Here is a 72,089-nt window from a genome sequence, read left to right on the forward strand (position 1 = left end):
CTTACTTCACTTAGTATGATAATCTCTAGGTCCATCCATGTTGCTGCAAATGGTATTATTCCTTTCTTTTTTACGGCTGAGTAATATTCCATTGTATATATGTACCACATCTTCTTTATCCATTCCTCTGTCACTGGATATTTAGGTTGCTTCCATGTTTTGGCTATTGTAAATAGTGCTGCAATGAACATTGGGGTGCATGTATGTGTGTGTGTGTATATATATATATATATATTTTTTTAAACATCTTTATTGGAGTATAATTGCTTTACACTGTTGTGTTAGTTTCTCCTGTATAAAAAAGTGAATCAGTTATATGCATATGTATATCCCCATATCCCCTCCCTCTTGCATCTCCCTCCCACCCTCCTTATCCCACCCCTCTAGGTGGTCGCAAAGCACCGATCTGATCTCTCTCTGCCATGGAGCTGCTTCCCACTAGCTATCTAGTTTACATTTGGTAGTGTGTATATGTCAATGCTACTCTCTCACTTCATCCCAGCTTACCGTTCACCCTCCCTGAGTCCTCAAGTCCATTCTCTATGTCTGTGTCTTTATTCCTTTCCTGCCCCTAGATTCATCAGAACCTTTTTTTTTTAGATTCAATATATATGTGTGAGCATACGGTATTTGTTTTTCTCTTTCTGACTTACTTCACTCTGAAAGACCGACTCCAGGTTCATCCAACTCACTACAAATAACTCAATTTCATTTCTTTTTATGGCTTAGTAATATTGCATTGTATATGTGCCATATTTTCTTTATCCATTCATCTGTCAATGGACACTTAGGTTGCTTCCATGTCCTGGCTATTGTAAACAGTGCTGCAATGAACATTGTGGTACATGACTCTTTGAATTATGGTTTTCTCAGGGTATATTCCCAGTAGTGGAATTGCTGGGTCATAAGGTAGTTCTATTTTTAGTTTTTTAAGGAACTTCCATACTATTCTCCATAATGGCTGTACCAACTTACATTCCCATCAACAGAGAAAGAGGGTTCCCTTTTCTCTGCACCCTCTCAGCATTTATTGTTTGTAGATTTTTTGATGATGGCCATTCTGCTTGGTGTGAGGTGATATCTCATTGTAGTTTTGATTTGCATCTCTCTAATAATTACTGATGTTGAACAGCTTTTCATGTGCCTCTTGGCCATCTGTATGTCTTCTTTGGAGGAATGTCTGTTTAGGTCTTCTGCCCATTTGTGGATTGGGTTGTTTGTTTTTTTACTGTTGAGCTGCATGAGCTGTTTATATATTTTGGAGATTAATCCTTTGTCCATTGGTTCTTTTGCAAATATTTTCTCCCATTCTGAGGGTTATCTTTTGGTCTTGTTTATGGTTTCCTTTGCTGTGCAAAAGCTTTGAAGTTTCATTAGGTCTCATTTGTTTATTTTTGTATTATTTCCATTACTCTAGGAGGTGGATCAAAAAAGATCTTGCTGTGATTTATGTCAAAGATTGCTCTTCCTGTGCTCTCCACTAAGAGTTTTATAGTGTCCGGTCTTACATTTAGGTCTCAAATCCATTTTGAGTTTATTTTTGTGTACGGTGTTAGGGAGTGTTCTAAATTCATTCTTTTACATGTAGATGTCCAGTTTTCCCAGCACCACTTATTGAAGAGACTGTCTTTTCTCCATTGTATATCCTTGCCTCCTTTATCATAGATTAGTTGACCACAGGTGTGTGGGTTTATCTCTGGGCTTTCCATCCTGTTCCATTGATCTATATTTCTGTTTTTGTGCCAGTACCATACTATCTTGATTACTGTAGCTCTGTAGTATGGTCTGAAGTCAGGGAGCCTGATTCCTTTAGCTCTGTTTTTCTTTCTCAAGATTGCTTTCGCTATTTGGGGTCTTTTGTGTTTGCATACAAATTGTATGATTTTTTGTTCTAGTTCTGTGAAAAATGCCATTGGTAGTTTGATAGGGACTGCATTGAATCTGTAGATTGCTTTGGGTAGTGTAGTCATTTCACAACGTTGATTCTTCTAATCCAAGAACATGGTCTATCTCTCCATCTGTTTGTATCATCTTTAATTTCTTTCATCAGTGTCTTATAGTTTTCTGCATACAGGTTTTGTCTCCTTAGGTAGGTTTATTCCTTGGTATTTTATCCTTTTTGTTCCAATGGTAAATGGAGTATTTCCTTAAATTCTCTTTCAGATTTTTCATCATTAGTGTATAGGAATGCAAGAGATTTCTGTGCATTAATTTTGTATCCTGGCACTCTACCAAATCCATTGAATAGCTGTAGTCATTGTCTGGTAGCATCTTTAGGATTCTCTATGTATAGGATCATGTCATCTGCAAACAGTGACAGCTTTACTTCTTCTTTTCCGATTTTGATTCCTTTTATTTCTTTTTCTTCTTTGATTGCTGTGGCTAAAAGTTCCAAAACTATGTTGAATAATAGTGGTGAGAGGGGGCAACCTTGTCTTCTTCCTTCTTAGAGGAAATTGTTTCAGTTTTCACTGTTGAGAATGATGTTGGCTGTGGGTTTGTCATATATGGCCCTTATTGTGTTGAGGTAGGTTCCCTCTGTGCCTAGTTTCTGGAGAGTGTTTTTCATAAATGGGTGTTGAATTTTGTCAAAAGCTTTTTCTGAGTCTACTGAGATGATATGGTTTTTCTCCTTCAATTTGTTAATATGGTATATGACATTGATTGATTTTCGTATATTGAAGAATGCTTGCATTTCTGGGGTAAACCCCACTTGATCATGGTGTATGATCCTTTTCATGTGCTGTTGGATTCTGTTTGCTAGTATTTTGTTGAGGATCTATGTTCATCAGTGATATTGGTGATGTTGGCTTGTAGTTTTCTTTTTTTGTGACATCTTTGTCTGGTTTTGGTATCAGGGTGATGGTGGCCTCGTATAATGAGTTTGGGAGCGTTTCACCCTCTGCTATATTTTGTAAGAGTTTAAGATGTAAGAGTTAAGGTGTAAGGTGTTAGCTCTTCTCTAAATGTTTGATAGAATTCACGTGTGAAGCCATCTGGTCCTGGGCTTTTGTTTGTTGGAAGATTTTTAATGACAGTTTCAATTTCAGTGTTTGTCTGTTTGTATTTTCTATTTCTTCCTGGTTCAGTCTCGGAAGGTTGTGCTTTTCTAAGAATTTGTTCATTTCTTCCAGGTTGTCCATTTTATTGGCATATAGTTGCTTGTAGTAACCTCTCATGAACTTTTGTATTTCTGCAGTGTCAGTTGTTACTTCTCCTTTTTCATTTCTAATTCTATTGATTTGAGTCTTCTCCCTTTTTTTCTTGATGAGTCTGGCTAATGGTTTATCAATTTTGTTTATCTTCTCAAAGAACCAGCTTTTAGTTTTAATTGATATTTGTTATCGTGTCCTTCATTTCTTTTTCATTTATTTCTCATCTGATCTTTATGATTTCTTTCCTTCTGCTAACTTTGGGGTTTCTTTATTCTTCTTTCTCTAATCGCTTTAGGTGTAAGGTTAGGTTGTTTATTTGAGATGTTTCTTGTTCTTAAGGTAGGATTGTATTGCTATAAACTTTCCTCTTAGAACTGCTTTTGCTGCATCGCATAGGTTTTACATCATCGTGTTTTCATTGTCTTTGTTTCTAGGTATTTTTTGATTTCATCTTTGATTTCTTCAGTGATCTCTTGGTTATTTAGCAGCGTATTGTTTAGCCTCCATGTATTTGTATTTTTACAGTTTTCTTCCTGTAATTGATATCTAGTTTCATAGCATTGTGGTTGGAAAAGATACGTGGTATGACTTCAATTTTCTTAAATTTACCAAGGCTTGATTTGTGACACAAGATATGATCTGTCCTGGAGAATGTTCCATGAGCACTTGAGAAGAAAGTGTATTCTGTTGTTTTTGGATGGAATGTCCTATAAATATCATTTAAGTCCATCTTTTTTAATGTGTCATAAAGCTTGTGTTTCCTTATTTATTTTCATTTTGGATGATCTGTGCATTGGTGAAAATGGGATGTTAAAGTCCCCTACTATGATTGTGTTACTGTCGATTTCCCCTTTTATGGCTGTTAGCATTTGCCTTATGTATTGAGATGCTCCTGTGTTGGGTGCATAAATATTTACAATTGTTATATCTTCTTGGATTGATCCCTTGATCATTATGTAGTGTCCTTCTTTGTCTCTTGTAAGAGTCTTTATTTTAAAGTCTATTTTGTCTGATATGAGAATTGCTACTCTAGCTTTCTTTTGATTTCCATTTGCATGGAATATCTTTTTCCATCCACTCACTTTCAGTCTGTATGTTTCCCTAGGTCTGAAGTACGTCTCTTGTAGACAGCATGTATACGGGTCTTATTTTTGTATCCACTCAGCAAGCCTGTGTATTTTGGTTGGAGCATTTAATCCATTCATGTTTAAGATAATTATCGATATGTATGTTCCTATTACCTTTTTATTAATTGTTTTGGGTTTGTTATTGTAGGTCTTTTCCTTCTCTTGTGTTTCTTGCCTAGAGAAGTTCCTTTAGCATTTGTTGTAAAGCTGGTTTAGTGGTGCTGAATTCTCTTAGCTTTTGCTTGTCTGAAAAGCTTTTGATTTCTCCATTGAATCTGAATGAGATCCTTGCTGGGTAGAGTTTTCTTGGTTGTAGGTTTCTCCCTTTCATCACTTTAAGTATGTCCTTCCACTCCCTTCTGGCTTGTATAGTTTCTGCTGAAAAATCATCTGTTCACCTCATGGGGATTCCCTTGTATGTTATTTGTTGCTTTTCCTTTGCTGCTTTTAATAATTTTTCTCTTTATTTAATTTTTGATAGTTTGATTAATATGTTTCTCAGTGTGTTTCTCTTTGGGTTTATCCTGTATGGGACTCTCTGTGCTTCCTGGACCTGACTGACTATTTCCTCTCCCCTGTAGGGAAGTTTTCGCCTATAATCTCCTCAAGTATTTTCTCAGACACTTTCTTTTTCTATTCTTCTTCTGGGACCCCTATAATTTGAATGTTGTTGCATTTAATGTTCTCCCAGAGGTCTGAGTCTGTCCTCAATTCTTTTCATTCTTTTTTCTTTATTCTGCTCCCTGGCAGGTATTTCTACCATTTTATCTTTCAACTCACTTATCCATTCTTCTGTCTCAGTTATTCTGTTATTGATTCTTTCTAGAGTATTTTTGATTCCAGTTATTGTGTTGTTCATCACTGTTTGTTTTCTCTTTAGTTCTTCTAGATCCTTTTTAAATGTTTCTTGTATTTTCTCCATTCTGTTTCCAAGATTTTGGATCATCTTTATTATGTTTTCTCTGAATTCTTTTTCAGGTAGGTTGCCTATTTCATCTTCATTTTTTTTGGTCTTGTAGTTTTTTACCTTGCTCCTTCATCTGTAGCAGTTTTTTTGTTGCTTCATTTTTATTTTTTTTGATGGGTGGTGCTGTATTCCTGTGTTATTGTTTGTTTGGTCTGAGACATCCATCACTGGAGTTTGCAGGTAGTTGGATAGAGCTGGGTCTTGGTCTGAGATGAGGACCTCTGGGCCTCACTCCTATTGATATTCCCTGGGGTCTGAGTTTCTCTGTTAGTCCAGCAGTTTAGACTCAGATCTGCCACCACAGGAGCTAGGCCCGATCTCTGGCCTGGGAACAAATGTTTTGCAAGCTTCGTGGTGCAGTAAAAAAGAAAAAAAAAAAAAAGAAGAAAGAAAGAAAAAAGGAGCAGTACAATATCAGAAAATAAAAAACAAGATAAAAGTAGAAACTTTAAAAATATATTAGGAAAAACAAAACTATGTTCGAAACAACTGCAACAAGGTAAAATAAAACCACAACAGAAAAAAGAATAAATAAATAAATAAATGAGGGGGCAAGCCAAAAGGAGAGATCACTAACAATGTATAAAGAAAAAATAAAATTAGAAAAATAAAAGATTTATTAGGAAAAATAAAAATATAAAAGAATAAACAACAACGAATCAAGAAGGTAAAACAGAACCCCAGTCTAAAAGAGGAAAGAAGAAAAGAAAAAAAAAAGCCTTGGCTGTGGGGGCGGAGTTTAGGTAGGGGGGTGGAACTTAGGCAGGGGAGGGATTTAGGGGGGTGGGACTAGGCGGGTGGGGGCGTGACCGGGGCGGGGCCTATACTTGTGACCTGCGGAGAAGGGGAGAGGCAGCATGTTGAAAGGAGGGCCTCTGCAGTGTGGAGTGCCGGAGTTTGGAGGTAGGGCCCTGGGTGAGGGTGTGTGGGTGGGGTTTAGGTCCAGCGCATTGGAGGGGGTCTTAGAGGAGGTCTCTGAGTGTAGAGGTAGGGCCCTGGGTGGGGGTGTAGGGGCTGGGCTTGGGCTCTGCAGGCAGGAGGGAGGCTCTGAGGGCAGAGAATTAGGCCTGGGAGGCCAACAGGCTTCCCAGTGCCGAAGTGGACAGGGAAAGCACTGGCCCTGTTCCCTTCCGTTCTTTTGTGCCCCTCCCCCACTGTCTCCCCCAGTGTCTCCCTGGTAGCCGCTGGACCCCTAACTGTGGGTGGGTCCCACTGGGTGTAGGAATGCCTTCCCTCCCCCAGCCACCCCTCAGGGATGCCAGTTCTGGAGGTCTGGCCTTTACTTTTACTCCCCCTTCCCTTCCTCCCACTCCTTCAGGAGCCCCATGGCTGGAGGGGACCTCAGTGGGCAGAGGATCAGGCCCGGAATCTCAACAGGTTCCTGAGGATCCAAGTGGGCAGGGGAAACCTGGCCACGCTCTCTTTTGATCCTCTGCCCTCCCAGTGGTTCCTCTATTTTCCCCTTCGGGTGTGGGATCCCTTCCCCTCCCACAGCTGCCCCTCAGGAGCGCCAGTCCGCTTCCGCCTCCACTTCTCCTCCCCCTTTCACTCCCCCCACACCCCACGTCCTACCCTGTCGCTGGGGCTTCCTCCCGTCCCCTTAGGTGTGTGTGGTTCCCCACGGGTACCTGGTAGGTGCCCTACTTGCAAGTAGACATGAATTCTGCCTCCTCCTAGTACGCCATCTTGACTCCGCCCTGCATGTATATTTTTGAAGTATGGTTTCTTCTGGATATATGCCCAGGAAGGAGTGAGATTGCTGGATCATGTGGTAGTTCTTTTTTTTTTTTTTAAATTTATGTTGAAGTATTGTTGATTAACAATGTTGTGTTAGTTTCAGGTGTACAGCAAAGTGATTCAGTTATACATATACATGTATCTATTCTTTTTCAAATCCTTTTCCCATTTAGGTTATTACAGAGTACTGAGCAGAGTCCTCTGTGCTATACAGTAAGTCCTTGTTGGTTATCTGTTTTAAATATAGCAGTGTGTACATGTCAATCCCAGACTCCCAGTCTATCCCTCCCTCCCACCCTTCCCCCCTGGTAACCATAAATTCGTTCTCTAAGTCTGTGAGTCTGTTTCTGTTTTGTAAATAAGTTCATTGGTATCATTTTTTTTAGATGCCACATATAAGTGATATCATATGATATTTGTCTTTGTCTGAGTGACTTACTTCACTTAGTATGATAATCTCCAGGCCCTCCATGTTGCTGCAAATGGCATTATTTCATTCTTTTTGATGGCTGAGTAATATTCCATTGTATATATGTACCATATCTTCTTTATCCATTCATTTGTCAATGGACATTTAGGTTGCTTCCATGTCTTGGCTAGTATAAACAGCACTGCAATGAACATTGGGGTGCATGTATCCCTTTGAACCAAAAAAGTAATAATTCTTGATATTTACCTTATGCTAGGTACATTTTAATGTACTCCTGAATACACGTTTTCATTTAATTCTTACGTTGAAGCTATGTGATAGATATACCCATTTTACTGATGAATTGGTTGGGTCTGAAGAAGTTCAAAAACTTTGCCTCTGATCACCAAGCTAGTAAATGGCAGAGATGATATTTGAACTGTGGTGAATCTGATTTCAGAGTCTTAGCTTAACAATTACAAAGATAAACATATTATTTTAAAGAAGAGTTTCCTGAAACTCGAAATGTATAGGATTAGGTTTGAGTTTTCTTTGATTTGGTAATATATTTATTTTAGCTCAATTTGTTGAGTTTCATTGTACCTGTCTAAAATGTTAATATTTGAAGAATCAAGAAAATTATACAAAGGAGATGCGTGAGTTGAATGTGCAAGTGGAAAATCCTATTTATTTTTTGTAGATATCTTGGCAAACATTTTAAGGAAAAATAATCTGATAGCCTCTGTGACAAACAAAGGGAAGGCATATCATTTAACTCACAGAGAGAAAGTGTCCATTCCTATACTTGGAGTTCTATGTTAGCATTTGAAATGTGTGCTTCAGTGGGGAGTAGAAGGCGCCTTTGTCTACTGCGTAGAGATAACGGATGGAGTGGTTAGAAAAGCACAGGTCATTTTGTGTCCATCTCTAAAATCTGCATTGTCATCCTCAGGGATGCCAAGTTTCCCTCTAGAAAGTATATACCAGTTTTCTCTTTCTAGGAGGGTATAGGACAATTCCAAAAAAATCACTCGAGGGACTTCCCTGGTGGCGCAGTGGTTGAGAGTCCGCCTGCCGATGCAGGGGACACAGGTTCGTGCCCCGGTCCGGGAAGATCCTACATGCCGCGGAGCGGCTAGGCCCGTGAGCCATGGCCACTGAGCCTGCGCGTCCGGAGCCTGTGCTCCACAACGGGAGAGGCCACAACAGTGAGAGGCCTGCGTACTGCAAAAAAAAAAAAAAAAAAAAAAGAATCAAAATAAATCTGTACATATTAATCAGACTTTTACTATTTGTTTTAAAGTTGTGATCAAATGTCTGTTGTTCAGAAAAGTAATCTAAAAACACTAAGATTAACAGAGATCACTGTTCCAAATATACAAGAGCACTCTGACACACATTTAGGGGTATACATGAGTATTGTTATGCTGCATAGCAATTAGGCATAAATGTGGAACAGTTTACATAAATAACTCTAGTGCTTTATTTTCAACCATATCAAGATTTCTCAGCCTCTGAACTCTCAGCCTATGAAGTTGTCAGTATTGATGGCTTCTTTGCATATCACAGTACTTGTTAGTAATCTCTGACCTCCTAGAACTCTTGCGCATTTCAGAGAGTTTCCAAGAGTGCAAATTTCTTTTCCCTAACATTAAAGTTCTCTGTGGTCTACCACTGAACATTCCACCTCTACATCTGTTTTCCTTCTCTAACTCCAGGCTCCTAGATCCGAAACTTTCTGAAATGAATATGTATTACCATCAGCATCACCTGAGGTATTTTATAAAAACACACATACCCAGTTCTCTCTCCTGAACTATAGAATTAGAATCTCTATGCATGAACGAAGTGCTTAAACCAGCTTTCAGATGTTTCTCATGCAGACTGGAGTTCCAAAATCAGCTGTGTTGTTTTGGAGGTCTTGAAAGTGCAGATGAATTATATCATGCGCCTGAGATGTTTAAATGTATGATCAAGATATTGTGGGAAGAGAGGATACCCAGACTGGTGAGGAAAATAGCGAGAAAAGTCTCAGTATTCAGCTTTCCCTAAGTCTTTCTGAAATTTTTAATGAAGAAATGTGAAGGATGTTTGCATAGTATATGGGTAGTGGACATAAAGCACATGACACAGAGTGTTACCCATAGTAAGTGCTCATTAGTTGTTGCCTTGTGATATTAGTTCATTCTTTCAACTAATTTTTAAGTGCCTGCAATGGTCAAGCCCTGTGTTAAGCACTGAGACTATAAAGATGAGCAAAAGCAGACATGACTTCCCCTCAAGCAGTATACAATGCATTGGTTAAGACAGACAATAATCCAATAAATACAAAAACAAATATAACAACTGAGACACACACTAGAAAGGAAAGAGAGAGTGCTAAGGGAATATATCTAAGAGGGAATTTGGTCTAAGCAGAGAAAGGGAACAGAATATGTTCCCCAGAGAAATCCAAACGAAGAGTGGAAGTGTTGGAGAATTGGAGTATTTTAGGCAGAGATCAGCATGTGTTTTACAACCCTGTGGTTATTATAAATGCCTATGTTCAGTGATTTGCTTCATAAGTCTTTAGACTTACACCCTTTTATAGACTAGAAAACTGAGGTTAATTAATGCGGGCAAAGTCACACATGATTTAGCAGGTGATGAGTTTACAATTAGAAATCCATTTGGTTCCATTTGAAGCTTACGATCTTTCTTTTTTATTTGAACATGAATGTGTTTCAAAGGGTAAATGACAGTAACATCTTCTCAGGCTTTGCTTACAGGAAAGTGTTAGAAATCAAGCATTAAGTGCATAAAGTTGAGAGTACAAGGGAAAGAAAAGAGGAATTTAAAGATACTTTGTTGCATCACAGTTTTGTTGTCGGTTGAGAACCAATGGGTATGAATCCCGTTGTGGTAGAAATGGCAATGTGGAAGCATCTGGAGTTTCCATTCTCTTCCAAAAGAGTAATTCAAAGTCAACTCTGTATCTCTGGAGAAATTGTAGATGTTAGTGTCACCACCAAATTCTTGAAAGATGAAGACTGATGATTCTTATCACATCCCCAGTTAGATTAATGCAGAAGACAGGTATATTCTGGAGAATGATGGTGGATTATTATAAGCTTAATCAAGTAGTGAATCCAAGTATAGTTGCTTTTCTTGGTGAGGTCTCCTTAGTTGAGAAAATCATTACAGCCCATTGAATCTGTTTTGTAGCTATTATACTGGTAAATATTTCTCCACTTTGTCCAGTAAATTAAAACAAACAAAACAAAACAAACAAACAAAAAAGAAGCAGTTTGTTCTTACCCGGAAGGGAAAACACCACACCCTTACTGTTTTGCCTCAGGGTCTGACCACTTGTCCAGTTCTGTGCTACAGTTTTGTCTAAAGGAAATGCGGCTGTATCACTGTTCCACTGAAGGTCATGTTGCTTCACCACATTTATCACACCCTGGGCAAATGAGGGGAAAGGGAAGTAGAAGAAACCCTGGAAGTCTCGGTAAGATATCTTTCTAAGTGCCGGAAGAGGAGGATAAGACTCTTGACAATATAGCATACTGTCACTTCTTTGAGGTACCTGGGGAATATCAAGATTTCTTCCTCAAAGTGAAAAACCAGTAGTTATTTGTTGAGCCTGTTACCACTGAGAAAGAGGTACAGTTCTTAGGAATTTTCTTTTGTGTGTGTGGGTATGCTTTAGAGGTAATGTATTTTACATCTGCAATGTGTTCTATGACCGAAGTTTTCTAGAGCAAGCAAAGAGCTCTCTAACTGGTCCAGGCAAGCACTATGCCATTTTACTTTAATGAACTAGCAGAAGTTGTGATGATAAACTTATCTGTGGCAGATTGGGAATTTCAGTGAAAACAAGTCAAACTCCAAGAAGAGAATCTATAACAGGAAGCAAAATAATTCTCTTTAGGCAAGTAACTATACTCATATTAAGAAGTGGCTTCTCTTTGTAACTAGCTCAGTAGAGACCTTAGGACCAGGGGATGAAGTGACCTGAGTTGTCCCTCATAAACGGATACTGTCATACCTGCCTAGCCATTAAGTTGGGGGGTGCCCAGTAGCTTTCCACCATCAAATGGAATGTCAAATCTGCAGATCGTGAAGGCACAAGAATGTTGCCTGAATAGGTAGTTCAAGCTCTCAACGTGCCAACTCCTCATTGCCACCCCTTGTGAACCTATATTTGTGGTGACTTGGGGAGTTTGTTGTGACCTATTTATGGAGGAGAAGATTCAAGTCTGAATTGTCAATGGTGCCACATGATATATAGTGCTCTTGAAGGACAGTGGGAAGGAAATTTCTGTAGCTGGGCTTAATTTCATAGATATCATATTGTCCTCTTTGGCAGAAGAAAAGACTTGAGATAAGGAACTATATGACTCATTGGTAATGACTAAGATTGACTGGATGAACAGAAAAATTCAAGGATTGGTGACAAGACAGTCTAAGGGGAGGTAAATATTTGGGGGGGGGATTTTCCTAGAATGGTCCAGAGTGAGAGAATATTTGAGTCTCATGTGAATTCTCATCAAAAATGCCCTACTTCACAGGACAAGATGACGATTCTATGGATAACAACAAATCTCTTCTCCAGCCACTCCAGTGCTTGTTTATTGAATTAGTTCATTTGACAAGTCAAAAAATATTTACCAAATTCCTATGCATTCTGAGCACTGTTTCAGGAAAGGCGTATAGCAATAACAAAAGAAAAAAAGTACTCACTTTTATGGAACCTTTAAATTCTTCTAGTGGGAAAAGAAATATCAAATAAAAATATACATAATATTTTCAGGAGGTAATAAGTGCTAAGAAGAAAAAAATGAAGAAGTGTTGGTTGGTAGAGAGTAATGAGGTGAAATTTTAGATATTGTTTAGGGAATTCTGCACAAGTAAGGTGTAAGTGTATTATAGCCAGCTTGGAATAGTTAGCAAAAACATGCTTGTTTTGTTCAAGAAACAGGAAGGTGGCTAGTTTGACAGCAAGCAAGGGGAAAATTAGAGGAAGCAGAGGCCTGATCACGCAGGGTCTTGTAAACCATGATGAAAAGTCTCAATTTAATTCTGAGATGGGAAGACACTAGAAAGTTTCAACTAGAAAAGTAATGTGATACAAGTTATATTTTAAAGGGATCATTAGAATGCCATGTGGAAAATAGACTGTAGAGGGTAAGGGGGAAAGAAGGAAACAGGCTAGAAAATATCCAGTGGTTCAGGAAAAGGGATGACAGACTAGACTAGGATGATTGTGGGTAAGGTGGTAAGAAGTGCTTGGATTCTGAATATATTTTGAAGGTAGAACTGACAGAATTTGCTAATGGCTTTGATGTGGGTATGAAAGAAACAGAGGTGTCAAGGATGACTGCAGTGTTTCTGCTGTGAGCAACAGAAGGATAAAATTGGCATTTACTGAGATGAGGACTTTATGAGGCGCGCGCTGTGGGATAGGAAGAAATCACTTGTAGGTATATCATTTTTAAGATTCCTATTAAATACTGGAGATATTGAGTAGGTAGTTAGTTGTATGGGTGTAGAATTCAGGGAGGTGGTCTGACTTGGTGATTTAAATATGGGAATTCCCAGCACACAGAGGAAATTTAAAGCAAGAGTTGGATGACATCTCTAAAGGGAGTGTAGATAGGGAAATAATGTCTAAGGATAGAGCATAGAGCCCTGGGGCACCCCAGTGATTAGAGGTTGGGTGATGAGAAGGAAGCATGAGCCCAACAGCATGTATGTTCCTAACGAGAAATAGAAACGTGGCTACCTTGATTGTTTAGTGCCATCTGCAATTAGAGGGTCTGACACTGAGCCCCCTATTTGGTACTAACTCTACAGAGACCTGTCATCTACTTGTAACAGTTTGATTTTATTGAACTCCTTCCATCTTGGAGAAGGCATCAATTTGCCCTCATTGGGGTAGATCATTCTGTGTTCAGATTGCTTTTCCTCTTGCATCATGCTCTTGCTAGAACCATCCAAGGAATTACTACATGTGGTTTACATAGTATCCTACACAACATTGTTTCTTTCTAAGGAACTCATTTTAGAGTGAAAGAAGTAAGGAGATGGGATGCTGCGCAGGAATTCACGCGTGTTATCATACACCTGATCACCCAGAAGCAGCTGGTGTTCTAGCCACAGTGGGATGCCCTACTGAAAACTCAGGCCAGGTAGGAGAAAATCCTTCCTTTAACTATGTAGCATATGTCTGAATCAACAAGGACATATGGTGCTATTTCCTACATAACTGAAATTCATGGATCCAGGGTCAAAAGCACGGTTGCTTTCACTATTTTAACTGCCTCACAAAATCTTCACTTTCCTTCTTGAAGACTCTGGTTTCTGAATTTAGCTTGAAGTGGGGGAATGCTTCCAGAGATACCAATTGTTTATTTAATTGGAAGTAGAGACTGTCAGCTGCCCATTTCATGCATCTCTGATAACAAGGAGAAAAGAAAAAAGGGGGCTAAAATATTTGGCTAGGGTGATTAATTCTGACCAAGAGGTGGAAAGAAGGCTGCTGCTATTCAGAGGGGGAATCAATCCTCTGAGGGTATGCCTATTATGACCAACACCAGTGGTATAATGTACAGGATGACTAGAGCAACTCCATGTAGGATCTGTCTAGAATAAACATTTGGATTATCCCACTGGGTAAATCACAAAGTGAAAATAATTTTCTCTTAGGTATATTTTGGTTAAAAATCCCAATTCTAAACCATTATGGATGGCCTAAATCTGTTAGAAACAACACACTTTCTATTGCTTAAGAGATAAAGGAGAATATAAATTATTTTTAAAATTATAACTTAGGGAGCCATGAGAATTTCCAAAAAGAAAATCATTTGCTAATGGAGAATGAAACTTAGGGATTTCTGAAATGTCACTAAGAGCATACCACAAAGCAAGGGGAGAAATTAGAAAAAAATTGTTTATGATTTATTCTATGTTGGAGTTAATCATAGAAATGTCTGATTTGTTGAGTTGAAGCAGACTGATCAATATTTTCACCCTGATTCAATTGCTTTCAGGCATGGAGACACAGTGTTCAATGAGATCTCAAAATCAAAGTATGCAATTTCTCTGTGCTTTAATTTTCCATAATTAAAATAAGGGCAAAGCCTTATCTTCCTTATTTGTCATACCCACAATTATGTGCATTAACCCAAATTTTGTAATTAAAAGAAAATTCCAGTTTTGCGACAAGGAATATCTAACTTGAAATTGGTCACTTACATTTTTTCTTTAAAAAAGTAAAGTATGAAACCAGAAGTCAACAAAAAATAATTGTTCTGTTTTCAAATTTCACATTAGACATCTTTCCATAAGGCTTGCCTGCAACATTTTCAGTGAAGGACATGTTGCATCTTTTCAGTTATGGTTGGAGGGATTAGAACAGGGGTGAGTAGGTAAATGTATTCCACTATGGCACAGTAGTACCTTTGGTTTTCCCTTCTAATTTCACTGCCTCTTAAGAGAACTTTACTGTACTGATTAATTAGACAGATAAGTTAAAAATTGATAAGTTAGAAATTGATTAAATGATTTAGGAAGAATACAAAAGATGCTTTGGAATATTTTATTTTCTTACTAAAAGACTTAGGGAGATTGGATGGTGAGGGTGAAAGGGAGGTGGGGATGAAGTGAAGTGACAGAATTTGGGGAAGGAAAATCTGTAGAGTACTTCCTATTAATAAGTTTTGCTAGCCCTCTCTTACAAATGTTCTCATTTAATCTCATGAGTACTCTGCAAGAGAAGTGTTACTATTCTCGATATAAGTTAGGAAGTGGAGACTAACAAAGGTGAAATAATTTGCCCAACTTACACAGTAAGCAATAATGATAGAAGTTGAACTCGAATAATCAAAGGTAAAGAAGGATGATGAAAGAGATCATGAGTTTTAAGCACATTGCTTGTAGAGCTGATCTTATAGAGCTGATAAATGGTCCTGGTATTCATTCTTGGTACATTAACTAGGTGGAAGGTGAGTGACCAACTCATGGAAAGATCCTGCCAAGTAAGGAACTGCAAAATGCTGAATGGTTAATTCTCCAAACAAGATAAATGTAGTTTACTGATTTCGTGTGTGTATATGTGTGTGTGTGTGTGTGTGTGTGTGTGTGTGTGTGTGTGAGAATGCAGTGTGTTAGAAGGACTGAATATTAAAATAACATGTTCATTTGACACATAGATTCTCAACAATAGGGCTTTTGGAAACTAAGTCCTCAGCTTTGGAGTTGAAAGAAAGAAATTACTTGTCAAGTATAGTTCTACAAAGATACATTTTCTATAGAAAAATGGACATTCAAAAGTATAGCTTTATTTCACCATGCTGGTGTAAAAGGATAGGAAAATGTAATGAACTTAAGGTCCCTTAGGAATTTCTATATGTACCGTTGTGTGCATTGAAACGTATCTAAGCAGTCTGTACAAAGAAACCCATTTAATTGTCCTAAACCCTCTTTTTACCTAGTCTATTTGATCAAAGTACCCATTTAACATGGAGCGTACATAAGTATTTTGAGGAAAACCAAGTCACGGGAGCACAATTTGAGGAATTATCCTACTCTCTAGGATAATGGCTTTTTTCAGATTCTTTAAGAACTTCCTATGAGTTACACTGAGTTCATATAGGAAACTAGATACTTACTATAATAACTGGAAGGGAGTCAGACAGGGTCTCTCCTGATATGCACAACATAGTTTAGGTATAATAGTCAATCTTGAAGTTTCTTTTTTTCTCTCTATTATTCCCTCCTTGTGCCTAACTTCTGCCTGTTTTGTTGCAGTTGGTGATCAATACATCAAAGGAAAAAAATAGTTTTCAGTGTACATGTCTACACGAAACGGTGAATTTTGTGAATCTTATGTTTGGTATCAGATTTCTCTGACCTCTTTGTATAATCTGTGAGCCTGGATTCTGGACAGTGTGGAAGACACTAGGGAGCAGTGGAGAATTCATGTGTAATAGGGTAATTATGCAACTGAATTTCTTCCCATGAACTCAGGGAGAGCTTCTTCTTGGGATGCTGAAGGGTACACATGAGGCTTCAGGACATGGTACCAAATGGCTAAACAGCATGGGGGAGGTCTGAAGAGTATGTAGTGAAACAGATACCAGCATGCTATTTCTTGGGCAAAATACACAGCCAAATGTTTTCAGAGCACATTGGTAGAAATTAACAGTTGACAAAGACTATATTTGAACTTTTCAGACCAAGAACCTGACAGTTTTTGAAACGTGTATTAACTTTTTAAAATTTTTTTAATAAAAAAATTTTCTAGTTTAGATGTTATGAGTGACAATGATAAATCAGAAGCAATGGAGAACTTGAATTCATTCATTTGTTCCACAAATATTTATTAAGCATTAATTGTGTTGCTGGCATGGTGCTGGGTGTTGGCTTAATCTTTGCCCTCAAGGAATTTACAGGGTACAACAGACAGAATGGAATAGCCCAGATAGGTCAGGGACATTTCCTTTTGTCATACATTGCTGAAGGAACTGGAAATTAAAATTAGACACTGTATATTAATTATAGATTGTTGTGTGCACTATTTCATACTCAGATTGACAGGTAAATGGAGTTCTCACATGTAGTGCAGTAGTTCAGGATGGCAGAGATTGAGTGCAGACTACGTAGCCAGAATGTCCAAGTTCACATCTTAGATCTATGACTTAATAGCTGTGTGGCTCAAATTTGCTTGCACAATGAATTATTGAGTAATGTTTTCAGCCTAATATTTGGTTGTATTCAACCATGTATGGTGTCCCTCTTTCTATGCAAGACTGTCAGTTGCAATCAGGCCCTGTGTCTGGGTATAGTGTAAAAGTGTGTGAGGACCAGAATACCTTCCCTCCCTCAGTCTGCCAAATATTGTCACTATTATTTCAGTTCAGTTAAAAAGCCATTGATTGAACACATGTTATGTGCCAGGGACTATATTAGGTGACTATTAAAATAAACTTCTTGTGTTAAGGAAATAATTCTCAGGAAGCCTGGGATGAAGTACATGTTTTTGGACTCAGAAGAATAATGTGTGAAGTGGTTGGCATTTCCCTTTTCCATGGCACTGTTAGTCATTGGGTGTGGCTATATTCTGGAAGCCTGGGGTTGAGGACTGAAGAGCGGAGAAAGCTGGACAGTGGCACCTAGAGTAAGTTGTGGAACCTTGGCAGCCAACAAGGAGCTTGGGGTTGAACATCTGACTTAGGTTTGGCAGGAAGTGTGCAAGATAAACTTTGCTGATGACCAAGTTTAGGTCTTATTGAAGGGAGAGGAAAAAAACTTGTAGCATGTGTTTTATAAACCTGTTACTTTAATCACCTTTTATGCTTTGGTTATGGGTTTTAGGATAAGAGGCTTGAGGATGTCAGAAAAACATCATAATTCAATGATTTTTGTTCCTGCCATTTTTCGCCCCATTTGGAAGTCATAATAGCCCATTTCTAGAAGCTACTAATTCTTAAAAGAAAAAAAAGTTTAAATTGCCCTTGATGACACTGACCTAGGAATCTCCTAATATCTAATTCTTGCATGAAAATGTAGCTAGCAAGATGACTCCTGCTGGCTTATAATATGCTTATTTTAAAACACCCACTTATCAGGCACAGAGCCTTGATGTTGATATTTGAACATGATTAAAATGAATTTGTAAGCCAAGGCAGTCTGTCAGATGTTTTCAGTTTAAATGTTCTGATGCGTGATGAGACTCAGCATGAGGGCATCCAAAATTGTCTTGTGAAATTTTAAAAAGTCAGCGAAACAGGCTAGAAAAATTTTGACATTTAGTTAATAATCATTGCTTAATTGGATTTTTTTTTTTTTTCGCGGTATGCGGGCCTCTCACAGTTGTGGCCTCTCCCGTTGCAGAGCACAGGCTCCGGACGCGCAGGCCCAGCGGCCATGGCTCATGGGCCTAGCTGCTCCGTGGCATGTGGGATCCTCCTGGACCAGGGCACGAACCCGTGTCCCCTGCATCGGCAGGCAGACTCTCAACCACTGCGCCACCAGGAAAGCCCGCTTAATTGGAATTTAAAATTTCAGGTCAAGAAAGGTTTTGATTTTCTAAATTTGGATTTTACTACTTAAAAATCAAATATCCTTCCATTGGCTTTTTTTTTTAAATGACAGAGGTTATGTATTTTACCACAGATCACCTATGGAATGTTGGAGAGGTCAATTCAGTAATGATATAAGCATTTTTACCTCAGTTTCTGGGGTGAACAACACTACAAATTTCTCCTAAATAAATACAGGTATCTTGAGGCCATTCTAATGTCAGGCTATTTTAAAATGTGCATTTTTTTCTAATGAATGTTTCAGTTTTCTTGGAGCACAATGCTCTGGTGCACGACCTTCTACTTGACAGCGATGTTCCACTGTAGCTCCCGCACAGGGTCATTACACAGGCTTACTGCTAAAGCCGGAATGGCCTATAGCTATTTGGAGGTCCACAGCCAGCTGATTGCTAACCCAGCCCTGCCTCAGTTCAAGGCTTAAAGGCGCTCTGTGTTGCTGCCTTCCTAATTCCTGCAGTCCCAATGTACTGTCACCAAGGCTGTGGCATCGTTAATGCTATCAACTAGGCATATAAGAGGAGTAAATAATTCGTAGGAGATGGCAAGGTTGATCACGATGTAGGCTCTTTGTAAATTAGGCAGTACCTAATATGCAACACAGATTTAGAAATCAGGTTTGGAGATAGGTTCTTAATGATTCTCTCACTTTGTCTGTATCTTTCCCTAGCATTCTGAGTTTAACCTTATTAACTTTAAGCCAATGCCCAACTGCTCAATAATAATTTCTCCTTCCTTGTTTTATAGTCTTTCTGAAACATCTATAACCTCTTCCCCTTTACATTTTTGTTTTGTGTCTCAAAATACATTGAAGTATCATTCAATAAGATTTTTCATGGGGCTGTCACTACGTGCAGGGCTAGGTATTGAATGAAATGTAGAATTAACTAAGGATCATCTAGTTGGAGATATTAGATTTACCTGTGTGAAATGTTTAATAACAAGGCAGTATCAACCACTGTGAAGGGTCTGAGACTTTACCATACTTATAAGCTTACAAGTTGCCCTGTCACAGTTAGTTTCATGAATACTGGCAGAAGACCTGAGACTCTTAGGTCAGAGAACAGGGACTTCATTACTTACAGAACGGAAAGCTACATGAGCATTAGCATATTTGAGTCAGTTCCCCTTGCCTCAGAGTCCTAAGGAAGTGATATAAATGGGCCAGATGAATGCCTGCACACTCACTGGGTTTTGATATAAGAAAGTAACCCTATGTTTAGGGAACCTGAATTTTTTTATATATATAATAGGCTGTAAGCATGTTTGCTGTTTGCTTCAGAGAGAGACACTATCTCTATTTTCCAGAGTTGTTCACTGTGCAATCATCTTTGAAAGGATAGTCCAGAACAAAGAACAGTCAGTGTCTCTGCTTATAAGATACGCAAAAATGCAAAAGATCTATGGAGAGCTGCTTCCCAACAGGCAACAGCTCTCAAGATGAGTCACCTAAGCAGTATTCTAGAGAAATTCAGAGACAATGAGTTTGATCTTCAATACCAAACTCTCATTACTTTAGTTCAGAAAGGTTTTAGAGAGAAAGTTAACATCTAGAAATCTTTGAAAGATGGGTAATATTTGGAAGGATAAAGAAAAGGGCAGTTGTACTTTGGAGGAACACAGTATGAGTATGAGGCTGATAGGTTAGGAGGATGCATTGATTCCGCCCTATTGCTTGTTAATCATCTGCAGCCATTCTGATTGGTTAGTGTCCATTCTGTACTTATTGTTTAGAATTTGAAATAGTAGCAGCCATAGTAGTTGTATGGTGTGGGTGTAGTATGGTCTCACTGTTGCAGCTGGTTATCCTTCAATTAATGTCGCCAGATAAAGTCTTCTATTTTTATTTGCTAAATCTGGTAACCTTATCTCCAGTACAGTAAGGCTAGGTCTCTATGGTGCAGGAGCTCAAATCCAAACTGTCATTTACTTTTGTAGGTAAAGGGGAGCCATTAAAGGTACTTGGCAAGGCATTATATGAAAAGAATTGTGTTTTAGCAGAATAAAAATGATATCGTGTGCTGGGATAGGTGATGAATCAGATCTTCCTGATTACCTAGAGAATTCCCTTATCTCTGCTTTGGAGTATGGGTGGAAAAAATGTATCCTAAGTTTAGGAGATGAGTGATTTAAGGTTGGGTTTCATGGAGACAGAGAAGAGATTCCATGGATGTGGTGTAAATAACACGTAGGGGAGCTATGCCCCAAAGCATGGTTGTGACATGCATGACCTGTAATTGTTCTATGAGTGTCGATGTGGAATGTGTCACTAGTGATGAAACTGAGTGGCAGAAGACAGAGATAGCTGAAACCCTTTTATTCTCTAGTCTGCTTTGAATTGAAAGAGTTAGAGGCAGGGAAATTTACCAGAGTGGCCAGTAAGGTATATGATTTCTATGCGTTGTTTAATTTCTGTTAGGATGTGAGCCAAAAAAAAAAAAATGGGGAAAAAAGGAGTTTTCACATATTAGGATGTAGATTTGGATAAACTTTCACTTACAGAAAGGCCATGGGTTTTGGTGCCAAGGGTATAGATGAGGAGAGCTAAGATGAGTAAAACAATGGTGGGGACCTGGGCAGGGGGAAGACATTCATAGCAGAGGGTAGCAGCTGAGGAAGGGAGTGATGAGAAATCAGGATGTCTTACCAGGATGAAGTAATGTACACAGTAGTATAACAAGAATACTGAAGGGCTAGAGAAGCAAAAGCAAGTAGACAGGGGTAGCTCTAATATCCTAAATATTAGAATGATGGGGCTTTATTAAAATAATTTTGTCTTCTCTGGGTTCCATTCAGATGGAATTTAGGTCTTTTGTTGTCTCCATTTGGAGAGAGCTTATGATCCTTCATGGTAAGTAGAAGATAAAACAAATAATAAGGCAGTGTTAATTTTTTCTGAAAAGTGAACAAAATAAATCTGCTGACATGAGATTTGGTTTATTTTTCATTTGATGTAGAGAACAGGTGCTGTAAAATATACTAACAGGTAATATTGGGGGGATTTTAGTATAACTGCTAAAAGTTATAAGCAAAGGAAGAGAAAGGCATACATATGAAAAGGATGTTGTCATAGAAGTTTTGATTGAAGCACGGAGAAAATTAGTGCCATATTTCACAGTGAGTTACAAAACCACGATGCAAAAACTTCAAAGGAGGTATTTATTCTAACTTCAAAGCAAGATTGAATTTTGACCATTATATAAGAGTAAATAATTACTCTCCTGCAACTGTATTGGGAGACTTGACCATAGAGCTTTTTATTTAAGAGGCACCAGAAAATGTCAGCAGGCCTTCCAGGAAAGATCTGGCCCATAACGTGTACTTTAAGAGATAGTAAGAGACAGAAATAACTTTCCTTTTGTTATATATTGTAAATCATGATTGTTGAATGTAATGATTACACAGTTAATCTGGCAATCTGAAAGGTAGAATCTATGAAAGAGAATTGGTAGGGTTCCGGAAGTTTGGTGGACAGAACATATGGTATAAGAGTAACATTTGTAGATTCAAGCATGTCTAAAAAGTCTGATTTAAGTAGGCAAAAAGGAAAGCAGTTTTTCTCAAGCACCCTAATATTTTCCAAACTTATCAATGGGTAAAGCTTAATTTTTATAAAGAAAAAAATAAGTAAAATTGGTTATCTTGTATGTCATGGAATTTAGGCTTCAAAATAGCTGGATTGAACTCAATATGTTAATGTTAATATGTTAATCAAAATGAAAAATATAAAAAATATCATTGGCCAACATTTACCCCAGGCATATAAGGTATAAAAATAAGGAAAAACCTTTTTTTCTCTATGTATAATATACATCAAGGACTTCACCAAATATAGGACATGGAGAACCTTTAAAATAATTCATCTAACAGACTAGAAAGTATAATATACATCAAGGACTTCACCAAATATAGGACATGGAGAACCTTTAAAATAATTAATCTAACAGACTAGAAAGTGTATTCCAGTTATTTATTTTCTTCTTAAAAACGTTATGTGTTTTCAACTTTTCTAAAATGAAAATGTATTCTTTAAAAATAAATATTAAAACATTCTAGGTTTCTTCTCCAACATGAGGAATCAGATGGTTTGTGGGGAATTGGGAATATTGACTGACATGGTAGCTGTGAATTACTGAGACAGTGACTAGTCCCAAAGAACAAGTACACTCTTTGCAGGGTCAGTGCTTTCTTTTCGAAGTTCCTTGTCTGGCTTATAATGAAAGGAAGGGCCGGAAAGTTTCTCCGGGATGGATCATCTTTTCTCCTGTGTGTCTTGACGGACCATGACAAATAAGACTGTGTTTTAGCCACAGGAAATGAAGGAAAAGGCCAGAAAGAGGGACAGCAAGCTGGGGAAGTCAGGAAACTAGGCTAAGTCACAGTGGTTTGCCCAAACACGTTGCAAGCAAGCCATCCACCAAGTAGCACTGCATGGCTATAGTGAAATCTGTATAGTAGAACACCAGCATCATGCCAGGAACAGAGAGGCTTTTTCAGTTGGAGTCCAAACACAGAGCATCTGTCACAAAGCCACTTATAATTAATTCTGCCTTTAAATTAGCAGCTGTCTTAGAACATTTTGCTGGTGGGTGTGTTGGGGATGAAGACACATTTAGAGTGTAATGGATTGAACTTGTCAGTTTTAGGGTCACCACAGTATCCAGGATTGTGCTTGTCTAAGGTCTGCTCATGTTTATAGAAGTGGTCGTGACCTGTTTTTGAAATCTTTGATATTTTCTTGGCAAAGACTAGAGAGGCAGCTATTTCAGTGAAGAATTTAACCCATCAAATTCTTCTAATTCCTCTTTCTTTTTCTCCTATTTGTATTCACATAATTTGAAGGAAACCTGATTCCATGTAGAAAAATCATTGTCTTGCTATTCTGCCAATCCCTGAGGTGATGGATACTTATTCTTTTCCCCACAGCACCGTATGACTTACTATAGAGGGGGATAGCAAGACTACTTAATTCAGGTGTCCTCAGTTGCAGAGTAGAAGACTCTGGTGGTCATGGTGAGAGCAGGCCACCACTTTTACAAGTCTTCAGAGTGGACAGAGGTTGCTAACCCTCCTCATGGCCTTTTGCTTCTCACTTTCTCCCTCCTTATTTGCTTTCTAATATTTGTGTTCAGATATAACTTGCACTTGATGACTTGAGTTTCATACTTGGGTATATCCCATTTTATTTGTTTTTTAGGACATTATTTGAAGCTTGAGCACAAGTAGTACCTCATTTATCCACTAACCATAAATAAAGAGCTGTTTTGTGAGTTTTCCAGAAGATAATAATCATAGGAGCTAGCATATATTAAGCTCTTATTATGTGTTAGCACTTAGCTAAATACAAGTGTGGCGGGCAGCCTCAAAGATAACCCCCAATGACCCTGTCTCCTGGAATTCGTGCATTGCATAATCCCTTCTTTCAAGTGCGGGCTGGATTTAGTGACTGTGACATGATATATATTTGTTGTTTTTAGCCACTAAGTTTTGGGGTAATTTGTTACACGGCAATCAATAACTAATACGACATTAGATATATTATTTCATCTTTCTAACAATCTAGTGATGTAGGTATTATTATTGCTATTATGAAGAAACATTTTGAGAGGTTAACTACCTTGTCCAAAGTAATACAACCCAGGTGAAATAGGGACTTAAACGTAGATCTGCCTGACTCCAAAGTTGCTTCATAGAACTGTTCAGCTATTCTGTCTCGGGTAACAGAAGTTTTAAACATTAATGCACAAATAAAACTTAGGTTTTCCTCATTCATCAGAATGTTGATGCCATTGAAAACCTCTCTGCCTTGCAGAAATATAAGTGGATATTGTTCTGAGCCTTCATTCTGGTTGTAGCTAGGAAGGGACGACTGTTCATGTGGGGTCCATGGCATTATTTCACCCCCAGGCCCTCTGGTTCCCTCTCTGCCTCCATTACTGGTAGCGCTCTAGGAAACGTGGCTGTTTTCTCTCCCCACTCCTGTCCTGCTTTGCTCTTGGCAATCAGTCTCTCTTTGCTACTGACGAACTGTAGCTCTCAAGAATTCTGGAGAAAACACATTTTCCCTCCAGTGGAGTTATAAATATAACCAAACTCACCTTAATGATGATGTTAGATTAAGATGTTCCCTAGAGGTATTGCTATGCTTTGAGTCATATTTTCCCCACATCAAGGACATCAGATTGTTACTTTTATGATAGTTTTTCTGCTTTGATGTATTTTTTTATTCTCCTTTATCTTAAAACACTTTCTTTACAGCCTGGGATGAATTGTATGATTTGTATGCAAAGGAGAAGTAGATGGACTCTGAGTAAGGGCTGAGGGTTGTTTTCTATTGCATGTGCTTGTGGACATTTTTTTTTCCCAGTAGAGGGTACAGGTTCACAGCTTTGTTTCGAATGACCAGGACAGCCAAAAGTTCATTTTCACCTAAGTGGGTTATTACTCCATTTTTCATTTAATTTCACATTACTTGCAAATATGACCACATTTTCATTTATTCCTGGATAACTGCAACAGCTCCTAACTATTCTTTCTGCTAACATTGCATTCCTCTCCGGTCCAGCCCTTCTATGGCTACCCAAAGAGCTTTTCCACTTACATCGTAGTGTAAACTGATGATGGCCTCCAGCATATCTTTATGAAATAACCTGAGAACTCTTCCTGGGGTTAAATGTAGATTGTTTAAATAAACTAAAATAGAATGTTTAGAGTAAGGACTTGACGAATTAAAGTTGGGCTTTGTCTATTAGAAATTATCAAATAGGTTTATGATGACTGTACCACTAATTCTGATGTATATTAAATTACATTCAAGTGTGAAAATGAGCAGGAAAAACTGATTTCTAGTTGAATGATAACCTCTAATATAATGAAAGTCATTTAAATGTCAATATAAATATTTTTAATTCATACATTATGTTGCTTGAGTTATGTGAGTAGTAATGAAAGTAACACTGGTGATAGTGATAGTAGGTAGCTTGATGGAATACCTACAGTGGGACACTGACAAGAACCTTATATGGATTGTCTCTTTTGATCCCCAAAAAATCCTTTGATGTAGGTACTAATACCATCCTACAATTTATAGCTTATTTTAATTTCACAAATTAGCTCACTGCTTTTTTTCAAATTCTAAGTAACTATCAGTCCTATTTTTATCAGTCAATAAAAATTCCATGTTTCTTGCTTGTCTCTTACAGGCATGTGCAATACAGTGGTTTAGGGAAATGAAATATCTTCTATCATGAAATATTATACTTCTCTAAATCAAGATTTATTATAGCTGGGGGAATTTTCTGTCATACAAGTCAAGAATTTCTGTTTGTTCTGCCTAGTTTAGCTGTTCTCTCTACTTTGCTGGATAAAATAAAAAGATGTGACAAAAGGAGACCTTAATATCCACAAATCCATCTCTACAAAAGTGAAAATCGGTAGCTTTTATGATTCCTTGACAAAGGGTTCCTTTTAGAAGGGAGTAGCAATTATAAATAATACTAATAGCTGTGGCTCTAGTAATAGTAGTCCATTTGTCTTAGAACCTTTTTTATAACTTTTATTTTTCCAAGTGAACCAAGATAGAATGAAGTTCATAGTGTCTCTATTATAGTTGTAGTGTAAAGATGGGTCAGGAAGAAAAGAATGCCAGTAATTTTTCTTGCCTATTAAAATATACTATAAAGAGCCATCAAGCATGAGTCATTATAATGTTCTTAAAGTTCCCAAATCTCTACTCTTTCTGAACTTGTTTGATTTAGAACAATCACTTTGAGAGGTAACTTTAGATAAAAACAACAGCAAGATAAATAGACCCCAATCTGTTATAAACAATTACTTTTGGGTATGTGGTCAAATAAAAACCAATCCTCCCAAATATATCCTCCCCCCAAACAAGTCCCACTTGTAGGATCATGTAGTTGAAATAATTCAGAGAAAACTCAAAATTAGTCTTAGTTAAACATATAAAATATATTAAAGAAATCAACATATTCAGCACCAGTCACAACACTGTTAGTTCTCTCAATTTCTTTTCTTCCTTCCTTCCTTCCTTCCTTCCTTCCTTCATTTCTCTTTCTTCCTTCCTTCCTTCCTTCCTTCCTTCCTTCCTTCCTTCCTTCCTTCCTTCCTTCCTTCCTTCCTTCCTTCCTTCCTTCCTTCCTTTCTTTCTTTCTTTCTTTCTCTTTCTTTCTCTTTCTCTTTCTTTCTTTCTTTTTTGGCCATGCCTTGTAGCATGTGAGATCTTAGTTCCCAGACTAGGGATCAAACCCACACCCCCTGCATTGTAAGCACAGGGGAGTCTTAACCACTGGACCACCAGGGAAGTCCCAGTTTTCTCGATATCTATATTTAGGTGCACAATATAAAAGTAATATGAAATAAGAATGTCAAATCAAAAGATACATTTCAATGAATGAAAAAATAGTAAAACAACTACTAATTTAGGTACTTTGTATCTTCCAAGGATAAATACCTTTAGTAGTCTCTTTGCTTGTGCATGCGTATGTTCATTTGCCCAATTACTTGTGATTACTCTTAAATAATCACTTGGTGTTATGTTATTTCAACTAAAATCAGGCAGTGATTCAAGGTAGTAGGAAAATAATTCTAATAAATAATAAACAATTTTTGAGTGATTTTTGACTGTTCATATTGCTGTAGTGCACTCAATTAATTTAATAAAGTTAGCAAATCAAAAGGCTCACACCCCACCAGCCTTCACACAGTCTTGAGAGGCTTATGTGTTTTGGTAATAGTGTGTATTGTCAACTCAGAATCAATGGAATTAAGAAACGTATTTTTCCAACTTAGCCTACTCTTGCAATATCCATATTATCTATATGTTTATCTGTACTTAAGTCCCTCTCCTAAACTTCCAGGCTTGGTACCTTAGTTTCAATTTGGATTAACCCTTCATCCTTATTCCCCACCTAGTGCCACAGTTTTGTCAGTGCTTGCTTTATCATGAGCCTCACGTCCCCTTTTCCGCATTTTAATCTCATTAGTTCAGAATCTTATCAAACCATGTTATCATCATTTTGCACAAAATTGTTTAATATAACCCTGTAACAAATAAGATAATATCCAAAATCTTTAGGCTGGCATTCAAGATATTTATAAACTAAAGCAAAAAATGTTCTGACTTCCCTTTCATTTCTTTCACATACAACTCCAACTAACTTTATCTTTTAGCGCTGTCTTGGAAAGTGCAATTCTCTGTCCTGCCTCTGTATTTTCACTTCTGATGTTCTCTTTGTCCTTTCTAAGACCTCATAACGTCCTCAGATCATTCCAGTTTATAATAATCATTCCTGAGTTTGAAGTCAGAGAATCTGTTATTCTCAACTTCACTGTTACTCTGTGCTCTTCTTCAGGAGAGGACCATACATGTATTTCTTTATGTCTCTCCTTCGAGCATATTTTAGGAGCCTTTAAATATCATCAAATTTTTAAAAAGTGTTCAATTGAAGCTACTTAGGAGAATTCAATACACTGAATGTTATTATTTTGAAAGACATGCTGTGACACCCTTTCTACCTTTCTCAGACCCCAGTCCCCTACCAACACAGAGGTATATCACGTAGGCTCTCTTATATGTGGATTATGGCACTCAGAGTTGTGAGGATTTTTGCTAATTAAACATTTCAACAGAGCCCTTGATTCTATAGGCAAGTTATTTCTTCTATGTCCACCACAGAATTAATAGCAAGGATAGTACTGTTTTGGTTGAGTATGTTTGTGGAACAGATTTATCTACAATTAACAAAAGTTCAGAGGCTAAAAAAGAACAAGATTTTAGGGAAAATTAGTCTAAATTAATGAACTTTTTTTTGGTATTTATTTTGAACCTATAAATAGTGGTATTACATTTTTTCCTGGACCTTTGTGTATGGTTTCAAATACTCTGGATAATCTGATACCTACTAATAAAAAAACAGTCTTTCCAAATGTCTCCATAAATTATCAAAATGTACCTAAATTTTTCAATATTTCAGAACTCAAAAATATATCTCCTAAACAACCCCTTGAACACAGAAAATAATTTGACCAGCTGTACGTATGTACAGAAAATACAGTCATCGTTCATACTGGCTCAGGGGTTCCAAATGGACCAGATAGATAGATGATTAAAATAGAAAGTTTAAAAATAGCTTATGTTTAAAATAGGTCTAAATTCAACTAGACCTAAGAACCTAGACCTAGAAGATAGAAGAAACAGAGTATTGCTTTTGCTTCAGAAATTGTATTGAGTAACAATGTCTCATTCCAGTAATTTTAAGTCTGCATTAGTTATTGAATTTGACAGTTTGAAACAGTAAGTCATAATATAACTTAGCAGAAATACTATAATTTTCTAAAATAAAAATAGAGGGGATGTAATATATAGATTAAAACAAAGAGTTTCTGTTGATCCATAGGCTGTAGATTTATTCTGGAATCTTTCCTCTGAATAGTTAATGGGGTGAAGGTGGGAGGGAAGTGGTGTGACCCACAGGGTAATGGGAAAATAGTTCTTGGGAGACAAACTGATCTATGTTCCAGACCTAGCTCTACCACGTCATAGATAAATATCCTTGGGAAAACTACCTAACTTCTTAGTATATATCCTCACTTAGAAAGTGAGTATTCTAATATCTCCTTTGCAGAGTGATAATGAGGATTCAATGAAATAATATATGCAAATTACATAGCACTGTACCAGGCACCTAGGCACTTCTATTACATTAGCTTCTTGCCCCTTCCTTAGTAATAAAAATAATCTAGTTATCAAATAATATTGTGGGAAAAAGGATTTTATTGTTTTTAAGGACTAGGTATTTAGATTACTATTAAGAGAATAATGATATAATATATAAATGTGTGAGCGTTTGCTCCCCCATATGCCTATCCAATAAAAATATAATGTGAGCCACACATATAATTAAAATTTTTCTAGTAGCTGTATTTAAAAAAGTAAAAAGGAACAAAGGAAATTATTTTAATATATTTTATTTAACCTTATATTTCCAAAATATAATTTTAACATGTAATTAATGAACATTACTAAGGAGACATTCTACATTCTTTTTTGTAATAAGTCTATGAAATCCAGTTGTTTTTCATACTTACAGCATATCTCAGTTCAGAATAACCACACCTCAGGTGCTCAATAGCCCCTGTGACTAGTGGTTGCTCTATTGGACTATGCAGACCTATGTACTTTTTGTTGAAGAAAAAGGGAAGAGGACATAACTCTGTAAACTGAGGACTTATTCCAAAAGAGGTTGTTTTAAACTGATAGGAGACTGTTCATACTGGTAGAAGCTGGTAGTGTTAACTGAACAGGGTATCCATCAGGACTTTTACTTTCAAGTGACAGAATCACCTCTGGTTAATTTAAGCAGAAAATCAGATTTATTAAGGCTATTAGTTAGTTAACAATTGCTGGGACTGCTAGAAAACTAGACTTGGAGAATACCTAGTCAGAGACAAAGTCCAAATCATTCTGCAGAACTGGTACATCAAGACAGCACTGCTGAGAATGAGTATCTCTACTGGAACTGCCTCCATGATCAATGCTGGACAATAGAGATAATGCTAGAACTCTTTCCATTGCTGCCACCTTTGGAAAATGGATGCAACTGCTGATTTTATTGCCAATATTGAGAGAATGGATTTTGCACACTCCCTGCTTCTTTGCATCCCAGACTCTAAGCCAAGGTCTAGTGTGTGTGTATCTTATTGGTAGAACCTAGGTCTTGTGGAAGTTGGGGAAAAAAATACTCAGTTCTCAGAGTGAGCAGTAGTCACTGCCTCTCATCAGGATTCATGGAGTAGGGGATTCCCCATGAATAGAGTTGGGTGCGGATAGGGCGATTGTTATAGTCCAAAGAAAGACAATGTCCACCTAACAAGCTTGGGTTTTCTAGCTATCAAGTGGGATAGGATGAGGGCTCCTGAAGATTAAATTGTTTTAATGAATATTAAAATATTGCATATATGTGACACCCTTCTTTCCAATATAATTGTAATACCCATGAAATTTGTGACTTTGTTTCATGCCAGAAATATAACATGAGGGAATTTTAAAAAGCTGTGAAAATGTGTTTACTTGACCTTCATTTTTTTTTGTGGAAAGATGAAGTTCTAACATAGCATTTAGAAACCAGAGTAAATACATCGGAGTGAATGTTCTTATTTTGATATTGAAAGTAATTTAAATACTGAAGACAGAATGTATAGGAACCTGAGTAGGCCAGTAAAACGCTTATTCTCTGCCTGAGTGTAGAACTGTTGGAGATATAGTTACAGGCAGATGAAGATGAAAATGTCATTACTTTTATTGCTAGTGTGAAGAATATGGCTTAAATAAAAACAAATTAGGTTTCTGATGCCTCCCAGATGGAGACCTACCTGGTATCACTGCCTCACACTCACTGGTTTGGGTGGCTAGAGAAGAATAGAGACTAAATCCTCAATATTTCAGAGACATAATGGAGACTCCATCTGATTTGGAAACGTGATCTACTAATTTCTTCCCGCAGAATACTGGGTGAGCCGTGGCCATGAGCAGTGAGGAAGTGGTAGCGCAAAGGCCTAGGAGCCTTACTCTACCTAAAATCTCTCTCTATAGGGAATCATGAAGAGTGAGGGACAAATATTCCCCATAACATTTCTAACTTTTTGTTCCTCTAAACCATTTGGCTTGGCAATTAGCCTGTGGTTTCCCAGGTATGTGACTATGGGTCCCGGAGGAGATCACCTCTTTATACAGATGTGCTCTGACCTCCATGAAGGCAGTCTTTTAATTCCAACAGGGCTCTGCTGTGCAACTTTCTGGAACCACTGGTGAGCAGTGTAGACTTTGACCTAGAAGGCTCTAAAAATGAGTGAGAATCGTACGTTATTTACATTAATTCCAGCACTTTGCCCTATCCAGTGCTTAGAGGTCACCTTATTCTATTTCTCCTCTGACATAATATCTAGACATATGGCCTACTGGAGCTCACCGGAGCGAATGCAATGAGACTGTACAACAACATAAAGATACTCCAATAACAAAATGCCGCCAATATAAAGGGGCCCCAAATTTGAATATCTGTGCTATGCTAGCATCAAATTGCCAGGAGAAAATTAAAGTTCAAAGATTGAAAACACAAAGAAATTAAATTCCAGAATTCTCAAGTTAAATTCTGAAACAATTAAAGTCCCAAATCAAATTCTCTTGTCCTTGTCAGTTATAAATCCAATGAATTAAAGTGCAATTTTTTTCTTCTACCACTTTTTATATAATAGGAATTTTTAAAAACCAGGGCCTTGAGGCCCACTTAGTGGCTGTCTCTTTATACATCTGTCCTGGGTCAAAACATTGGCCTACAGTACAGTCCCCAAAATAAAGTCATGTATCCTTTTTAGAAGAAAATCTGTGGCCAGTGACATGATAAACAGTAAGTGGGATCAAACAACTCCCAGTCACACCTTATCGATAAGGGTTGGGTTTTTTTGGGGGGGGGTTGGGGTTTTTTTGCGATGCCACATGGCTTGTGGGATCTTAGTTCCCCGACCAGGGATTGAACCCGGGCCCCACAGCAGTGAAAGTGCTGAGTCCTAATCACTGGACCACCAGGGAATTCCCTAGATAAGTTTTTTAGATGACATATTGTTACATTTTCCCAGTTAAAATGAGGACTCAATCTCTCATCATAAAAGTGAGGGTGCCACTATTCCAGGGCAGTGTCTGTAGCCTTTTGTTTCAGAATTTGCCTGGCATACCAAGGAAGCTTAGGTCATTTACAGGACAACTGGCACACCAGACACCAGTTGAAAGATTGAAATTTTAGCCTGAGCTTTCTCGGGTAATGGTTATGTTACAGATAATAACACACATACACCAAAAAAAATGGTACAAACCCAGCAAAATGTCCCAGGCCTCCAAATACCTGCAGGGTGTTTAATAAGGCACTCTCCTCATATCCTAGGTGTTCTTTTATACATCCCAGTATCTACGATTCAATTTGAGGAACTATCCAAATCAAGTCCTCCCTGAATGCAGTGATCTCATCCCTTTGGATCAGAGTCCCACATGGCATCATTTAAGAGCACCCCATTGCACCTCCGTGAGGTTCCTATGCTCCAAGCCACCAGTAAACCCTATGTAGTGCTATGATATAGGACACAGTCTATATCATATGGGTGGTTCCTAAAAATTATGTGATTTTACATTCTGTACCTTTATTTCTCAGTCTGATAAATTTTCATGGCCACAGTTCAAAATGATCAAACAGCTATTATTAAGAAACACATTTCATATTTGTGTTATGTTTTCTTTCCTCTTTTTCTAGAGGTAGAAGTCAAACTCTAGAATATTTGAAGCATTATTTTAATGATAACTAACGAGTATTATAGGAAACACTCACACCAACTTATGATCCTCTCCCTTTTAAGACAGAAAGAAAGGTCAGCTACAGTTTTTCCTCTTACATTTGATACAAGAGCAGCTGATGAAATCACACTCACACATACTATCAAAAAGTGTACCTATCTTGAGAGAAGACCAACTGGAAGGCCCTGAAAACTTGAGTATCTTCTCTAAACAGGTGTCAACTAATCTGGGGGCACATTTATAAATGGCATCCTGCTGTCAGCCTCTGACACCTGGTTTTTTCTAATCTTCATGGGAAAAGTTTCCATCCATTGGGATAATTGTAGCTTTTTAACACATTTCACTATAATTAGTGAATCTGTATGTCAGTGTTTTTTAGTGTATTCCCTGATTGAATTGGAGACCGTTTTAGTTCTCCCCATGACCCGTCAAAGATAAAGAATTTGTTTACTGTAAATTGCACACCACTCACTCCTATATGCCATCTGCCACACTTAACTACACAGAGCTACAATTTTCTAATAATGGCTCTTAGAGCTCAAGAAAAATCATCAGAGGTGTTCATCATACATGCTAAGGGAATATTTACTTCTCTCTATCAACCTTTTACTTCCCTTTTTTTTAAAAAAATAAATTTTATTTATTTATTTTTGGCTGCATTGGGTTATCGTTGTTGCGCGTGGGCTTTCTCTAGTTGCGGCGAGCGGGGGCTACTCTTCGTTGCAGTGTGCGGGGCTTCTCATTGCGGTGGCTTCTCTTGTTGTGGAGCACAGACTCTAGGCACACAGGCTTCAATAATTGTGGCATGCGGGCTCAGTAGTTGTGGCGCACGGGCTTTGTTGCTCCGCAGCATGTGGGATCTTCCCAGACCAGGGCTCCGTGTCCCCTGCATTGGCAGGCAGGTTCTTAACCACTGCGCCACCAGGGAAGTCCCTCAACCTTTTACTTCTTGGTGGGATTTTCATTTTAGTGTATTAAGGTGAGATGACATTGTGCTTCTATTAAATAGTGCATAGCCAAACAGGGTTCAGAGATTCCCCTAAGTGGTAGTCATTTAACATAATTTTGAGAGTTGTACTTCCCAAAAAGGGTATAAAGTTCCAAACTTCAGAAAGGAATTCAGATTTTTACCATGGCTCTGATTGTCAAGTCACAGTCAAATCTGTGAAGTTTGCCTCTCGAGCTGTCTCACCTCCTGCTTTACTGTTTTCTCCTTTTCTTTTCTTTTCTTTTTTTTCATCTTTTATGGAAACCTTGGGTAACCATGAAGTATATATGTCATGTTCTTAACTTACTCCTCACATTTTTTATTATTCCCAGTGGCTCTCCTGAGCTGCCATATTGGAAGGAGTAATCACAAATTTAACGCATTATTAACCAATAGACCTTGAATGTTAACAAGGTCTTCTTTCAAAAAATGAGTTGCTGAAATATATCTCTCAATGGCAAGATTGGATAAATAATGAAAGGCTTTATTTGGTTAGGAGTGTTCACAGCCCCTTATACTGAAATAGCTGCCTTCAAATGAGGTATCTATTCCTGTGGAGTCAGAACAATTAAATTTTTTATTTATAAAAATGAAATAAAACAACAACAACAAAACCACTTGTTCACTGCCTCTTCACAAAATACTGTAGTCCATTGCTCCTTGAGGGTTTTGTTTTTTCGCTTGGATAATCTTAGAGGACACTGCATGATGGAGGAAAGCCAGCTGGCTGGACTTGAAGGGCAGGTTGAATCCCTTTTTCAACATTTAATATTTATGTTCTCATATATATCCCCAAACACTTGAGGATATTGATGTTACGACTTTATTTTGTTATCTCTGAGTCATTGCACTGCCAGAGCCCTCATTTAACTAACTGTGATGAAAGAGCGGCATAGATAGTCAGTCTTGCAGAGGACAAGCTGTAAACTTTTCCCCTGAAATTTATCTTTTGGACTTTGATATTTTTGTTACCAGATGTCCCCTGTGCTTCACAAGCTTGTGGATAAAATGAAATTGCATTTGTATTTACGACCACATTTCAATGGCTTTAAAGCCTCTCCTGGTTTACTAGCAAGGTTCCCCTTCCCCAATTTTTCTAAGACTCCCCAGGGATGCTTACTCATGACCATGAATCAGTTATCTTAGAATAAATAGAAATTCAGACCTTTTGTCTGGACCCCACTGAGACTGACATCCACATAAGTTTATCTGTCAGGTACATCCAACCTGTCAGGTACCTCAAGGTTCACTGGAGCCCCACCTCCTTAAGTCAGTGAGAGCAGCCTCAGGGGCCCCAGGAGATTCACAGAGCTATGGATTAGTTACATTTTCTGTTCCTCCTAGTTGTAATGCCTCACTTGCTGATCCCCTTGCTATCACCACTGAATCTCTCACCTCTTTGGATGCTTTTCTCAGCCTTGAGGTTTCCTCTCAGTGGGGAGGAGGACATTACTTTCCTTGGTGTCACACTCTGAAAGAAGACACCCATAATAAACTACTTGGGTTCCAATTTTTATTAGTTATGATGCTTCAACTCTTGACTGCACATACACAGAGTCATTTCAGCAGACACACCCACAGTGCAAGGATGACTAAATGAGAATGGGTTCCAAAGTTAACCAAAAATGGAATCCAGAGGCAGCACTTCCATCTGTAATACAGATCCAAAGACCTACTTCCTTATGGTACATTTTCCGTCAAAAACCCTCATTGTGCTTTTTTGAAAAAAGACATGATTTTATATTTTGAGATTTAACGTTGATGGTGGTTTGGTGAGTGGGAAAAAGAAGAATCATGGTCCAAGTGTTTTACCTTCCACAAGACTCCTATACCTCTACATAAATTTCTGGCATCCAATACATGTGTGGAGAGAGGGTTTTTTCCTCATTTCCAAGCCACTGGCCAAGGAATGATATCTCATTTCTATCATTGATTACATCTAAGCACAGATTTTTACTCAATCAAACTTCTTGTAAATTTTTATATTATTTGTGATAAAATGTTTTGGATTCTTAGAATTAATGTATTCATTTTGAGGTACACAAAACACTTATGATATGAGGATAGTATGACAGTATGAGAGTTGGGGTTACAATTGTAATGTGAAAACATTCTCTTTTTTTTCTAATTTGAAATAATAGCATTAATTTAACTTAATGAAAAGCAGCATGAATTTAAGTGATGTAAAGATCCGTAAATGACTTGGTAGATTTTTCTCTTTTCCTCTTCCTAATTACCCATGTTCTCATTATATTTTTATTCAGCTAACATCTATTTTGATTTTATTAGGTTATGATTTGGAAATACCTGTGTAAATTAGGTACAGTCCTTACTCTTAAGGAGTTCATGGTCAGAAGAAACCAAATAGGTTAAACACACACACACACACACACACACACACACACACACACACACACACACACACACACACACACACACACACACACACACACACACACACACACATTGCACTTCATCAGGAACTCAAAAAGGGTTTTGAGGTTTCAACTCTACTTAAATGCTTACCAAGTGAGCCTGCTACAGTTTCATAGATGCTCGCATAAGACATGAGATTCCTGGCTCAGAGAAAAGGACTTTATTACTCATGGCACAACAGGTCGCATGAACTTCATGCTTTCATGGATTCATTCCCCACCCCAACCAAAATCCATGACGGTGATGTAAAGTGGCCCAGGTAGATGTATATATAGTAGGTTGGTATCATACTTGAGGAACCTATTCTTAGGAAGCTCCCAGTGTTATAAAGAAGGCTGCTGGTGAACTTGCCTAGCCTTCACCTTTTCTTTGATATCAACCCAGGTTAGGAAAAAAAGCTGCCTTCTTCCACCTTGAATGGAGACACTATCTCTATCTTCAAAGGCAGTTTGCCATACAAACATCCTTGAAAAGATAGTTGGAAGCAAAATCTATCCGTATCTTTGCTCAAATGGGCAGAAATGCAAGAGCCCAATGGAAAATTGTTTCTCACTGCTTATCTAATAACAATAACAACAGTGTGATAAATTCTGTAGAAGAGTTATGGGTATGCCACAGAGAAGAGCACGACCAAGTCCGACTCCTAGAGTCTAGGATAAGGAGAGATACATTTTAACCTGATAAGAAGGGAAGAAAAACCCATACAAAACAACTTCATAAGCATGGAAACACTTACTGCTGCTCTGAGACTGCCCTCTAGTGTGTGAAAAGGCTTTACCTCCCTGGCATTTGGCTTTGATGTCTCTGCAGGATGGGAGGATGACCCATGCATCTCTAAGCATTGTTTTTTTTTTTTTAATTTAATTTTTATTTTATATTGGAGTATAGTTGATTTACAATGTTGTGTTAGTTTCAGGTGTACAGCAGAGTGATTCAGTTATACATACACATTTAGCCATTCCTTTTCAGATTCTTTTTTAAAATTTTTTAGCTGCACCATGCACATGGCATGCAGGATCTTAGTTCCAGGACCAGGAATCGAACCCACGCTCCCTGCAGTGGAAGCGTGGAGCCTTAAGGGCCACTGCCAGGGAAGTCCCCCTTTTCAGATTCTTTTCCCATATAGGTTATTACAGAATATTGAGTAGAGTTCCCTGTGCTATATAGTAGGTCCTTGTTGATTATCTATTTTATATATAGTAGTGTGTTTATGTTAATCCCAAACTCCTAATTTATTCCTCCCCCTCACACCTTTCCCCTTTGGTAACCATAAGTTTGTTTTCGAACTCTGTGAGTGTGTTTCTGTTTTGTGAATAAGTTCATTTGTATTTTTTTTTAGATTCCACATATAAGTCATATCATATGATATATGTCTTTCTCTGTTTGACTCCCTTCACTTAGTATGATAATCTCTAGGTCCATCCATGTTGCTGCAAATGGTATTACTCCATTCTTTTTTAATGGCTGAGTAATATTCCATTGTATATATGTACCACATCTTCTTTATCCATTCCTCTGTCGATGGACATTTAGGTTGCTTCCATGTCTTGGCTATTGTAAATAGCGCTGCAATGAACATTGGGGTGTGTGTGTATATATATATATATATATCTTTTTAACAGCTTTATTGGAGTATAATTGCTTTACAGTGTTGTGTTAGTTTCTGCTGTATAACAAAGTGAATCAGCTATATGCATACATATATCCCATATCCCATCCTGCATGTATATTTTTGAATTATGGTTTTCTCCTGATATATGCCCAGGTGTGGGATTGCTGGATCATATGGTAGAACTATGTTTAGTTTTTTAAGGAACCTCTGTACTGTTCTCCATAGTGGTTGTACCAATTTACATTCCCACCAACAGTGTAGGGGAGGGTTCCCTTTTCTCCACACCCTCTCCAGCATTTATTGTTTGTATGTTTTTTGATGATGGACATTCTGACCAATGAGAGGTGATACCTCATTGTAGTTTTGATTTGCATTTCTCTCATAATTAGCGATGTTGAGTATCTTTTCATGTGCTTTTTGGCCATCTGTATGTCTTCTTTGGCGAAATGTCTATTTAGATCTTCTACCCGTATTTTGATTGGGTTGGTTTTTTTGTTTTTGATATTGAGCTGCATGAGTTGTTTGTATATTCTGAGCATTGTTGCTTTGGAGGTAAAAGCAACGAATAGCTCTCTGGTATATCACCTGGGGATCTATTTCTCTTGGTACTCCTAAGAATTTATACTACTACAAGTTTCTCTTACCTTAAAGCTTCCTTGATGCCTTTATGTGATGAGTTTAAGGGAACACTTTCTCTTGGGACTGGAGAACAGAAGAATAGCTTATTGGTTTTGATAGTTACCCCTCACTGCCTGTAGATTGTATGTGTATGACATGAGAGTCTGGTGCAAATAAATGGAATCACGGAGACAGAATTTTAGAGCTAAAAAGTTCCAGAGTTATCTAATTGATCCCTTCTTTTTTTCTTCCCTATTCCTTTCTTTCTCAAACACTTTAATTGCTTATGTATTTATGTTCCTGGCTGGGGATACAAAAATGAAGAACAATGGCTTTTTTGCTTAATGTCCTTGCAGAATATTACAGATAAACAGACGTTGTCAGTCAATTATAACAAACTGAGATAAGTTCCAAGGCAAAGGGAATTGTAAGGTGCTGCGGTTGGGAAGCCTGATTTAGATAAGTGTATCATGAATTAATATTCACGGAAGATAATTCTTGAGTTGGGTTTGGAAGGATGAGCAGGGGATATGAGGGCAAGAATGGGTAGGGAGATGGTAAGTCCCTATCAGGGGCTTTTTATGTCACGCTGAGGAGCCTGGATTTTATCCCAGTTGGTACCAAGGAACTTTTGGAGGATATTTTTCAAGGAAATGATATGATCAGATTTGCATTTTAGAATGATTACTTTGGCAGCAATGTGGAGAATAGATTGAAAAGAGAAATACGGGGGACATTGGAGATCAATTAAGATATTGTTACAGTGACGTAGGTAGGAGATTGATGAGGCTCTGACTCAGTCATTAACAAACAGAATGAAAGGAGTGTCTAGACACTAGCAATGAAATCAATAGAATTGGTAAAAGATGGGGAGAAACGGGAATGAGCGAGGATACAAAAATGACCCTGAGGTATGTGGTTGTGTAACTGGGTAGATGGGCTATCATCAAACAAGATTTGGAGAAAGAAAATATGGTAGCAGTCGAGATTAGTTGAGGTTTTGATATACTGTGACTTAATCACGTCTGGATCATCTATACAGAAATAATATCTGGACTCGGGTATATAGGTATGGGAACTCACTTTTATTCTTCTCTTTCATTACTTGATAGTATTTATTCCAATTTTTTATTTCTTTCTGCTGTCCCTTTTGAAGTCATCATGCTTGAGCAATGGACAGGCTACTGCAAAGCATTGTGGGTTCTCCACTGAACACATTTCTCTCCTCTGAATACTCACACATCTAAAGATAGTTCTTTCATGTAAATCTTTGCTTCATATTGAATGTGACTTGAAATTACTGTAAGGTTTGCACCTTTATTTGAAAGTCAGTTAATTCAGTGGTTCTGTGTCATGAAAATGTTTTTCAGTAGAATCTGCTTTTTTTTTCCCATCTCTGTTGGAAGTGTTTTGATTGTTCTGCAAATGTGTATAGTGTTCTCAGAACTCTATTCAGCTTGCCCAATACTTTTTGAATCTGTTGTATCTGGAAATTGTTGATTCTTACGATGACAAAAAATAGTTTCAATTCTTTTGTTACTATTTGCCGTTTGTGGAATTTGGTTTATACATTATATTTATTCAGCATGAATAATTTAAGAATAGAGCATATTGATGAGGCATTTTACACAGTTAAAAAAACAATGATTTTTGCTTTTCATTTCATACTCATCCTTTGCTCCATGATGTACAATCAACCGCTTAACAGTTACAATCTTAATTTTATTGGTAACTTAAGATCTACTTCATCTTTTGTATTATATTATGCTGAAGAGTGAATATAGTCTTCCTTTGTAAAAGATTTTTCTTCTATTTGTAAACAGAATGACTCTAAGAAGACTTAAAGAAATTATTTATTTCCATCAGAGAAATGAAACTTGATAAAAAAAGGATCAGCCTGAGGTGTATACTGAAGGTTCTCTCAGATATTTTCTGAGTCTGTACCTTTTCCTGGGCATATATGGTCATTTTCTAATTTTCCCTATATATGCAGTTGCTTTAGGGTGTCCCAATCTTTAATTTCTGTCTCCCGAAAGAGGAAAAGAGAAAAATCAAGCGGGGAGAAAGCGAGCTAGCCCTTTAAGTTCCACTTCAGCCCCGGAGGGTGGGGCTTGCCATAATTGAGGGAGATGCAACAACAGCGGTCACCTACCTCTATGTCTGCACTTCTGTGATTAGAAGCAGCAATCAGAAATCAGAACACAGCCCTATGATATTTGGAGGACAGGGTCCTTTTTGCCCACTATGTCTCCTGCAAGCTCTGTGCAGGTTGCTCCAGGAACACGTGCATGGCTGCCTGCCACGGGGTTGGTTTTGGGAGATGGGTAGCTGCTACTGTACTAAGAGCTGAAACTGACCAAAATTAACTGCAATTTAGTGTCCAAGCCTTTCCCTGGAAAGTCCAGGCCTTCAATAGACTCCAGAGCTCTAAAATAGTTGTATCAGACAGGTTCTGCCAGTACAATTATTTTCTTGGTGAGGAGAGAGATTCCTAGTGCTCCGTAATCTACCATTTTCCTTTTTCTTTCTTCCTCCCTCCCTCATTCCCTCATTCCCTCCATCCTTCCATCCCTCCCTTCCTTCCCACCTTCCTTCCTTATTTTTTCTGGAAAGGCTGCAGATATGTGTTCCTTGGTATAAGCTGGGCTGGGATCAACTGGGCCACCTGCTCTGACTGCAGTTCTCTATTAGTCTTCTTCACACTGCCCCATGGCCATTTCCCACTGCTGCTTCAATTCACTGACTCTGGGAGTTATTTTCAGTGGAAGTGTTTGCATCTTGTGGTCCCTAATTATTTTCATAATCTGGATCTCACTCTTTCCTCACATAGGGATTTTTGTCTATGTCCCTTTTCTGCAGACACCTGTCCTACCTAAGCACAGAATTGCTTTCTCTCACCATCAGTCCATACTTAGACTCTCAAATGTTGTCCTGTATCATCAATTTCTCATTATTGACTGGGCCATTTCTCTGAGTATGCATACATACCCTAGGGCCTTCCTTCTGTTAAAAAACAACAACAAAAACAAACTATCTTGACCCATCATCCCTGTCTGGCTACCATTCCATTTCCACAGCTTATCTTTGTTTTCACACTTCCTACTTACTCTTAATCCTACTTCATCGCTTCAGTGAAACTGTTCTTATCAGTCACCAATGACCTCCATTTTCCCAAATTCAGTGGAGTACTAATTGTTGCATTGCTTCAGAGCTTGTTCTTGATATATCTTCTGTGTATTCACTCTCTCCACAGTGAAGTTCATTTAGACCTATTTTTTTTTTTTTTTTTTTTTTTTTGCGGTATGCGGGCCTCTCACTGTTGTGGCATCTCCCACTGCGGAGCACAGGCTCCAGACGCGCAGGCTCAACGGCCATGGCTCACGGGCCCAGCCGCTCCGCGGCATGTGGGATCTTCCCGGACCAGGGCACGAACCCGCGTCCCCTGCATCGGCAGGCGAACTCTCAACCACTGCGCCACCAGGGAAGCCCTAGACCTATTTTTAAAATACAACTTATATGCTGATGATTATCAACTTTATTTATCTAACCCTGACATTTGCTCTGAGAATCTCATATAGACAAATATTTAATTCCCACCTTTATTTGGTGGTCTAATAAGATTTTCAAACTCTACTCATTCAAATCTGAACTCTTGACTTCACTCCCAAACCTATTAGTCTCTTAGTCTATCTAAGATCAGTTATTTTCCCAGTGACCCAAATAAAAAATAAGAGAATTATTTTCATTTTCCCCTTTCTTTCATCTCCCATACACAAACCACAAGGAATTATTCTTACTTCCTCTATAATACATTTCAAATCTGTCTACTTCTATTCTTCTTCACTGTATTCTAAGCCACTACTATTTCTTATCTACAGTGCAGCAAAAGTATCCTAATTGGCCTCTCCATAATTCCTTCTTTACAAACCAATTTTTAAAGAACACAATACATCTTGCTAACTTACATGCTCAAAACCTTCAGTGTCTCCCCCGTGCTCTTAGAATAAAGTTACAGCTCTTCAGTATGACCTAAAGGTTCATACCAACCGCTTACTTAAATTTCATTGCATATTGCTCCCTCCCTTTTCTCTAGTCAGGTTCTTTTCTGATTTAGTGGAACTACTCTAAGGACAACTAATGTATTGAAAGGGTTACATGATATGTGATTTGGGGTTGACAACCAAGAGGTAATTTTTTTTTTTACCCTGTTGCTGAGGTTATAAACAGCTATGCATTGGGTATGTAGATTAGCAGGAAAAGTCAGATTTACAATCTTCCCCTACTTTTTGACCCTCCCTTTCATCATCTGGCTCCCCCAATGCCTATAAAGACCTCTCTGCTGCTCTCTCCTCTGTGGCTTACAAGAGCCAGAAGGAATGATGACACGGTACACATGTTGGGAAAGCCATACCTGACCCCCACCCTCTTGGGTGTGGAGGTAAGATTTCTTCTATTGTATTAGTATCTCTTGTCTGTATCCCTAACTAGCACCTGGCTTATTTTTTATACCTTGAAGTTAAACATTCTGTTGTTTAACTTACATTCTCTAATTTTTTCACATGGTATGAGTTGTCTGCTTTTGGACAAGCTAGGATTTTAAAAAATCCTGAGGAGGAAAAATCTAGGTGCCTATAGCAAGTGTTTGTTTTGTTGTAATTGAAAATAAATTTTGGATAATTTTAGTTACTGACAGTCTAAGTAGATTTTTTATCCCCTAAGTAGGGCCAGGATTGCTGAATACTTCATAGATATCTATGCACATGATTCAATCCTTTCAGGCAAGTTGTAATCTCTATGCCGTAGAAGAGGAGGGGCAGCAGTCATACTACTGTCATTCCGTTTTACTAAGAATTATTTCTTCCATAGCAATCACTATGCTTATGTGACATGCTATCTCATGACTACTTTACCTGACACCCATAATCCATTTGTGATATTTAATCCTGCTCAGAACCTTAGACACCAGCCGGTTTTCCTAATTTCCAGGAATTATTCACTGTTTTTATTCCCCCTCTTTAGGCATATGTCCCATGTTACCCCAAAAGTGGTTGTTATGTCACACGACATGTTGTTACTGATAATTTTGGAATTATTTTCCCCTCAGACCAGTGTCTAATGTAGTGATTATTTTGGTATGTTTTTTCTTAAGATAGAGCAATACAATTTGTCTTTAACAATGTCGTTTTTAAACGTCTGTTAGTAATTTACAGTTTACTATTCCTTTTGCACAAAATGCTATTAAATAACATTGAGTGATTAGCTATGTACACGTGCCAAGGATTTTACAGACTTGTAAAATATCAGGTCATTTCAAGGATTTCTTTCTTGGTAGAGACATTTATAGGGAAAAGAGAAGTGAGATTAAAAAATAAATTTAGTTCAAGGTCTAGTGACAGTCAGCTGGGTTGGGTGGGTTACTCGTTTCTTCAAAGGGGTTTTAATCCATTTTACGTCCATCAGAAATTGCTTAAACAGTTTATCAGGGTTACCAATTTTTTCTTGAGATGAGGTTGTATATTATATTACAAAAAACAGATTCTGTCTCAGAGCAGATTTGGGACAGTTTTTAGTTTAAAGTCCTCCTTTTGACTCAGACAATCTTCAAAGATCTCTCTCAGTCAATAAACAGGTTCTCATTGCATATTTGTGCTAAGATCATTCACTGGATTTTTTAGCCCATTCTCTCTTACATTTTTAAATAAATGGCAAAAATTAGACACAGGCTAAATTTATGCAATATATATGGAGTCATGCTTACCAGGTCATCCACAATGTTTCATTATATATTGATTTTCCTTTTCCTATGTAATAGGAATATTTCCAGACAAAATCCTATGGCAACTCAAGATCAATCTTAGCTGTTTTATATAGTCTGTGGACTAAAGCTTTTGTATTATCTATGTTCTTTTCAACATGGGCTACTTTACTTATCTAACTAAGTCCAGTTAAAAGTTTTGATAAATGCTCTTGCTGTTTGCTTAGCAAAACTAGAGCTATTCCTTTCTAAGGACAGAGAATTAACTTCTATTCAGAGATTTTCAAAAAGTTCCAGGCTGCATTATTATTTCAGAATCTCCTTTTCTCTCCTCCCCTCCCTGCCCTCTCTCCTCTTCTCCTCTCCCTCTCCTCCACATTCATCTCCTTCTTTCCTCAACTCTTTCTTCCTCTCCTTCCTCTCTTCAGTCCTCTACTTTCCACTTCCCTACCCTTCCTTTTTTTTCTTTCATTATTCCTTCTTTCCTCCCCCACTTCCTTCCATGCTTCCTTATTTGTATCTGCTCTTGCTTTTGTCACCTTGTCTACTCTGAGGCAAAGGACCAAAGAACAAGTAGCTGTTTTTTCTAGGATTACTCACCATCCCTAAAAATGTAGGGCTATCCTTTTTCACCTCTAAGAACTCAAATTCATGATTGTATCTGGCCTACCAGGAGTGATGATATATGTATATATATTCTTGTAAGGCTGGAATCCTATTAATCATGGAATGGGCACAAAACCAATTTCCATATGTGAAGTGCAGTTCTAATTATTTTAGAGTGGGTTTGTCCACTTAATTAAGTGAGCTTTGCCTTCTAGTGTGACATTTCTTATACAGTTATGATTATAAATTTGGTTTATCTATTTTATGTTGAAACCATGCAAACAACTACATTGCCATGAGCAGTGTACAGGGAATCAGTAAAGACCGTGTACATAATAGGTGACCTATTTTACTAGTTTCGTAGCATATATATGCTACTTTTACAAAGTCATTATAAATACCATCAGTGGTTTGATTATTTACAGATATTATGTGATTAGAATCAGTGAACCTTTTACCAACATCTTTTATCTAAAATAATTGTGATTTTTTTTATGAGCTCAACTCATTTAAAAACACTCCTGAATTCCAAACATTAGAGACATTATACTTAAATTCTTTTGAGAATCCACTAGTTACATCTACAGTTCTCATATGAAGAATTAATAAACTAACAGCCTTTTTTGTAGATTCTATTGGATTTTCTACATAGACAATGATTTCGTCTGTGAATAATGATAGTTTTACTTCTTCCTTTCCTATATGGATTTCTTTTATTTTTTGTTCTTGCTTTATTCATCTGGCTAAAACCTTTGGTACAATGTTGAATAGAGGTCTCACAGAGGTCCTCATCTCAGCACCAAGACCCAGCTCTACCCAACAGCCTACAAACTCCAGTGCTGGAATACTCAGGTCAAACAACCAGTAAGACAGGAACACAATCCCACTCATAAAAAAAAAAAATTGAGATGGCAAAAAGTATGTCACAGATGAAGGAGCAAGGTAAAAACCTACAAGACCAAATAAACAAAGAGGAAATAGGCAAACTACCTGAAAAAGAATTCAGAGTAATGATAGTAAAAATGATGCAGAATTTCAGAAATAGAATGGAGGCACAGATTGAGAAAATACAAGGAATGTTTAACAAAGATCTAGAAGAACTAAAGAGCAAACAGAGATGAACAACACAATAACTGAAATGAAAAATGTACTAGAAGTAATCAATAACAGAATAACTGATGCAGAAGAACGAATAAGTGAGCTGGAAGACAAAATGGTGGAAACAACTGTTGAGGAGCAGAATAAAGAAAAAATAATCATAAGAATTGAAGACAATTTCAGAGACCTCTGGGACAACAGTAAATGTACCAACATTCGAATTATAGGGGTCCCAGAAGATGAAGAGAAAAAGAAAGGGTCTGAGAAAATATTTGAAGAGATTATAGTGGAAAATTTCCCTAACATGGGAAAGGAAATAGTCATCCAAGTCCAGGAAGCACAGAGAGTCCCATACAGGATAAACCCTAGGAGAAACACACCAAGACACATATTAATCAAACTAACAAATATACTAAATACAAAGGAAAAATATTCAGAGCAACAAGGGAAAGACAAAAAATAACGTACAAAGGAATCCCCATAATGTTATCAGCTGATTTTTCAGCAGAAACTCTGAAGGCCAGAAGGGAGTGGCAGGATATACTTAAAGTGATGAAAGAGAAAAACCTACAACCAAGGTTACTCTGCCCAGCAAGGATCTCATTCAGATTTGATGGAGAAATCAAAAGCTTTTCAGACAAGCAAAAGCTAAGAGAATTCAGCATCACCAAACCAGCTTTACAACAAATGCTAAGGAAACTTATCTAGGTGGGAAACACAAGAGAAGAAAAAGACCCACAGAAACAAACCAAAAACAAATAAGAAGATGGTAATAGGAACATACATATCGATAATAACCTTGAATGTAACTGGATTAAATGTCCCAACCTAAAGACACAGACTGGCTGAATGGATACAAAAACAAGACCCATATATATGCTGTCTACAAGAGACCTACTTCAGACCTAGGGACACATACAGACTGAAACTGAGGGGATGGAAAAAGATATTCCATGCAAATGAAATCAGAAGAAAGGTAGAGTAGCAATACTCGTATCAGATAAAATAGACTTTAAAATAAAGACTGTTACAAGAGATAAGAGGGACATTACATAATAATCAAAGGATCAATCCAAGAAGATATGACAATTACAAATATTTATGCATCCAACATAGGAGCACCTCAATACATAAGGCAAATGCTAACAACCATGAAAGGAGAAATAAACAGTGACACAACAATAGTAGAGGATTTTAACACCCCACTTACACCAATGGACAGATCATCCAAACAGAAAATAAATAAGGAAACACAAGCTTTAAATGACACAATAGACCAGATAGATTTAATTGATATTTGTAGAACATTCCACCAAAAAGTGGCAGAATACACTTTCTTCTCAAGGACACATGGAAGATTCTCCAGAAGAGATCACATCTTGAGTCAAAAATCAAGCCTTGGAAAATTAAAGAAAATTGAAATTGTATCAAGCATCTTTTCTGACCACAATGCTATGAGATTGGAAATCAATTACAGGAAAAAAATGTAAAAAACACAAATACATGGAGGCTAAACAGCTACTAAATAACCAAGAGATAGAAGAAATCAAAGAGGAAATAAAAAATTACATACAAACAAATGACAATAAAAACACAACGACCCAAAACCTATGGGACAGAGCAAAAGCAGCTCTAAGAGGGAAGTTTATAGCAATTCAGTCTCACCTCAAGAAACAAGAAATTATCAACTAAACTATCTAACCCTACACTTAAAACAACTAGAGAAAGAAGAACAAATAAAACCCAAAGTCAGTACAAGGAAAGAAATCATAAATATCAAAGCAGAAATAAATGAAATAGAAATGAAGAAAACAATAGCAAAAATCAATAAAAGTAAAAAGCTGGTTCTTTGAGAAGATAAACAAAATTGATAAACCCTTAGCCAGATTCATCAAGAAAAAAAGGGAGAGGATGCAAATCAATAAAATTAGAAATGAAAAAAAAGAAATCACAACTGACACCACAGAACTACAAAGGATTATAAGAGACGACTACAAACAACTATATGCCAATAAAATGGACAACCTGGAAGAAATGGACAAATTCTTGGAAAGGTACAATTTTCCAAGACTGAAGCAGGAAGAATTAGAAAATATAAACAGACCTATCAAAAGTAATGAAATTGAAACTGTAATTAAAAATCTTCCAACAGTGCCAACAAACACATGAAAGAATGCTCAACATCACTAATCATGAGAGAAATGCAAATCAAAACTACAATGAGATATCATCTCACACCAGTCAGAATGGCCATCATCAAAAAATCTAGAAACAATAAATGCTGGAGAGGGTGTGGAGAAAAGGGAACCCTCTTACACTGTTGGTGGGAATGTAAATTGATACAGCCACTGTGGAGAACAGTATGGAGGTTCCTTAAAAAGCTACAAATAGAACTACCATATGACCCAGCAATCCCACTACTGGGCATATACCCTGAGAAAACCATAATTCAAAAAGAGTCATGTACCAAAATGTTCATTGCAGCTCTATTTACAATAGCCCGGAGATGGAAACAACCTAAGTGTCCATCATCGGATGAATGGATAAAGAAGATGTGGCACATATATACAATGGAATATTACTCAGCCATAAAAAGAGACGAAATTGAGCTATTTGTAATGAGGTGGATAGACATAGAGTCTGTCATACAGAGTGAAGTAAGTCAGAAAGAGAGAGACAAATACCGTATGCTAACACATATATATGGAATTTAAAAAAAAAATGTCATGAAAAACCTAGGGGTGAAACAGGAATAAAGACACAGACTTACTAGAGAATGGACTTGAGGTTATGGGGAGGGGGAAGGGTAAACGGTGACAAAGCGATAAAGAGGCATGGACATATATACACTACCAAACGTAAGGTAGATAGCTAGTGGGAAGCAGCCGCATAGCACAGGGAGATCAGCTCGGTGCTTTGTGACCGCCTGGAGGGGTGGGATAGGGAGGGTGGGAGGGAGGGAGACGCAAGCGGGAAGAGATATGGGAATATATGTATGTATATAACTGATTCATTTTGTTGTGAAGCTGAAGCTAACATACCATTGTAAAGCAATTATACTCCAATAAAGATGTTAAAAAAAAAAAGAAATATAATTTACATCCATAAAAAAAAAAAAAATCTTCCAACAAACAAAAGCCCAGACCAGATGGCTTCACAGGCAAATTCTATTAAATATTTAGAGAAGAGCTAACACCGATCCTTCTCAAACTCTTCCAAAAAAGTACAGAGGGAGAAACATTCCCAAATTCATTCTACAAAGCCACCATCACCTTGATACCAAAACCAGAAAAAGATATCACAAAAAAAGAAACTTATAGACCAATATCACTGATGAACATAGATGAAAAAATCCTGAACAAAATACTAGCAAACAGAATCCAACAACACATTAAAAGGATCATACACCATGATCAAATGGGATTTATCCCAGGGAAGCAGGGATTCTTCAATATATGCAAATCAATCAATGTGATACACCACCTTAACAAATTGAGGAATAAAAACCATAAGATCATCTCAATAGTTGCAGAAAAAGCTTTTGACAAAATTCAACACCGATTTATGATAAAAACCCTCCAGAAAATGGGCATAGAGGGAACCTGCCTCAACATAATAAAGGCCATATATGACAAACCCACAGCAAGCATCATACTCAATGGTAAAAGACTGAAAGCATTTCCACTGAGATCAGGAACAAGACAAGGATGTCCACTCTCACCACTCTTATCCAACATAGTTTTGGAAATCCTAGCCATGGCAATCAGAGAAGAAAAAGAAATAAAAAGAATACAAATTGGAAAGAAGAAGTAAAACTGTCACTGTTTGCAGATGACATGATACTATACATAGAAAATCCTAAAGATGCTACCAGAAAACTCCTAGAAGTAATCAGTGAATTTGGTAAGGTTGCAGGATACAAAATTAATGCACAGAAATCTCTGGCATTCCTATACACCAACAACAAAAAATCGGAAAGAGAAATTAAGGAAACAGTCCCATTTACCATTGCAACAAAAAGAATGAAATACCTAGGAGTAAACCTGCCTAAGGAGGTGAAAGACTTGTACTCAGAAAACTATAAAACACTGATGAAAGAAATTAAAGATGATGCCAACAGATGGAGAGATATACCATGTTCTTGGATTGGAAGTATCAATATTGTGAAAATAGCTATACTACCCAAAGCAATCTACAGATTCAATGCAATCCCTATCAAAGTACCAATGGCATTCTTCACAGAATTAGAACAAAAAATTTTATAATGTGTATGGAAACACAAAAGACCCCAAATAGCCAAACAGTCTTGAGAAAGAAAAACGGAGCTGGAGGAAGCAGGCTCCCTGACTTCAAACTGTACCACAAAGCTACAGTAATCAAGACAGTATGGTACTAGCACAAAAACAGAAATATAGATCAATGGTACAGGATAGAATGTCCAGAGATAAGCCCACACATATATGGTCACCTAATTTATGACAAAGGAGGCAAGAACATACAATGGAGAAAAGACAGCCTCTTCAATAAGTGGTGCTGGGAAAACTGGACAGCTACATGTAAAAGAATGAAATTAGAACACTCCCTAACACCATACACAAAAATAAACTGCAAATGGATTAAAGACCTAAATGTAAGGCTAGACACTCTAAAACCCATAGAGGAAAACATAGGTAGAACAGTCTATGACATAAACCACAGCAAGATCTTTTTTGATACACCTCCTAGAGTAATGGAAATAAAAACAAAAATAAACAAATGGATTGAATTAAACTTAAAAGCTTTTGCACAGCAAAGGAAACCATAAACAAGACAAAAAGACAACCCTGAGAATGGGAGAAAATATTTGCAAATGAAACAACAGATAAAGGATTAATCTCCAAAATATACAAATAGCTCATGCAGCTCAATATCAAAAAAACAAACAATCCAGTTAAAAAATGGGTGGAAGACCTAAATAGACATTTCACCAAGGAAGGCATACAGATGGCCAAGAGGAACATGAAAAGATGCTCAACGTGATTAATTATTAGAGAAATGCAAATCAAAACCACAATGAGGTATCACCTCACGCCTGTCAGAATGCCCATTATCAAAAAGTCTAGAAACAATAAATGCTGGAAAGGGTGTGGTGAAAAGGGAACCCTCCTGCACTGTTGGTGGGAATGTAAATTGATACAACCACTATGGAAAACAGTATGGAGGTTCCTTAAAAAACTAAAAATAGAACTACCATATGACCCAGCAATCCCACTACTGGGCATATAACCTGAGAAAACCATAATTCAAAAAGAGACATGTACCACAATGTTCATTGCAGCACTATTTACAATAGCCAGGACAGGGAACCAACCTAAATGTCCATCCACAGATGAATGGATAAAGAAGATGTGGCACATATATACAATGGAATATTACTCAGCCATAAAAAGAAATGAAACTGGGTTATTTGTAGTGAGGTGGATGGACCTAGAGTCTGTCATACAGAGGGAAGTAAGTCAGAAAGAGAAAAACAAATACCGTATGCTAACGCATATATATGGAATCTAAAAACAGACAAAAAAAATGCACTGATGGACCTAGTTGCAGGGCAGGAATAAAGATGTAGACATAGAGAATAGACTTGAGGACATGGTGTGGGAGGGGAAGCTGGGGCGAAGTGAGAGTGACATCAACATATTTACACTACTGAATGTAAAATAGTTAGCCACTGGGAAAGCAGGGATATCAGCTTGGTGCTTTGTGATGACCAAGAGGGGTGGGATAGGGATGATGGGAGGGAGGCTCAAGAGGGAGGGGATATGGGGATGTATGTATGCATACGACTGATTCACTCTGGTGTACAACAGAAACTAAAACAGTATTGTGAAGAATATTTACTCCAATAAAGTCTATTAAAAATAAATAAAATGTATGTCTGTGCATACATACATATATACTTACTTTTGGAGAAAGAAACACAGTATGATATACCAGAAACTAATGAAAAGTTTTTCCTCTGAAGATAAGTAGGAGTGGGATGGGATAATATTTATGTGAGTGAGACTTCCCTGAGAATATATTTTTACAAGATTTGAATTTTGAATCATAGTTTTGACTTTTGAAGCATAGTTTTGAACTTTGTAAATATTTTATGTATGCAAAATTAAACAATATCAAAAGGAAAAAAAAATACTTGATGAACTGCTTGTACTCCAAAAAAAACAAACAAAAAAAGAACAGTGGGAGCAGACATCCTTCTCTTTTTCCTCAAATCAAGGTGAAAACATTCACCATAATGTCTAATATTACTTATAGCTTTTTCATAAATGCGCTTTATCATGTGGAGGAAGTTTCTTCTATCCTCAGTTTGTTGAGAAAGTTTTTATTAGGAAAGGATGTTGGATTTTGTCAAATGCTCTTCGTGCATCCATTGACATATCATATGTTTTTTCTTTTTTTAGTTGTTTAATATGGTGAATTACCTTGATTGATTTTCAAATGATAAACCAATCTTAGATTCCTGGAATAAAACTCACTTATTCATGATTTATTATACATTTTATATATTGTTGTATTTGGTTTGCTAAAATTTTGTTTCAAATTTTTGCATGTATATATTAATGAGGGATACTGACTGGTGGTCTTCTTTTCTGGTAATGTCTGGTTTTAGTATTATGGTCATGCTCTTTCTTTTAGAATGAATTGGGAATAGTTCCTTCCTTTCCAATTTTCTTGAAGTATTTCTGAAGAATTGGTACTTTCTCTAGATATGTGGTAGAATTCACCATTGAAGCCACCAGGGCTTGGAGTTTCCTTTGTCAGAAGGTTTCTACCTAAAAATTTAATTTCTTTAGTACATATAGGGCTATCCATGTTATTTATTTCTTCTTGAGTGAGCTTTTGTAGTTTATGCCTTTCAAGGAATTCTAAGGCATTGAACTTTTTCAGTTTATTGGTTCTTTCCTCTGTACTCTGGTCTGGAAACTCTATCAAAATACTTGGTTGGGGGAATCATAGGGCCCACCTCATTCATTTTTCATCTCTCAAGCATTGTTGTCTTCCATTGCCTAATGTCCAGTATCTTGCAAATCTTTATATATTTTGTATATATTTTGTTTTTTCAGGCAGGAGAGAAAATCTAAAATTCTTCATTTTGGCCAGAACCAGAGTTCTTGACCCAGGTATTTTAAACCCAGGAATAAAATTTTCTTAGAAGTCAAGTTGTTAGAAGTGACTGTATCAGCCCAACTTCATGAACATGAATCTACTTCTGTCCATCCTCAAAGGTAATACAATTACTAAATTATATTCATATTAATAATACTTTACCCAATTGACACTAATTTAGGTTTGGTTGAGCTCTTTTCCACTTAACTAAGAAAATGTGGAGCCTATCTATCCTAACTCACTATTGCTAGTATCTCTCCTTTCCAAGGGCTGACCCTCTGTTACAAGGAGAGGGAATCTGTGCTTCAAGAGAGTACCAGAGATGATTGAGTATGAAAAACACCTGGTCAGTTTATTATTTGGAGTTTGGGGACTTATCTTGGATAGATCAACAGTGAAATTATTGCTGAGTAAAATCATAAGTTTCCAAGAGAAAGAAATAGCCACAGTGATGGCTAAGTTATTAACCAGAGTAATAATACATTATAACTGCCAAAGGAATGTTAACTTTATAGAAGTGAGAAACCCCTTATTTCCTGGTGGATTTGCTTATAATTGTTTATAGTTATGAAATATGCCAAAGCAGCTCAATTCTCAATAAACCTTTTTCACAGTATATATATGCAGCTGTTAGGCAAAAATCCTGACATCTGGGTAGAACATGAAGAAAACAAAAATATTTTTGTACAGCCTTATATTGAAAACAGACTGTACACTTAAACACCAATTTTATTTGTGAGCTACCAGAGCTCATTTTCTCCATTATACATAGCTTCTTTTAGAAGTTAGTCTTACTACCTCCAAGTATTTTAATATTAAATATATATACATGTACTAGATAATAATGAGGTGATATTACTTAAACTTAAATCATTAGTTTTAAAATGAAATTATTCTTACAAGCACATTTTAAGACAATATTTCACTCCACTTATTTTATCCTCTTAAAATGAGTATTAAGAAGAACAAATGTGTTTATGAATAAACAAGTATATAAGTAAAAATTATTGTGTGGTGACCAAGTAGTTTTGTTTGATACTACTGCTTTGTCTCTCCTTGCCAAGTACTATATCCTCTTTTGCAGGAGAGGTTTCTATTTATTTTAATTACTTAAACATTTCTAAGCCTTAGGTCTTAAAAGTTAATTAAGTCTGAAGTCATAAAGTTAATTAAGGGTCTTAGAATTACAATTTAAGTTGACACTAAAGAACAATAAATCTACTTGGTATTGAACACTTATCCCTAAAATTTTACTCATATAATACAAATAAGGTAACTGTGGATTTAGGTAATTTGCAGTGTTGCTTGAAGTTTACAAGAACAGTGCTTAAGATGTTCATTATTTTAGCTCAATATAGTTTTAGATACATATTTACATCTCTGCAATCTTAATTAATTAATCTTAATTAATCTCTGCAATCTTGAGTAATTAATGATTACTTATCCATCTATAAGACAGATATAAGTTGTTTCCAGTAAATTGGCTCCCTATCAGAAAAGAAATGAGGGTCATGCATGAACCAAAATGTTGTTTGCATTTTATCCCACACTGTGACAATATTTAATCCATCCAAGTATTACCATAATTAGGAGTGTTAAATATTGTAATTTTATATAAGATATTTATTTACAAGTATTTATCAATAATTAAAACATTTTTACACCAATATTTTTTTAAATATTTGAATAATGGTAAAATCTCAATACAGAAATTTTTCTTAAGGATGGCCTGATGCCTATCTGTTTATCTTTTGGTCTTTTTTATCTTAGTCACCAGGGACCCTTAATCATTAAATGAAATACCTTTGTTCCCTTTTTGGAGACTTTTCTGCCTTTCTGTAAGGGGAACAGAATTATTTTTCGAACTGTATGATTGGGCCACCTAAGTTGGCTGTTCTCTTGTTCTTGGTACATCCCCTGCTTGACCAGTGCCTGCTTTACCCACACCAACTCACATGACTGACCTTCCTATATACTTATCCTTGCCCCAGTTAATGATTGTTCTAACCTTTAGATCAGAACATCTCCATCTCCATCTGTTAGCCTATCAAAGGGGTGGTGAGGGGTGTGCCCCTCTGCTGGTTTCCCTGGTAACCAATGAGCCAACCTGACATCAATTACCTCTGTAAGTGGTAACCTCCCTCTCCCCCTCCCCCCACGAGCAAAGACTGCCGCCAGTTCCTGCCTGCCCCACACGGTGGGGTGTCGCTCCAGGACCTTGCTTCAGATGGTAAGCTCTGCAATCCATTAAACCGTTGATGTCTCTGTCATGGACTCTGGGCTCTTTCTTCAGTCTTGAAGCTGGGCAGGTACAGGCAGGGTGCAGCCCAACAACAATTTTACACTCTAATCAGCAATATATGTGAGTTCCAGTTGCTCTGCATTCTCACCAATATTTGGGGCTGTCAATTTGAAACAGATTTATAATTCTAGCCTTTTAGCATATGTGTCATGGACTTTCATTGTGGTTTTAATTTGCATTTTCCTAATGTATTATGTTGAGCACCTTTTCATGTGTTCTTTGGCATTCTTGTTTTCCTTTGTGAAGATGTATTCCTGCCTATTTCCCATTTACTTTTATTTGGATTGCTTTCTTTTTTATATTGAATTATAGAAGTTATTTATAGATTCTAGAAACCAGAACTTTGAAATGGATTTGGACTAATTTGAACATCTCTGAGATCTCTGTGTTTACATGAGTCTTCCTAGTTGCTGCATTTCTTAAACCAACACTTATTTTTGCAGATTTTTAAAATTGTCTTCTAAGACATTATGTTGGCAATGTTCTGATACATCTTGAATCTCATCCAAAATAGCTCTTTGACAATTGAACTTTCACTTTTCATTAAGCTTTGAGTTTCAGTATTTAGTCTTAAAAAGTAGCAGCCAAAATGTTCTTATCTTTTTTTTTTTTTTTTTGCGGTACGCGGGCCTCTCACTGTCGTGGCCTCTCCCTTTGTGGAGCACAGGCTCCACACACACAGGCTCAGCGGCCATGGCTCATGGGCCCAGACGCTCCACGGCACGTGGGATCTTCCTGGACCGGGGCACGAACCCGCGTCCCCTGCATCAGCAGGTGGACTCTCAACCCCTGCACCACCAGGGAAGCCCCAAAATGTTCTTATCTTTATGTTAGGATATGTGATACCAGAGTGTTTTAAAAATAACTAATACAGGAAGAGTTAGTAATTTGCTACTGGCTCTCCAAAGTTTTGTATACCATTTTATATTTTGGCTCAAGAAAAGATAATTTAAATTCTCTACTTTGAAGAGTAATCTCTAAATTGATTTTGTTACCGAACCAAACTTGGGTCCACTCGCCAGTGCAGTAAAGCCAGTCTACTGACACCGTGTTGTGGTGAAGGAAAGTGCAGCATTTATTGCAGGATGCCAAGCAAGGAGTCCAGACAGCTAGTGGTCAAAAGGCCTGACGTCCCCAGTGGCTTTCAGGGAAAGGTTTTTAAAAGACAGGGTGAGGTAGAGGGTCGCAAGATGCGTGATCATTCTTCAGATTGGTTGGTGGTGAGAACTGGGAGTCAACATCATCAACCTTTTGGTTCCAATTGGTCTGAGGTCTACCTGCTTGTTGCCAGCATACAGTTAACTTCTTCCACATGGTGGGGGTTTCAGTATCTGCAAAACAGCTCAAAGGATATGGCTCAGAATATTATCTATAGCCCTTGAGGAGGAACTAAAAGTCCTTTCCTTTTTTAATGGCTAAACTATTATTATTTTCTCTTACTTGACTGTTTTCCTTTGTTTCTGCATTTTCTTACTTCTCTGGTTAAATTTATTCTTTGGAGCTTGCGGAAGGCCTAGGAGGCTAAAGTTTTTCTACAAACAAGAGGCAGGTGGAGGACATGGTGAGGTCTCTCCCAGGAAGTCCCCATGAGGTCCTGCTAAGCTATAATTTTATTGATTTAATCTTTTTATTTTAAATTTAAAAGTTTTCTGAAATAATTTATTTCAGGAAAAGTTGTAAAAACAATTATATGTGAATAATTCTGTGTGAATTACCCTTCATACTAATGCTACAAATGTTAACACTTTAATCACACTTACCTTGTGTTTTCTCTTGTATTAGGTAAATATGTAAAAAAAGTATTATAATTTTTGAAGCATTTGAGAATAATCTGCAGATCTGTAATACTTTATAACACTATAAACACTTCAGTGTATATTTCCTGTTAACAGGGATGTTTGCTTTTATAATGTGGCACAATTATCAAAATAAGGAAATTAACACCAGTACAATACTATTATCTAATCCAAATTTCTGATTTAAATTTCACCAGCTGTCCCACTAATGTCCTTTAAGGAATATTTTAGAGTATAGGATCCAATCCAGAAACACACATTGCATTTAGCTTTCCTATCTTTTTAGTTTCATTGAATCTGGACCAGTTCCTAAATCATTCTTTTTCTTTCATCCCCATGATATTTTTGAAGAGTGTAATTAATTTATTTGGTAGACTCTTCCTCAATTTAGGATTGTCTGAGGTTTCATCTTCTTTTTTTTTTTTTTTTTTTTTGTGGTACGTGGGCCTCTCACTGTTGTGGCCTCTCCCGTTGCAGAGCACAGGCTCCGGACGCGCAGGCTCAGCGGCCATGGCTCATGGGCCCAGCCTCTCCGCGGCACCTGGGACCCTCCTGGACCGGGGCATGAACCCGTGTCCCCTGCATCAGCAGGCGGACTCTCAACCACTGCACCACCAGGGAAGCCCCATGAGTTTTCATCTTGATTAAATTTGGGCTATGCAATTTTGGCAAGAATATTACAAAAATGATGTTATGTTCTTCTCAGTGTGCACTGTCAGGAGCCCATGACATTTATTTTTCTCATTACTGGTGAAGTTAACTTTGATTATTTGGTTAAGGTCATATTTGCCAGGTTTCTTCTTCCTATAATTAAAATGTTTTCTGTTCGGAATTACTTTGAGATCTTGTAAATATTCCTCTTCTTTTTACTGAGTCCAAGCTCGTACTGCTGGCCCCATGACAGGCCAATAAATGGAGAGATGAGTTGCTGGGGGCAAGGAATAGTGACTTTATTTGGAAAGCCAGCAAACCAAGAAGCTGGTGCACTAGTGTTCCAAAGAGCTATTTTACCCAAGTTAGAATCCACGCTTCTTTTATACTAAAAGGGGTGTGTGGTTGGTTGCTGCCAGATCCTTTGTTCTTGCAATTGTCCATATAGGTCCAGTCACAATGTTCCTGTAAACCTCCAGCAAGACAAGTGTTATTCTCTGTTCTGCAACTTTTCACCTCTGTATGAATGGAAAAGTGTTAAATGTTTAAAGGTCAAGGCCTTGAGAGTGAGCTCTCCTGTATACTTCAGGCTATAGGCAACATTCTTAACTTGTAGCAAAAGCAATAGAATACAAAGGTCAGAGTAAAAGAAACAGATCCAATATGGAGTTAGATCTGTGCTTCCATATTACATTCTACTCAACCTTACACTTACCAGCTTTAGTGTCTTGGATGATTTTTGCCTGGAGGAATTATTAATAGGTAGTTGTCAAATGGTGATTTTTCTAATTCCAGTATTCCTTCTACATTTATTACTTGGCATTCTACTGCAAGGAAGAGCAGTCTTCTTTCCCTCTATTTATTTGTGTTAGTATGGATTTATGGAATCTTATTTTATTTAATAAGATATAACCCATTACTATCATCATTTGTTTTGATACTGAAATTGTCCCTTATTTGGCCAGTGGGAATTCTTATGCCCTTTTTCCATGTCCCCATCCTTCTTTGAGAACTTCCTTACAAAACAATTGAACAGTATTTTAAAGAACTCACACTTGAGACTTGTGTTTTTGTAGCTGTCTTATCCCCATCGTCTAAGGAAGACACTGACTATGAGAAATTTTGTCACTATTTGATTTGAACATTTCTCTAAGGTGATTTGTTTTAATCAAAAAAAAAAAAAGAGAGACCTTCAGTGGCCACTTTTGATATATTGAATATGGCCATAGAATCTTTGCGGGCCCTTCCATCAAGCTCTGTGACTTGCTTTGGCCACTGGGATGTGGCAAGTTCCATTTTTACCTTCTTGAAATTTTGCCCTGAGATCACCATGTAAGGAAGCCAGTCTAGCCCATTGGTGGATGAAAGGACACCTAGAGAAAAACCAAGGCTCCCAGCGATAACCAGTACTAACTGACACGTGAGTGAGACTATCATGGATCTTTTGGCATAGCTGACTCTCCAGCTAAACTGGCTCCGTGAGTGAGCTCAGGTAAAAGCAGCAGAAGAATCATTTGGCCAAAGCACAGTATTATGAAAAATGATAAATCTTTTCCTTTAAAGCTTTAAATATTGGGATTGTTTGTTACTCAGGAATAATTAATGTGCCATTATAAATTCAAATTATCTCTAGTTTAATAATTCCATGTTTTTAAGTATTTTAGAGCTTTTCTCAATAAAACACGAAAAGGCAAAAGTCCTTTTGGGTCCCCTTGGCTGAAAGATCTATTTGGCTTGAATTAGATAGCCCCATGGTCACACAAATGATGAACCCTGCAACTAGCAGCATTTTCCCATGGAATACTATTTTTTATGTGAAGGAGAAACTTGGGTTTTTCAGTCTTGGGTAGTTGGCAGACACATCTCTGAAAATGAATGGAGTGAGTGTCACTTCAAGAAAAATATCTCCTAGTATTTTTTGCCGGTGATAAAATTTGAACTTTCAAGTAAAAAATTTGCATTTTGGAAAACTTGTATCTGCCGCTAGAAGCTTCACAGCTTCATAATACTCTTTTGATATTGGCGATATCAACTAAGGTGATGTTTTGGTTGTTATTTTATAATGAAATTTGTCAGTATTTGGAAGATCCTCATAACCCGGTGAATCTGTATTTTCCAAATGACAAATGCATGATGTTACAAAATTATATTTGTGTCAGAAAGATCCATTCAAGCAAGTTAAGACCATGGATTTTAATGTGGTGAGGTACGAAAGATTTGTTCATATGGTGTCAAATTCCACATGCCAACTAACCTTTTTAAAAACTACCACTTGTAGACTTTTAGTGTCAAAGAAGAGTATTCACAATTATACAAAAGGCTATTAAATAATTCTCCCTTTTCCAAATATTTACCTGTGTAAATCCAGGTTCCTTCATTACTCAAACCAAAGCAACATATTGCAACAGGCTGAACATAGAAATGGGTATGAGAATACAGCTTATCTTCTATTAAATCAGATATTAAAGATCTTTGCAAAACAGTAAAACAATACTAGCCTTATAACTAAATTTTTGTTCTGGAAAATTTTAGCTCTTCATAAAAACATTGTATTTATGCTATATGAAATTGTTTTATTTATAAAAGAATTAATAAATATGTTAATTTTTTCTTGGTTTTTAATTTGCAATATATTGAACATAAATGGATGTAACTCCCATAAAAAAAGCTATTTGGAGTCCTCAATTCTTTTTAGGAGTATAAAGAAATCCTCAGACCCAAAGTTTGAGAACAGCTGCTCTCAGCAAATGGGCAGCTGTGTATCTAAAAGATTCCCAGAGAATTTCCACTAACTGTAAACACAAAGGCCTACAAGCAGCTTCGTAAATACATAGGCAAACATACAGGGAATCCTGCGTCAAATATAATAATCTAGACAAAAGGCAGACAGAAATGTGTCCAAAAATAAACCCTGTAGGAAGAAGACAATATATGCTCATGAATTCTTCAAACAGCTATAGAAGTTCTCAACCTAAAGCATTTACCAGAACCTTGAGGTACCATATCTAGTTCTCCTTCCTGGGGGAATCTGATATCCCCTACATGTCAAATCACATGCTCCCACTCTGGAGGAGGTCACTGACAGGACCCAAACTGCAAACCTAAACTAACTTTCCAAGCTCTTACCTGGGATGGCAAAATGTCTCAAAAGCAGTCAACTTTTAAAATGGCTGGTGGACAATCGTCCTTTAAAATGGCTATATAATAGCCCCCCAAATATGCCGATGCTCTAATCCCTGGAAACTACAAATCCCATGGAACCTATGTTACATGGCAAAAGGGACTTTACAGATGTAATTAAGGTTATAAAACATTAAACGAGAGATTGTCCTGGATTATCTGGGTGTTAGAATCATATGGGCCTGTGAACGTAGAAGCTTCCTCTGGCTGGAGATAGAAGAGATGGGGCTGAAAGGGAAGTCAGAAAGATTTGAAGTGTGAGAAGGACCTGATGCACTGTTGCTAGCTTGAAGATGGAGGGGGTAACATGACAAGGGAAGGAAGCAGAATTAAAGCACCAAGAGAGGCTTCCCCCTGATAGCCAGCAAATAAACAGGCACCTCAGTCCTATAACTGCATGAACTGAATTTGTTCATCAGCTTGAATGAGTTTAGAAGATTCATCCCCAGAGCCTCCAGAAAGGAACACAGCCCAGCCAACACCTTGATTTCAGTCTGTGAGACTCTAAGGCAGAGGAACCAACTGAGCCACACTATACCTGGACTTGTGATCTAAAGAGTTATAAGAATATAGATTGGTGTTGTTTTAAAATGCTAATTTATGGTAATTTGTTATGATAGCAATAGAAAACTAATACAATGGCCATTGGACTTTGACATGTGAACCCTCTTGAGAATGAGCCCCAGTTTTGACATCTCAGCAGAAACTTCCAGTCAAAGTTCAGGGACTGGAAGTTTAGGACAACACACAGGATCTCACCAGAATGTTTGTTCTCTTCTTTGATCCTCTTCACCATGGTGGGTCTTCATGAGAAAAGCTCATCTTGATGGGTCCTCCAAAACTGTAATAAATACTTTTCTGATATTAATTATGAGTTAGTATCAGCATTTTATTACAATTTTGCTGCAATTGGAAAGATCTCTAGCAGACAATTTAGAGATTTTTCTTGGTAGTGATATGCACAGAAAAAAAAAAAAGGATTGTTCAATAATCATAATCATGGATGGACCAGACAGAAAGGGAAACAAATATCTGGTTACAGTTCAACTGACAGTCAACTAGGTTACTAGTTTCCCAGACTCCTAAAACCAACTGAAATCCATTAGAATATTGCTTAAGCATTTTATCAGGAATAATAATTCCTTCCCAGATATAAACTGAATTATATTACACTGAAGGTTCTGTCCAAGTCAAGGGTGGGACAATTTTTTTTTGCAATTTTTTTTCCTCCTCTCTTTACTGAATTAACTCCTACTTACATTTTGTATCTCATATCATATATTACTTCCTCACAGATTCTTACTGTGACCTTACTATTTCCTAGCTCCTTATTATGCACCGATAATGTACTTCATGCCTCCATAACTCTTTTTTTTAAGTCTTTTTAAAAAAAAAAATTATTTATTTATTTACTTGGTTGCACCGGGTCTTAGTTGTGGTAGGTGGGCTCCTTAGTTGTGGCATGTGAACTCTTAGTTGCAGCTTGCATGCGAGATCTAGTTTGCCAACCAGGGCTTGAACCCAGGCCCCCTGCATTGGGAGCGTGGAGTCTTATCCACTGAGCCATCAGGGAAGTTCCTCCATATCTCTTTTTACACTTGCAATTTTACATTTGTTTTGTTGATTCTTTAAATAATGTTTCTTTCATTTACTAGACTTTAAACTCCCAGGGGCAGGGGCTATAACTGTTTTTGTTCATTATTAGATCCTCAGTGTTTAGTAGTGCTGGCCACATAATAAGGGCTCAGTAAATATTTTTAAATGGAGAAGTGAGTACGTTACCATTTAAATGTGGTGAAACATATGAATATCCTTAATAGGAAAACTGAGCTTTTGCTTTCATTCACAGTGTTTTACCACCACTTGTGAGGACCAGTGAGATGTATGGTATGAATGTTTGAGAACAATTGCTCTGGTTCACAGTAAATTTTTGGCCTGATTTAGACAAACTTTGTTCTGGTGAGAAACTGGCCCATTTTATAGTTGGAGAAAATTTGGTCTTTACCAAGTTTACTGAGATCAAATAGAGAATCAGAGGTGAGGTTATTTTCTTAGGTTTGTCATCTATTATTTTAATAAATAGAAAAGCATCCTTAGGAAAAGAAAATAACTTTTTACATCACCGAGTAGCAACTGCAGGATGGTAATAGGAATGAGAGTATGTCTGTAAACTCAATATTTAGTTGTCTTGATTACAAATAGGGTAACATACCTGGGTGTTCTACAAAGCTCATATATTCAGGGAGGATGCTGTGAAGCTCTTTGTTTTAGTGACTTTCTTTTCAGGATATGAAATATTCATTGAGCCCACCATGCTCCTTTTTTCTTCACACTCCATTTTTCTGGTCATCTACTTACTCTTTTAGTGAATAGCTGTAAAATATCACAGTGCTTAGAAAAATCTCTTTGCAAATGTTTTTCTTTGCTTCTTTAACCAGGAGCCAAAAATATCATGTGTTTCTGTTTTGGGAATGTAACAAAAAGAGCTTCTGAAAAGTACAGATGGTGTAGCTGAGATAGGATGGCAATATTTTTTAGAGACACATTTTTATAGAACCAGATGGTCTAGTATATTCTCAAACAAATATGTCACCTATAATTTGATGAATACCTTCCAACGGAAAATAATTTTTTCAGGAGATAACAGATGGTATCAGTCAAAAGCATATCGAGATGCTTTAAGAAAAACTTGATGGCTCAAGTGATTTAACCAACAAGATTTTCTCCAATGTACCAAGCATGTTTTAGGATCTAAAATTTGTCATCTGCAAATAATTCAACCTCATTTCCAAACTTTACTCCATGGAGAATTGAATGTAACCTGCTTTATATGATACCTATGAAAATGATGAAAATTCCTAAGTTGTTTTCTGGCTTTGTTTTTCAAGTATCTATTATATTATGGTTAAAAGAAAACAAAATACATATATGTGTCTTAAAACAGTAAATAGTCTATGTTAAAATACAGAAATATTTTAATAGGACTGAACTCCATTTTACCTATGGGAGCATAAAGCTGTATTAATCATGAAATTTTATTAGTGCTTTTCTTAAAGCAGCAGGCATATGAACATAATAGAAAAAAAAGAATTCTGAAGCTGCAGGTATGGATTATTAAGGGATACTTAGAATACAAGTCACTTATTTTGCCCTGGTTTTTGGCAAAAAAAATACTGTAACAGGGTCATGGTTCAGAAATCCCACCATACTGGTATGTTGATAGTAGTCTAATGACATACACAAGCTTGAGGGGAAGGAGGTACAATGAAAATCAGAATGTTACCTTCCTTCATGCCTCATATCTGTATGTAAACTGAGGTGGGACCATATAATTTATCATTTTACCTGTGATATGTTTGTGAGTATAAGAGGCACTGATTGTAGATATAAAATGAAACTGTCTGGGGAAAATTGGGATATATATTCATCCCAAGTGTTCACAACTAGTACTGTGCCTGTTAGGAACAGGGCCGCACAGCAGGAGGTGAGCAGTGGGCAGCCAGCAAAGCTTCATCTACTGCTCCCCATTGCTCCTCATTGCCTGCCTTACCACCTGAACCATCCACCCCCCACCCCCTTCCGTGGAAAAATTGTCTTCCACGAAACCGGTCCCTGCTGCCAAAAATGTTGGGGACCGCTGGTCTAGAGTGTCATTATTGTTTTCAGACTTTGGTCAACATTATAGGTAAAGACTTGTTTTTAAGACCATTTGCAATTCTGTTTCTTAGCATGGATCTCAAATAATTAAACATACATTTGTTTGTTTAGATGTAATAGGATTGAAATTCTGCTTGCAAGCATTATGTAACAGACCATGGAAGGGCAACAATCCCACTATAAGTAAAATTTTAAAAATAAAATAAATTACAAAGTTATGTTTTTAAAGAAATTGAATTGCTATATTAGTAAGGAGAATAGATGAACTAAAATTCTAGAGAAGGAAAAGCCTTTCCTATATGGGTTCATGATTGCCAGCCATTTTATTCCCTAGGGGCATTTCTTATTTGGTCTAGGAGTAAGATTGGCCTTAGTGTAAATAGAGGGATCCTGCTGAGGGAAAAACTGGAGCTTTAAAAAAAAAAAATTGAGGTATAATTGACATATAACATTGTGTAAGTTTAAGGTATACAATGTATTTAATTGCTACATTTATATTTTAATAAGATGGCTGTTTTAGCACTAGCTAAAACCTCTGTCATGACACATAATTACCATGTCTTCTAGTGGTGGGAATAATTAAAATCTAATCTCTTAGCAAGCTTAATGTTTATAATACAGTTTTGTTGTCTATAATCATGTACTGTGTATTAGATATCTAGTATTTATTTATATACTAGTTGCAAGTACATAGTCTTAAAACAATTTATTGAAGTATAGTTGATTTACAATGTTGTGTTTAATTTCTGCTGTAGTCAAGTCACCCAGTTATGCATATATTTTTCTTCATATTCTTTTCCATTATGGTTTATCACAGGATATTACATATAGTTCCCTGTGCTATATAGTAGGACCTTGTTGTTTGCAAGTACATACTCTTAAACAATATCTCTCCTATCCCTTTCCCACTCCCCACCCCCACTCCATCCCTGGTAACTACCATTTTTTCAAGTTTGGTTCTTTTTTTTTTTTTTTTAATTTGGTTCTTTTGAAGATTGTATAAGATAGTATGATTGATTAAATCCAGAGGGGACTCAGAAGTACAGTTCCTTTTTCTCATGAGACTGCTTGGGGACCGGCTCAACACCTCTAAAAGGTGAAATTTCTTACAGTTTCCTCATGCCTAGAGACAGGTACTGCCAGAGAGGGAAAGCTTGATGTGGCCAGTCTCTACATCAAAATATTAATACTTGACACATCAGTATGTTTGATATATATTTGAAATAGTACGGAGCAGGAAACTATAGAGCTCAGCTCAAAACCCATAAAGGACAGAATAGAATCTCTCATAGATTTTCAGGATTAAAGAGAAAAAGACCTTCCAAAGCCTAAAGCCCTTCCAAAGCCTAAAGCAAAAGTCTAGAATGCCCATGCCCAAGGAACATTTTTGAACTAATGGTAAACTGCATTTAACTAAAACTACAACCTAGACCTGACTCAGTTAAATCTCTAGATTTAAATAATCAACTTTTTGACTTATCTGCCTGAGAGGAGAAAAGAATAACATTTCTTTGGGGAAAACAATGTTCTCAGCAGGTGCTACAATTATTTTTTGTACAATGTAATATAGGCAATAAAAATTATGAGACTATGAAAAGATAGGGTAGTATGACCAATAAGCAAGAGCAAAAATAGGCAATAAATGCAGACCTTTAACATTTCTCATAAGGCTGGTTTAGTGGTAATAAACACTTTTAGCTTTTGCTTGTCTGTAAAATTCTTTATTTCTCCTCCAACTAAGAATGATAGCCTTGCTGGGTACATTATTCTTGGTTGTAGGTTTTTTCATTTCAGCATTTTGAGTATATTGTGCCACTCCTTTCTGGCCTGCAAAGGTTCTGCTGAAAAGCCAGCTGGCAGACATGTGGGAACGTCTTTATGACCATGACCTCAACGTCTTTATTGAGTAGATTGCTTATCTCTGTTTTCTCTTTCTGATGTTTTGTTTTGTTCTGTCACTTGGAACATGTTACTCTGTCTCCTCATTTACCTGATTCTCTGTGTTTATTTCTCTGTAGTAGGTAGGTTTGTTACACCTCCTGCTCTTGGAGACATGACTTTATATAGAAGATGTTTTATGGAACCCAGCAGCACAGTGCCCTCTGACCATTGGAGCCAGGTGCTTCAAGGGTTTTCCCTATGTGGGCTGTATGAGGCTTTCTGTTGTGTTGGGCCCAACTGCTGCAGGTGTGCTGGTGGGTAGGACAGACCTTCAGCATAGCTGGCTGTGTGGCTGTTGGTGTTTGACTGCTGTGGGCATGCTGGTGGGTAGGGTAGGCCCCAGCACACCTGAATGTGAGGCATGGTGGCACGTGACTGCTATAGGTGTGCTAGTTGATGGTAGAATGACATCTTTAAAGAGATGAAAGGAAAATAATAATCAATACAGAATTTTATACACAGTAAAATGGCCCTGGGATAGCCTCATCCACCAGAGGGCAGACAGCAGAAGCAAGAAGAACTACAATCCTGCAGCCTGTGGAACAAAAACCACATTAACAAAAAGATAGACAAGATGAAAAGGCAGAGGGCTATGTACCAGATGAAGGAACAAGATAAAACCCCAGGAAAACAACTAAATGAAGTGGAGATACAAAAGCTTCCAGAAAAAGAATTCAGAATAATGATAGTGAAGATGATCCAGGGCCTCAGAAAAAGAATGGAGGCAAAGATCGAAAAGATGCAAGAAATGTTTAACAAAGATCTAGAAGAATTAAAGAACAAACAAACAGAGTTGAACAATACAATAAATGAAATGAAAACTACACTAGAAGGAATCAATAGCAGAATAACTGAGGCAGAAGAACAGATAAGTGACCTGGAAGACAGAATGGTGGAATTCACTGCTGTGGAACAGAATAAAGAAAAACGAATGAAAAGAATTGAAGACAGCCTAAGAGACCTCTGGGACAACATTAAACACAACAACATTCTCATTATAGGGGTCCCATAAGGAGAAGAGAGAGAGAAAGGACCGGAGAAAATATTTGAAGAGATTATAGTTGAAAACTTCCCTAACATGGGAAAGGAAATAGCCACCCAAATCCAGGAAGGACAGAGAGTCCCATACAGGATAAAGCCAAGGAGAAACACGCCGAGACACATAGTAATCAAATTTTCAAAAATTAAAAACAAAAATTATTGAAAGCAGCAAGGGAAAAACAACAAATAACATACAAGGGAACTCCCATAAGGTAAACAGCTGATTTCTCAGCAGAAACTCTACAAGCCAGAAGGGAGTGGCATGATATACTTAAAGTGATGAAAGGGAAGAACCTACAACCAAGATTACTGTACCCGGCAAGGATCTCATTCAGATTCAATGGAGAAATCAAAAGTTTTACACACAAGCAAGACCTAAGAGAATTCAGCACCACCAAACCAGCTCTACACCAAATGCTAAAGGAACTTCTCTAAGTGCGAAACACAAGAGAAGAAAAGGACCTACAAAAACAAACCCAAAACAATTAAGAAAATGGTAATAGCCACATACATATCGATAATTACCTTAAACGTGAATGGATTAAATGCTCCAACCAAAAGACACAGGCTCACTGAATGGATACAAAAACAAGACTCATATATATGCTGTCTACAAGAGACCCACTTCAGACCTAGGGACACATACAGACTAAAAGTGAGGAGATGGAAAAAGACATTCCATGCACATGGAAATCAAAAGAAAGCTGGAGTAGCAATACTCATATCAGATAAAATAGACTTTAAAATAAAGAATGTTACAAGAGACAAGGAAGGGCACTACCTAATGATCAAGGGATCATCTAAGAAGAAGATATAACAATTATAAATATATATGCACCCAACATAGGGCACCTCAATGCATAAGGCAACCGCTAACAGCTATAAGAGAGGAAACTGATAGTGACACAATAATAGTGGGGGACTTTAACACCTCACTTACACCAATGGACAGATCATCCAAAATGAAAATTAATAAGGAAACACAAGCTTTAAATGACACAATAGAACAGATAGATTTAATTGATATTTATAGAACATTCCATCCAAAAACAGCAGATTACACTTTCTTCTCAAGTGTGCACGTAACATTCTCCAGGATTGATCACATCTTGGGTCACAAATCAAGCCTCAGTAAATTTAAGAAAATTGAAATCATATCAAGCATCTTTTCTGACCACAGTGCTATGAGACTAGAAATCAATTACAGGGGAAAAAATATAAAAAACACAAACACATGGAGGCTAAACAATACATTACTAAATAACCAAGAGATCACTGAAGAAATCAAAGAGGAAATCAAAAAATACCTAGAGAAAAATGACAATGAAAACACAAAAATCCAAGACCTATGGGATGTGGCAAAAGCAGTTCTAAGAGGAAAGTTTATAGCTATACAGGCCTACCTCAAGAAAAAGAAAAATCTGAAATAAACAATCTAACCTTACACCTAAAGGGACTAGAGAAAGAAGAACAAACAAAACCGAAAGTTAGTAGAAGAAAAGAAATCATAAAGATCAGGGCAGAAATAAATGAAATAGAAACAAAGGAAACAATAGCAAGGATCAATAAAACTAAAAGCTGGTTTTTTGAGAAGATAAACAAAATTGATAAACCATTAGCCAGATTCATCAAGAAAAAGAGGGAGAGGACTCAAATCAATAAAATTAAAAATGAAAAAGGAGAAATCACAACTGACACCGCAGAAATACAAAGCATCCTAAGAGACTACTACAAGCACCTCTATGCCAATAAAATGGACAACCTGGAAGAAATGGACAAATTCTTAGAAACGTATAACCTTCCAAGACTGAACCAGGAAGAAACAGAAAATATGAGCAGACCAATCACAAGTAATGAAATTGAAACTGTGATTAAAAATCTTCCAACAAACAAAAGTCCAGGACCAGATGGCTTCAGAGGTGAATTCTATCAAACATTTAGAGAAGAGCTAACACCTATCCTTCTCAAACTGTTCCAAAAAATTGCAGAGGAAGAAACACTCCCAAACTCATTCTATGAGGCCACCATCACCCTGATACCAAAACCAGACAAAGATATTACAAAAAAAGAAAATTACAGGCCAATGTCACTGATGAACATAGATGCAAAAATCGTGAACAAAATACTAGCAAAAAGAATCCAACAACACATTAAAAGGATCATACACCATGATCAAGTGGGATTTATCCCAGGGATGCAAGGATTCTTCAATATACGCAAATCAATCAATGTGATACACCATATTAACAAATTGAAGAATAAAAACATATGATCATCTCAATAGATGCAGAAAAAACTTTTGACAAAACTCAACACCCACTTATGATAAAAACTCTCCAGAAAGTGGGCACAGAGGGAACCTCCCTCAACATAATAAAAGTTATATACGACAAACCCACAGCAAACATCATTCTCAATGGGGAAAAACTGAAAGCATTTCCTCTAAGATCAGGAACAAGACAAAGATGTCCACTCTCACCACTATTATTCAACATAGTTTTGGAAGTCCTAGCCACAGCAATCAGAGAAGAAAAAGAAATGAAAAGAATACAAATTGGAAAAGAAGAAGTAAAACTGTCACTGTTTGCAGATGACATGATACTATACATAGAGAATCCTAAACATGCCAACAGAAAACTACCAGAGTTAATCAATGAATTTAGTAAAGTTGCAGGATACAAAATTAATGCACAGAAATCTCTTGCATTCCTGTATACTAATGATGAAAAATCTGAAAGAGAAATTAAGGAAACACTCCCATTTAGCACTGCAACAAAAAGAATAAAATACCTAGGAATAAACCTACTGAGGGAGACAAAATACCTGTTTGCAGAAAACTATAAGATACTGATGAAAGAAATTAAAGATGATGCCAACAGATGGAGAGATATACCATGTTCTTGCATTGGAAGAATCAATATTGTGAAAATGAGTAAACTACCCAAAGCAATCTACAGATTCAATGCAATACCTGTCAAATTACCAATGGCATTTTTCACAGAACTAGAACAAAAAATCTTAAAATTTGTATGGAGACACAAAGATCCTGAATAGCCAAAGCAGTCTTGAGGGAAAAAAATGGAGCTGGAGGAATCAGACTCCCTGACTTCAGACTTACTACAAAGCTACAGTAATCAAGACAATATGGTCCTGGCACAAAAACAGAAATATAGATCAATGGAACAAGATAGAAAGCCCAGAGATAAAGCCACGCACCTATGGTCAACTAATCTATGACAAAGGATGCAAGGATACACAATGGAGAAAAGACAGTCTCTTCAATAAGTGGTGCTGGGAAAACTGGACAGCTACATGTAAAAGAATGAAATTAGAACACTCCCTAACACCATACACAAAAATAAACTCAAAATGGATTAGAGACCTAAATGTAAGACTGTACACTATAAAACTCTTAGAAGAACAGTCTTTGACATAAATCACAACAAGATCTTTTTTGATACACTTCCTAGAGTAATGGAAATAAAAACAAAAATAAACAAATGGTACCTCATGAAACTTAAAAGCTTTTGCACCACAAAGGAAAACATATACAAGATGAAAAGACAACTCTCAGAATGGGAGAAAATATTTGCAAAAGAATCAATGGACAAAGGATTAATCTCCAAAATATATAAACAGCTCATGCAGCTCAATAGTAAAAAAACAAACAACCCAATCCAAAAATGGGCAGAAGACCTAAATAGACATTTCTCCAAAGAAGACATACAGATGGCCAAGAGACACATGAAAAGCTGTTCAACATCACTAATTATTAGAGAAATGCAAATCAAAACTACAATGAGGTATCACCTCACACCAGTTAGAATGGGCATCATCAGAAAATCTACAAACAACAAATGCTGGAGCGGGTGTGGAGAAAAGGGAACCCTCTTGCACTGTTGGTGGGAATGTAAATTGATACAGCCACTATGGAGAACAGTATAGAGGTTCCTTAAAAAACTAAAAATAGAATTACTATATGACCCAGCAATCCCACTACTGGGCATATACCCAGAGAAAAACATAATTGAGAAAGATACATGCACCCCAATGTTCATTGCAGCACTATTGACAATAGCCAGGTCACGGAAGCAACCTAAGTGTCCATCAACAGATGAATGGATAAAGAAGATGTGGTACATATATACAATGGAATATTACTCAGCCATAAAAAGGAATGAAATTGGATCATTTGTAGAGACATGGCTAGATCTAGAGACTCTCATACAGAGTGAAGTCAGTCCGAAACAGAAAAACAAATAGCATATATTAACGCATATATGTGGAACCTAGAAAAATGGTACAGATGAACTAGTTTGCAGGGCAGAAATTGAGACACAGATGTAGAGAACAAATGTATGGACACCAAGGGGGGAAGTGGCGGGCGGTGGCGGTGGTGGTGTGATGAATTGGGAGATTGGGAT

Source organism: Lagenorhynchus albirostris, chromosome 8 (genome assembly GCF_949774975.1).
Source record: "Lagenorhynchus albirostris chromosome 8, mLagAlb1.1, whole genome shotgun sequence".
Lineage (NCBI taxonomy): Eukaryota > Metazoa > Chordata > Mammalia > Artiodactyla > Delphinidae > Lagenorhynchus > Lagenorhynchus albirostris.